Below are 71,753 nucleotides of genomic sequence, written 5' to 3'. Positions count from 1 at the left end.
AGTAAGGCTCCTGGGTCAGAAGACATTTTCCATGAAGAAGGTAGCTTTTTGCACTTAAGGACCCCAAAGCAGACGATCTTTACAGCACATGGGGACTATCTCAGGCACACAGCAGGCACCAGACTTGGTCAGAAGGTACAGGGGGATGGGAGAAATTACGGACAGAAGCTTGTATTGTGGTTTCTGTGGGCAGCCATGGATGAGACCGAGTAAGTGTGTTGAGGATTGGCTAGTCTGAATGATTTCTGGGAAATTGGGGCTGTCCTTACTTGATTAGTCTCTCCTGTAAGGAGTTAGTCCTCCAGGGCCAATGAGGTTCCAGATGTCAATGCATGAGATTATAGAAAATTTAATAAATGGTCAATAATATTTCTTTACAACAGGGCAAACATTCTAATTTAAACACTTAATATCTGTCTAAGTAATATGCACCTAATAAATAGCAGGAATCCCCAGTTTCTGCGGGATGATCAAATTGCTGTAGCCCCTCCCTGAGCACACACCCCCACTGAGCACACAGCCCTCCAGGAGCATACAGCCCTCCCTGAGCACACACCCTTGCTGAGGAACACATAGCCCTCACTGAGCATAAACCTGGGAGAGCAGGACAAGGATTAGTTTTCTTCAGTAATCTGCAGGAGGCCACCTTCTTAGGGAGGTCTAACCTAATTGACAAGCATTTGTGGGGACTTCAGTGCACTACCTGAACCCCCTTTAATGAAGGCAGGTGGACAGCAGACAGCCAACAATGATTGCTTCCCCACTAGCTGTAAGAGAAAATGTGATCTCTCAAAAGCAAACTAAAAGTGCTGAATGAAAAAAATGAAATACAAAGAGGACAAGACTGATACTAAGGGGTTGAGGTTTTTATTATAGGTAGAAGGGAGAGACCAAGGAGATGCAGATATGACCAGCAGACGGGGCCAAGCCTTGTGAAGGGATGGAGAGAGGGGAATCAGGAGCAGTGGCCAAGGGGGCAAGGGGCAGAGGGCCAAAAGGACCATGTAACCAAAATGACTGGCATGTGTAAAAATCAGAGAAGCTGGAGGAAGGAAAAGCCCTGCTCAGTCCCTGGCCTGGAGAAGTTTAGGGTAAGGGGCGGGATATGACAGCCATACCTGTAACTGGCAGGGACTGCGGGATGCTTGGAGGGAGAACCTGGTGGCCAGCATCAGCTTTGATGTGTTAATGGGCACCCCAGTTAATCAGTTTTTCCAGAGGGGGCGGTGAGATCTAACAGGTAGAGAAAGATTGTGAGACGCAGAGGATTAGGATGTGCACTGTGGATAAATCCACATACGACATGGGCTGTGACTAACTTCATCTAAGACAGAAGAAGGAAGGAGTAAAGTTTGTTAGACACACTGAGGCACAACCACAGTGAGCAAAACAGTAAAGAGAAGCTGGCTGCAGAGTCAGGCTCAGGAGTCACTGCTAAGGGGGACTCTACAGGGCAATGGGGCAGCACACCCCCCCTCTCTTTTCTATAAACCCACCCATATAATATTAACACTATAGTGGCCCGAACAATGACAACGCCAGTGACAGCCCAAAATAGATGGAGGAAAACCCACAATGAAGAGCTACAGACAATGAAGGTCTAGTGAGAGGGAAATAATCTTCCCCAGAACCCTAGAGATGAACCCCCTATTTGGCTATCGATACCAGTGATCAGTCGTGTGTGTGTGTGTGTGTGTGTGTGTGTGTGTGTGTGTGTGAGCAACACTAAATAAACACAATAGGTGGTATCTATAGGTTAATTCACTTATTCATATATAGATACACATATATAATATATAATTTTTAAGAGACCATGAATTTGAGAGAGAGTTTGGGAGGAATCAGAGGATTAAGGGAAAGATGTAAATACAGTGCATAAATATAAAATTTAAAGACAAATTCACTAAGTAAAAAATGAAAAGCGAGGGGGTACTCATTCTTTTAAGCAAAAGCTACGTTCTCTTCTAATTGTATTCTTCAGTTGTCAAGAAAAACAGTTAATTCACACTTAAAGTGGAAAGACAGCACAGTTCGTGGATGGGTGGCATAGCTGGACCCGAGGGCTCCCAATGATGCCAGCAGGAGCCTCTCCATCTCCATCTTCTCACATCTATTTTTCTCTCTGCGCGTGACCTCATCTTCTCTCTCTTTTATACTGAAAATAGCCTTTCTGTTGTCAGGGAGAGTGGCCTTGGACAGCTCCTGCTTGCTTTACCCTTTCAACTCCAGATCCAGTGGGAAGAAAAATGGCAAAAGCTGCCTCTCTCCCCCTCCCCTAGAATCTTTAAGCAAAAACCAGAGAGGATAACAATTGGAGATACATCACTCAGGATCAGCTGGGGCACAGAAACCCAAACAGGCACAGTTTAATGTATCCTATTTCTAACTAGAAGTGTGTAGAAAGTGGTTTACCTGAACCGTTAGTCCTGCCCCTTTTACCTTTGTGAAGGAAAAGTCACTAAAACCCAAGAAAAGACTCAGAATCAGGGAGTTGGCGGGTGGAGACAAGCAGCGCCTAGCTGCAGGCTTTAGGGGCTAGAACAACGGAAGACAAAAGCTGCATGTTATCCCCCACGTTTGGATCCTTGTCTCAACTGTTAACCATGTGTGTCTAAGTGGGAGTGAATATGAGTGAAGTCCAGGAAGCTACACAAGGACGGTGAGCCCCGGGGGCATAAAGATGAGCCGGGTGCAAAGGCACAGGAGCAGAGCAGAGCGCAGGTGATACTGAAAGGATACAATCAGGAAGAGAGGCCGGGGCATGACAAGCGGGATGGGCATGGGAGACAGAAAGTCAACCAAAATGAAAGATGAAACACCTAAGTAAAAAACTATTTCTGACAAGCTACTCAAATAATAATAGTAATAGTAATTTAAAGATCCTAAGGAATAAAAAAAAAAAAAGATCATCGTTGAATAATGGTGAGCTGGAGAGCCCTCCAAGGGGCATGGCTACATAAGAAGCCGAAGCTGCTGCTGCTGCGGCTGGTGGTGGTGGTGGTGGTGGTGATGGTGGTGGTGGTGGTGGTGGTGGCGGCGGCGGTGGTGGTGGTGGTGGCAGTGGTGGTGGCGGTGGTGGTGGTGGCGGCGGCGGTGGTGGTGGTGGTGGTGGTGGTGGTGATGGTGGTGGTGGTGGTGAGGAAATTCACCACGAGGCACAGAGAGAGGTCTTCCTACAGAAGCAGCTTGCCAACCTGGGAGGGAGTGGACTGGATGGGCTACGCCTGCCCTGGAGAAGCAGCCCCCTTGTCAGAGAGCCAGGCTGAGGGAAGTCTCTGGGTAAGGCGACGGGTGAGTACCAGTCATACGATGTGATAGCCACCAATCAACTCACGGTGATAGCTGTCATCACACAGAGATATTTGGCCGGCACAGTTCTTAAAGCCTTACAGATGTTAGCTTATTTCATCTCCCTGGCCCGAGAGCCAGGCAGAGGATGCAGAGAGAGCTCCTGCTGTATAGTCACAAGGCTCTCACAACCATGGTAACAGAGAACCATGAAGGGCAGTATCTTTTGATGCTGTTGCCTTGCAGGGGTACTCAGTCCAAGTCCTCCCAAGCTTCTCCTCAAATTTATGGCCTCTGTCAACAGATTTTTAGTACATAATTTTAAAGAATTATGTAGACTATATGTGTAGCTATATATGTATATAGAATTATGTAGACTATATGTGTAGCTATATATATATATATATATATATATATATATATATATATATACTTACATACATGGCTTTACCATTCTGCTAGTAGGCAAACCCAAAATATTTCTAGGGCTCAGCCTCAAGATTGTAAAACAAAGAGAAAAAGAGCAGGTTTTGGACAAGGAGCCAATAAATTAGGCGCAGTCCTACTTGAGACACATGCACAACCCTGAACCACTCATGCTAAGTAAGGGAAGGACAATGCCCATGAGCCAAGTCCAGGCCAGGTTCACGAGTTTGTTGCTGTGCCCAGAGCTAATACAAGGCAAACAGCTTCTCTTCTATAGGTAGAGGGCTTCTCGCAGGCGAGGGGAAAGGAAAGAATACTAGAGAAACACCAGATAGCTGGGGTCATTGGTTCAAGAAAATTAAAGCCCTTCTTTAGGCTCAACAGCACTGCAATTCACTCAGTGCTTAGGAAGCTGATCTTTGCCAGCCCTAAACCACTGCCATGCTCACAGACTCAAGCAAAATTGTGACGTCTAAACAAGAAAGGACCCCCCAAAAAGAAGACTACAGTGAGAACGGGCACAGTGGGGAAGCTCCAGATAATCACAGTCCCAACCACCTGTGCATTTTGAAGAGGAAGCACTGGGCACAGTCAACACCCTGGGCTCCACTGAGGCTTTGGTTGCGCCTCCACCTCCGAGCTCTTCTGCCAGCTTTGTTCCACACCCTTACATGCCACTTCCTCAGATCCTTGCTAAGGTGGTTGGATGAAGAATGGTCCCCATAGGCTCAGATATTTGACTGCTTGGTCCTCAGTTGGCAGAATTGTGTAGCAAGGGTTAGGAGGCGTGTCCTTATTGGAGAAGGTGTGCCACTGTGGGTGGGCTTTGCAGTGGCAAAAGCCCACACTAGATCCAGTCTCTCTCTCTCTCTCTCTCTCTCTCTCTCTCTCTCTCTCTCTCTCTCTCTCTCTGCCTCCTGCCTGGGGATCAGGATGTAAGTTCTCAGCTACTGATCCAGCTCTGTGCCCGCGTGCCTGCTGCCACACTCCCTGTCAGGATGGTTGTGAACTCACCCCCAGCAAGCAAGTCCCCAGTTAAATGTCCTCTTTTATTAATTCCTTTGGCCATGGCATCTCTTCGCAGCGATAGGACCGTGACTAAGACACCTCATACAGTCTTCCTCCCAAGTTTTCCCTTCTCTTGTGGGCCGTGTTCTCACTTGCGTGGGCCAAATGCTTATTTGGTGTCCCTCTCCTCTATTAGACCATAAGCTCCTTGAGAGGAGAAAATTCATCCTCCTGAGAAACAAATGTAAGGAATGCTTCCCTCTAGCAGGTGCCTAACAGGTTTTCATTTGGGTGGAGACACACATAGAATTAAAGTGGGCCCATAGAAACGGCCATCTTAAGACTACTTTAGGCCAAGGAATTGGTGCAAACTCTTGGAAGCAAGAGCTTGTGTGCATCACAGGGGCGAGGAGAGAGACCTGTTGGAAGCGTTAGCAGTAAACACGGGTGCCTTTTTTTCTGCGCAGTGAAAGCGAAGTTCTTAATGGAAGATGATCTGAATCAATAGCGCCAGACAGCTGATTTATATAACGGCTTCAAGCTGAAGCCGTGGTCTTTCTCTGCATAGTGCTGCCGTGCAAGGGGAAAGGCTGCCGACCCGGAGGCTCCACAAGTAGACCTGTGGCCATCTGTCAGAGTTCATCAATATGCTCCCCCATCAGCGAGCCAGCCCAGAGCGCCCCGAGAGCTGCTTGCAGCAGGCCCGATGCTGAAGATGCCGAGGGGGTTAATAAATACTGGATTGGGGCTGCTGAGGTGGGGCTGCCACTGTCGGGAGCTGGGCCTTTCGCTCTGAATAAGAAGGGTTAGAGTGAGAATCCCAGGGCTTGCACACCCAAAGGAGACTTAAGCTGCAACAAGCAGCAGCCACCGCAAGGAAAGCCTGAGCCAGGGGGAACCCGAGATGTCATCGCTGGTGAAGGAAGACTTGGAGAAAAAACTGTTTAAGCCGCTGGCGCAGAATCTCTGCGAGTTTATTGAGATCGAGTTCTCGGTCCAGGACAGGTATTACCTCTGTGTGTCAGGTAAGCAGCGCTTTCTAGTATCGTTTCAAAATGCAAAGAACTCAAAGGTGAATACGGGGTATAGGGAAGCGTTGTCTGTCTTCCTATCCAGCTCAGGCATGCATGGAGCGTCTTGAGAGTTTAAGTAGCCAGGTTAAGGAATGTATATTCTACGGACTTTTAGAGCGCTAAGGAGCACCCCCTCCCAAAAAAATGTATTAGACAACATTAATGGTTCAGAAGTGAAATTGGATCTGTACTTCTCTTGGTTTGATTTTTTTCTCCAGTCTCTCACTCAATTTGCTTCACAGCAAACAATTTTGTTGTGTAAAGGCTCACTTAAAAAAATCCAGCAGCATTCTGAATATGATTAAATACATCACAGAACCCAGTTATATAGCCATTCCCAATGCCTTTCTATATAGAACAAAAATGGAACCTTAGACTTTTCCTCCAAGGACCTAATGATACTTCCTGGTGGTTAATTTGAAGAAAGAAATCCTCTTTAGAAACATTCTCTTACAGAAAAACAATACCAATACTTTAATAGTAGATATTAGCTCAAGAAGACAGAACTTTAGGGAGGAGAGCACAATCCCTAATGTAGAGATCTGACATATAAAGAACTTAGTAAAATACGTATTTCCTTTCTGTTACCAAAATATAAGAAAATTGTCCGTGCACTGGCTTTTTCATTCATTATGATGTTCCAAACTTTTTATGAATTTATGTAGAAATGTTGGTGTCATTATCTCATTATTGAATTTGGCATGCAGCTCTCTCTTTTCCTGGCCCAAGCCTCTTTGTCCCCTTCGCAGGCTTAGGAGGAAAGAGCTCGGCAACCCTAGGGCTACTTGCAGATGTTCCTCTTTAAGGCAAACGCCCATTATCACACAGCTCATTACCTCTGTCCTCCTGACAACTGGTCTTTAAGAGCGTTCTAAACTGAGAGGAAGCCAAGCATCTTTGAAGAAAGGTCTAAGAATTCTTTAGAAGGTTACAATTTCTAATAAATATAGAAGAAATTATCCAACAACAAGAATAGTAATACTTATCTAATGCCTAAGCTTATTTTACTACACATCTGAAATATGGGGGATTGGCATGTCAACAAATGTAAGAGACTTAATCCATTCATAAAATCAATTAGGCTATGTAAAAAGAGAAAATAAAACTACATAATAGATCACATTGTGTTCTCATCCACCCAGTCACTGAATCAAAAGGTATTTTTACTCACTCTGCTAAAAGAGGCTGTCTATTCTAATATAAAATAGAATAATTTTTTACCTATTATGACTCTTGCTTTATAAAAGTAGCTTCTCATACTGGCAGAATTTTAAAATAAAAGTTTTAAAATTAGAATAGTCGTGGTAAGTTATAAAATCTAATTTGCCAAACATATCTTAGGGGCTCCCTTTAATAATTATATAATTAACTAAGCTTGATATTATATAATTAGTTAGTTAATTATATAATTAAACATTTGTAAATTATTTATTCAGGGATTCTGAAATCAAGCTCCTCTCGAGGTCAGGAAGAAATGATTTCGGGATATTCCACCTAAAGTTAACACACACACACAAAAAGCCTTATTAGTTCCTCATTTTCATGGCTATACTTTATGTCCATTGGGAGAACTTTCCCAAAATTTAACACTTATTTTAAACAACCGTTACAAAAACATTTCAACCAAACAGCAGTTTAAATGATTCTCGACAGTGCCAAGAGAGTGAAAATACTTCACCTGGAAAACATCTATTGACAGGAATCAAGCAAGTCACTGGATACTTGTTGAAGCGGGTGGCTCCATACTTCAAGTACTGTCTACCTTCAGGGAGTAGGGTCGCAAAATTTCCTCTTCATCCTCTTTAACCCTTTCATCTTGTGGTTCCTGCATATGAGACCCATTAGTCCAGAGTCGTCATATTCCATTGCATTTTTCTGATTAAAGATAATACATTTAACCATGATTGAACTTCCTTCTTATCTGAGCAGAGTCCATCCTTTGTAGTGGTCCCAAAACTAGGATTGTTTTCTATTCCATCTTGATGATTCAAAGACGGACATCAGAATAAGATACCATACACTCAATGCCCTTGTGGGAAGTTAGCTACAAAGTACATCGGGCATCCCCTGGAACCTCCTTCCTTTGCATCTCAGGCTTTGCATGGTGTCTTCTCCCTGGGGACCAGTTTATCCCATCACACAGCACCAATCTTCCTGGCAGTTCAAAGCCGTGTCTTCCAGTGTAGGGAGGAGCTCTGTTTCCTGCAGGAGCGAGGAAAAAATAAGTCACACATGTAAAGCGAAGCGTTTGAAAACCTGTGTTGTAGCATTAGCCAAAACTGAATAGGAAGTAAAAGGGCATGGTGGGACAGACCTGGAAATTCTTGACATCAGATCATATTGGGAAATCCGACCCTGATTTATTGCCTGTCAGCTCTGAAGTTGGGCATAAGATAGTGATCCTTCATGGCCTTGTTGCTCACATCTCTGAAATAGAAATAAAAACAGGGTAGTTGCTCTATGAACTCACAGTGGTTGTGACAGTATGTCTGTGTAAAGCTCAAGCTAGATAAAATCCCACCATGGTGTGGGGAGGTGGCTAGGAATCCCTTCCCTAGCTGAGGAACCATTGGCAACCGGCAGGTGCTGGGAGAAGGGGAGTCAGTTCCTTTTAAGGGTGTAGCTCTTGGTGGGTTGGCCATGCTCCTGTTGACGACCACATGCCCAAGAGCATGTGACAAATTAAACTTAATCGTTTAAAAAAGAGTGGAGGGACTCAAAGTTGAGTGGGTAGGTAAGGTGGGCGATGAATCTGGGAAGAGTTGGATGGGGGTAAATGTGATCAAAATATGTTATATAACATTCTCAAAGAACTCATAAAAAATTTAAACACCTCTAAAGTGCTCCCCTACAATTCTCCCTTCTGAATTTTTATTAATGATAGTTTATATTCTAAGCAAGTAAAAGTAGAGCCTTGAAAGAGGTAGCTCAGAGTTTTAAAACATATAGAAAAATATTTAATGTCTATATATATATACTGGATTATATATATATATAAATATGTTGTAAATATATCTGTATAATAAAAAATAAAATATATAATAAAAACTTTATATACTCTGTTGCTTTTAAAATTATGCATATACTCATGTATAGATTATTTTAAGTGTTCTTATACTTTTAGGAAAACATTTTTCAATCATGGTATTTTTTAATAAAAATTACTTAATTGTATTGAACTCACAAATAAAAACAGCATGCAACTAGTTTAAGGAGCCCACTCAAATACTTGACTAGTCCTGATCTATGCATTTTTATATTTCTTTCTTTTTTAATTAAAAGTTGTTTTCAGTACAATATCTTTTGATTATGTTTTCCACTACCTCAGCTCCTCCCAGATCCTCTCCAGGTCCCTCCCCACTCAACTTAATGTTCTCTCTCCTCACATTCTCTCTCCCTCCAGTTCTCCTCCCCTCTCCCTCCTTAAAAAAAAAGAAAAAGAAACAACAAAAAAGAAAATCAAAACAAATAAGCAAAAGACCAACAAGACAAAAAATGCCAAAAAAACCAAAAAGTCCACAAAAATACCATTGAGTTAATTTTTGGTTGGCCTTACACCTCCTGGGCCTGCCCTGGAGCGTGGTTGTACACCCGTGAGACTCCACTGGATAAAACTAATTTTCCTTTTACCATCTGGTATCAATTGCAAATAGCTTCTCAGTTAGGAGTGGGACCCCTGTCTGCTTCACTTCCAACTGCTAGGACCCCATCAAGCTCGAGCCTGTCTAGGTCCTGTGCCTGCTGCCACAGTCTCTGTGAGACTATGCGTCTCGGGGAACTTCAGTACAGTAAGAGTTACCACTCTGAAGCCGTGGACCTCATGGAGGGTTTTACATTTTTGCCATCAGCCACATTTTTATGCTGCACCACGTGTAACCAGCACAAAAACTATAAAGTTTTGAAGAAGGGAAACTGCTTAATCACTTTCTTTATTAGGGTGAAACCTCGTAGCTGAGATGACAGGGAGGGCCGTGAGGTCTGCCTGCTCAGAGTCAGACGTGAGTTCACTTAATGCCATTTCCGTGACTTCTCCATTTTCGACTTTGTGCAGATGAGATGCTTTACAGATGAAACGACACTCACGAGAAGTTAAGTGATTAACCTAAGGTTACAGATTCTCATTCTCAACCCAAACTTCCTTCCACATCTCCACACTCTAACTGATCATAGCTGCACCTCTTAGCTCGTGTGTGCAGATACTTCAAGAATTTCGTGTATGTTGGCTCATTTGTCACTTCGTACAGACAATGAAGTCAGAGTGCAGTTGCCCAAGATCACCAACCAGTAGATAACAAAGGGAGGCTTGAAAGCCAGGTCCATGTGTGCTTAGCCTTTCTACCACGTTGCTTTCGGTGGTAGACTAAGAATATTCTAGCATGGAGCTGATCAAACAAACCTGGGATAAACCTCACTGGCTGGCAGTTTTGCTGCTTTGATTCTTCTGTTTCTACAAAAACCAGCTTCTTTCTTTTCCACGTCTTGTATTTCTATAAGTTTACCAATAACACAAGCCCTAACTTGTTTAAAGCCAATCATTTTGCTATTTTAAAGACTCATGATGCACCCTGAAATGGATTTTATAAAGACATTTCTAGAAAAATTTTATTTGAAAATATGATTTTGGTGAAATCAGCCTTAGCCTTCTCAACAACCACAGGGCATTAGCAATCGAGTGTGACATTTCACTGAGGCTTTTAAAAGTATTTCATGATGACTTCTTCTGTGATTTAATTTAAATGATGAAAACCATTACATAACACCAGATTACAAAACGAAAGAAGCATCTATTTATTTAATGCATTTCTGGGAGACTTAATTGTGAGTTTCACATTTCCTCGATCTTGACTAATTTTTTTCAAACCAATTGGCCAATGGCCAGTTCTCTTTCCATTAGCTTCCTAAATGCTGATGTTTTTTTAAAAGGTAATGGGGATTTCTTAAAGACAAAGCTTCCTTTAAAATTGAAATAGTGATGGTTATAAAAATTGGAATTCTGAAAATATCCACTGAAATGTAAAACCTGGGAAAATGGAATAAAATCTTAAATCCAGAGCAGGCTTCTTCTACAGCTCCCCAGAACTGTAGATGTCACCCCTAAACCATCGCTATCTCCCCTAAACTGTAGTTACAAACCACATCTGTAGATATCATCCCTAAACCACAGTTACAAACCATATCCATAGATATCACCCCTAAATCACAGTAACAAACCGGATCCTCTGAGTAAGAGAAAACAACTCGCTAACATTCACACTTTATAAAACACATTTGGGCTCTTAAGACAATGTGACAAGTTTCCATTTTCCAACTGCATTAATGTGGAGGCAGCCACTTAATTCCAGCTGGCAGCCAAGCCCAAATGCGGAAATCAGGGATTGGGTCAACTCCAGCCTCAGCAGACTCCTTTGGCTCGTGGCTGAAGAGAACTCTTGGAAAGTCCTTAGCACTAAAGTAGGCTGTCATTTTGTCAAATGAAGGAGACTGCTCTCCCTCCGCACCACGCCATCTTGCACAAGCTTAGCTTCCAGGCACATCCTTATGTTGTCTGAGTCTCATACAAAGAGGGAAATGACCACTATCGTAAGAAAATTTGGTCCCTGGTAGGGATTATCTTCTTAACATCTTTTCTCCTCTCCCTACCGCCAGCCCATCCTTTATGCAAATCATGGCCTCTCCATTTATCTAATCCCTTCCAGTGGCACCCCGTGTGTACACAGTTTTCAGAATAATGTCCGAACCTATTCCAGTCCTTGCAGGAGCAAACGCCTCCCTACCTTTCTTCCTGTTCACCTTCTTGCTTCACGCCAACAATACCAAATACTTGCCATGACTCAAAAAATGCCGGATGTTTTGTGCCTTTGCACCCATGCATTGCTAAAATTGCCTTTATCCCTTTCTTCCTTCTAGTAAGTTCTGTTGTCTTTGACAATTCGGGTTCATCCCTCTCTGAGCCTTATTTCCTGCAGTCAGAGAGATGGCCATGCCCCTCCTCTATTGTCCTGGCCACACCTCTCTTCCTTGGCCCTCATCCAACAGGGCCTCATTCACACACTGCTCACAACACCCTTTGCAGATTTTCTTCTGAAGCTTCCACTCCCTGCAGCCACAGTGAGAGCAGGAATGGGGCCTTATGGGAATTCATTAATTTTTTTCGATTCCTAGCACTGTGCTGGATTCACAGGGGACATTTAAATATTTATAGGCTTAATGAAGAGGGTGAGTGGCTCCACAGTCAATCAGCAGGCTTTCATAACTTGTAGACGATGCCATGAGATTTGCTCCCTGAAAATCATACTTCCGTACGATGTCCAGTTATCTCTCCAAATCTCTTTACCCCTGTCACTTCTCGGCCCCTCTGCTGCTACTGAGACAGCAAGCTGGGGCAATAACAGTCCTGATTCTGAGGAGGATCTTCTAACTAGACAAGCACACTGCCTCCTCGTGGAAGCTACAAAACCTTCCCCTTCAGCCCACCGTCCTTGTCTTGTGTGTACATCTTCCCAAGGCTAACAGGTAGGCCCATGCGCTTGGATCTTCTTTGGAGCCAGAGAAATATAGAAGTGTTTAAATACACCAACTTCTCACAATGTCAGGAAGATCCCAGAGTCTCTGCTTTCACTGACCCCAAGTTAAGACCTATAATTGATGTCTTATCCAGACATGCCCCTCAATCACTTCCTCTGTCCCCAAATATATCATCCCTTCTCCTCGAGTGTGTGGTGTACACCATACCCTTTAACCTCTCCTCCTACCAGCTTTTAAAATCTTACCTGGCCCAGTGTAGTGATATTTCATTTGTATTTTAATGAATAAAGCTTGCCTAAAGATCAGAGAGTAAAATCGCCCACTGGTCAGCCTTACAGACCAGACAGTGGTAACACACACCTTTATTCCCAGTAACACTAGTTGCCATAGAAACCTGGTGGTGCATGCCTTTTATTCCAGTGGTGTACATCTTTAATCCCAGCCCCAGAGAGGAATAAAAGATGGGAGGAAACGACTCTCACACAGTGTCTCATTCTGAGATTCCTGGAGGCAGGCTTGTCATTTCGGACTGAGGTAGAGGTAAGAGCCAGTGGCTGGCTGTTTGCTTTTCTGACCTTCAGGTTGAACCCCAATTTCTGTCTCTGAGTTGTTATTATTTGTGCTACTGTCCAGGGGCCAGCACACAGCATACGTGGAATCTGTGTTAGTGCATGGAGTCCTTGCATGTTAGTGCAAGCTGCCTTCTCCAGTCACTACATAGAAATAGCCTTCAGGGCAGGAGTCAGTGATCTTCCTCAAGTCAGATGTAGACCCTTGCCTCTCTGTCTCAGCTCAGTGACTCCACAGGAGTGTCCTCAAGCTCTGAGCTACTCTCATTGGCTGATTTCCATGGCATGATGCTGTCGGGCCTGCCTCTTCCTTTCTCCTCCAGCCTCTTAACTATCATCTTTTCTCTCTCACTTCTTTCCCCTGAAAATGTTGCCTTGAGTCTTACCTTGAAAATCATCCCACAGACACAAGCCCCAAATCATTCCAAGACTATGAAACTTCCATCTCAGTCCCTGCTGAGGTAAGTGGCAGATACTTCACCTGTATATCACATTTATTCCACTGTCTGGCCCACCTCCACCTCCTTTCCATTTGGATTCACCAACATTGTTTGGTTCCCACCATGTATCATCAAAACCTCACCTGAAACTTTACTTCAATTTGCCGATTTGTTTTTTTACCATCCACACACCATTCTGAGGCTACCAACAACCATGGATGTCTATTGGGCACTCTCCTGAGTCATTTGTGTGCTTTAGTTTTTCCATGAGTCTGTTTTATTCTCGCGACCCCTTCCTAACACCAGTGAGTGACATTTATTCTCTAGAGATTAATGATCTCTTGTAAACCACACTGCAGAGGTGTCAGGATGTGACTCCAGGACATGGCACAGCAGGCCCACTGAGAGCATTGTCTCTTCCCCCAAGGTCCTTCAGCTCCATGACCTTCTCTGATGAGTCTTGCGCATTGTGCTGCCAGAGAAATTCTTGCACAGGACACCGCATCATTAAATCCTGGCTCACTACTGACGAGGTGTTGCTGTAGGAACTTGCACAGAACACCTGACGCAATGCCCGTAAGCTGGACTTGTCAACTGGCCCCGACTCCCTTCTCTAGGAAGCTGGACTCACTCTGTCAACTCTGGGATCAGCTGGTCACTTCTAGATTCCCCACAACTCCAGAGTGGCGTCTGCCTCTTTTGAAGTCCAAAGCCATTTAAAACATTTTAACAACTTTCCAAACCTAACTAATCGTATTGTCCACCGCATCTTAATTCCAACGAATCTATGCAGTCCCCTCTCTTCCTTTCACCTGGTAAGATTTTCCTTTCATTGTCAGGTCCCTCAGACTGTCCCTCTCCCGGAAGTGCCCACATAGCGATCCTCTGTTTCCACTCTGTATAGTCTGTTCATGTCTCTCATTTATGACTATGATTATATCCTAGTGTATTGTTTTATATCTACATAGCTAAAAAGTCATGTGTCTGTCTCAGTGTGATTTGTGCTGTAAAACAAATGACTCATGACTTAGGAATTTGTAAAGAGCAGATTCATTTCTCAGAGTTCGGTGGGAGATGAGGATTCCAAGACTGAGGAGCTCACATCTGGCGACAGCCTTCTTGTTACATCATCTGTAGTAAAAGGCAGAGAGAGAAAGAGTGTGAGAGGGAAAACAAGAGAGGAAAAAAGATGTGCAAAGGTCAGACCGAGCATCCTTTCACTTGGAGCATCCTCCAGCAAAAGCTACCCCACCCCTGCCATGGCACCATCGATCCATTCATGAGGGCTCTGACCTCCTGACCTAATCTCTGAAAGGCCTCACCTCTCAACATCACTGCAGTGCAGATGAAGTTTCCAGCAACAGAACTTGGAGGACCCATTCAAATCACAGCAGCATGCCAAAGTCTCCCAGAACCAAAGGAATCTTTCCCCAAAACAAATCCCAGTCTCACTCTGAGAAGACGCAGTCAGCTCACAACTCTCCAGGTTGTGAAGAGTTTAGACATCCTGCCTCCCCACCTGCCACCTCCTTCCAATAACCTAGTACATATGACCCCCGCATAGTCTCCCTTCTTACTGAAATCATGAGTGTTAGGACAGAAACCAGGTTTCTTATCTGTCTCCCTATGGCATTTACTCAGCAAACAGCTAGTATTTGACTCATTGATGATTTCATAGAACAACTCGATATTCCAATAAGACCAGAGACAAATGATTTCAGGACCAGGAAATTACTATTTTCAGTTTTGTTCATATTAAGTACAGAAGGGTTCTCCCATGCCTTTCAAGATAGAATATTAAAACTGTCTGTGCTGGTGACACACTTGGGACACCAGAGTTGGAGCCATACAGTGACAATCTCAAACATTACCAAACAAGTCAGTCGAAGCTGTGTTACAGGCACACCTGCATTCAAAGTCTCACAGCAGCTTTAGAAGGAAGTGTCGCCATTTTTGCGTGGTCACCCTTCAGTGCTGAGTTGTTGTGCGAGCAGAGCCATTTGCTATTCGTACCTTAGTTTTTCATAAGGTCACCAACCAAGATTCTGACTTGCTCTGGGGAGCATTTTGTCCTCCGTTGTCTGCTTCTGCTCAATCTTCTATTTTCCGCCTCACCACAAAGCCCAGAGTTCTGATGGACAATTGTCACAAAATAAAGTTAAAGTCTTGGGCATGTTGGCAAAAGTCCAGCTATACCAGGACTTGCCTTGGGAGTGTACTTATAATTTGGGTATAAGGCCATTAAATAAAAGGGAGAGAAACAAAAACTGAAATGGGACTTGGAGAATGAAGGTATTGAAGTAAGAGTCTGTGTTTTTTTCTGTCCTACAGTGACCAAAACTGACGAAGTGAAGATTATCATGGTGAAGCATTACAGAGTAGGTCTAGATGAAAAGTACGAAGTAACAAAGAAGTGGTCTTTGGATGATCTTCAGATGATTGACGGAAAAGAAGCTGATACCGTAAGCGTTAGAGTTTTATGAAGGTAGCACAGGATCGATACACAGCCGATCATTATGTTCGATGACCTGCTTTATATTCTTGGCATGTACGAAGTGTTAAGATGACATTATATTGTTCTTAAGTGGTATGGATTAATTTCCTGGGATGATCTATACTGGCTTTTATGAGTTGGACTCTGACTTTTGTCTATGAAATCTAAAAGCATCTTTCCCAAGATCTTCTTGACAATTTAAACACAATCTACCACTCAGTCCTGCAACTTTAAAAGCAACTTTCTCCAACAGATATTTTCCATGGCCACCCTCTCTAACCCAGGTTAAGTTTTGGGATTCCTTTATTCTCTCAGCCATAGCATTTGATGGTACCATCAACTCAGTGACTGTACCAATCAAAAATGGTTGAACTTTGTCACTTTCTGAACCATTTTGTACTCCATTACTACCTTTTGGGTCACATAGAAATAGCACTTTTAAAACTAAGTGTATTTGACAGGACTTTCAATCAAAGAATTGAGATATGTCTTTGCTTTGTGTCCTAAGTACTCACATTTTATGAAAATATGCTTTACATAAATGTTGAGTACTTAGAAACTGATTAAACATATTATGGCATGTCCACAAAGTTAGATTAGTTTGCACCCAACACAAAATGTTAAACCTTAGCTTTTACATGTAATTATACATATATGTGTGTAAATTTATATATGAAATAAACTTTAAGAATTGTAGACAGAGATTGTTCATTCATTTCCCATCTGTTCAGACCTGAATAATCACACAGAAACTATATTAATTACAACCCTATTCAGCCAATGTCTCAGGCATATTTCTAGCTAGCCCTCATATCTTAAATTAGCCCATTCCAGCCGGGCGGTGGTGGCACACGCCTTTAATCCCAGCACTCGGGAGGCAGAGGCAGGCGGATCTCTGGGAGTTCGAGGCCAGCCTGGTCTACAAGAGCTAGTTCCCGGACAGGCACCAGAGCTACAGAGAAACCCTGTCTTGAAAAACCATAAATAAATAAATAAATAAATAAATAAACCCATTCCTATTCATCTGTGTATCTGCCACAAGGCTGTGGCTTACCGGTAAAGGTTCTGAGCATCTGTCTTCTTCAGCAACTACATGGCATCTCTTCAACTTCACCTACTTTCTTTCTATATCTCTGTTCAGACTTCCTGCCTGGCTTTACTCTACTAAATCATTAGCTGAAACAGCTTCTTTAATAACCAATGGTAACAAAACATATTCATAACATACAGAGGAGTATCTCAGATAAAATAATAATTCCCTGAGTGACAGTGGTACAAATTTTGAGTTATTTTCTTCATTCTACTTTTTGGCACTTACCAGATTTTTATATTGCATTGATTCTTAAGGGAAATCTATAGCACATATACCAACCTGTGGTTTAGAAATTTGCTATCCTCATACATTTTATTACACTTGACTTTTCCCCTAGCTCATCCTCAAAAATTACTTATGTCATAATTATTTCTGCTGAGTTTGATCAGCACCTGGTGATATAAATGAAGCCTGTCAACTTTGATCCATTTGAACCAATTTTCTGTATTCTATTTCTTCCCTACTTTCCTTGGCCTCTAATTCCATTGCACAGTTATTGATTCTTCCCTTTCCAACTTGAAGATTATGGTCTTTGAGAGTTAACCAGATAAAAATGGAAAGCTCTTCATTTTTGTTTCTCTTATTACTTAAGGACCTGCAATACTAAATTACCAGGAGAAATGCTATATTGCCCAAATAGTCACTCTCTTAAAAACTTCCCTTCCTGGCTCCTCTGGGAGTTTTCACCTTTCTCTTGGGGTTAAATCCTCAGGAGTAAATACTTACTGTGATTTCTATCAATTAGCAATGATACAGTGGTGATTTTTATCAATGGCAACGACACAGTGGTAAATAGAGCAATATAGGCCAGTTGTCAACTTTAAAATGGGAAGGACTGCAATTAAATTCAATTTGTAAACAGAAACAAAAATAATTTTGGATTTGGAGATTGACTGCTGTGTAGCAAGAAATAGGCTGGTGTACCAAATGTGGGTTGGGCTGACTGGGGTCTCGGTTCTTGTCTGGGCTCTGCCAGTAAATACATGGGTCACCCAAATGTCACCTCTTTAAAAATTATTATCCAAATTATACTTAAGGGGGTACTACAAATCCATGAGTTCCCTTCTCAGCTCTAGAATCTTAGCAGAGAAAAAAGAGGAGAGTGAGAAAGAAGGGGAGAGGGAAGAGGGGACTGTGTTCTATGTATGCGCTTGCTCTGCTTTAGTTATTAGGCTAAAGAGAAACAGTGACCTTTTCTAAGTATTTCCAGGACATGAAAGATTTTCCCCACATGGTAAGGAGCAAGTGTTGGGAGAGAAAACTGTCTGGAAGCGTAACCAGTGTGATGTTTTTTGGATGAGATTCTCTATAATTGTTCTTCAACTGCCACAAGGCAGCTAGAGAAGCATTGTGAGGTGTGACTTGCGAAGTGCAGCCTTGGAAATCATTGCACCATTGTTTGTCATTTATTTTTGCTTTGCAAACAGAGTCTTCCTATGTAGCTCAGGCTATCCTGGAACTCATTATGCATCTCATACTGGCCTCAAAATCGTGGATATCTTCGTGCATCATCCTCCCAAGTCCTAGGAGTCTGGACATGTGCGGCTATGGTCAATCTGTATATCACTTTTTTAAAGCATCGGTGTGTGTTTTTGTGTAGAAAGGTACATGTATGTAGGTGTGTGTGTGTGTGTAAGTGTATGTTCAAATATCTTCCTCAATTGCTCCTCAATTTTTTCATGTGTCTGTTTTTGTTTTTCAAGACAGGGTTTCTCTATGTCCTGGAACACTTTCTATAGACCAGGCTGGACTTGAACTCAGAGATTTACCTGCTTCTGCCTCCCAAGTGCTGGGATTAACAGTGTGTGCCACCACTGACTGGCTGTTCCATATTTTTCTTTGAGGCAAAGTCTCTCAACAAATCCGCAACTTCCTATTTTTAGTCTAGCTAACCAGTATAGTGCCATTAATTTTTTTCAAGGAGCAGTGTTGATTTCTGTTATTTAAGTTGTGTGTGTGTGTGTGTGTGTGTGTATGTGTGTTTCCCCCTCTTTTAATTTGCCTGGCTGGGATTATTTATTCGTTATGTTTTCTTGGATGTAGTTAACCCCTTTAGTTTGGTTTTCCTTCTAGCACCTTTTATAAGTATAGATTTGTAGATAGATATTGCTTGAACTTAGTTTTATCCAGGAACGTCTTATTTTCTCCATCTATTGTGATTGACGGATCACAATATCTGGGCTTTCATCTGTGGTTTATAGAGTCTGTTGATCATCCGTTCAGTCCCTTCTGACTTTTATAGTCTCCATTGAGAAGTCAGTTATAATTCTAATAGGTCTGCATTTATATGTTATTTGGTCTTTTTTCCCCTGCAGCTTTTAGCAGTCTTTGTTTCATTCATTTAGTGTTTTGATTATTATGTACTGAGGGGAATTTCTTTTCTGGCCTAGTCTATTTGGTGTTCTGTATGGTTCTTGTACCTTGGTAGCCATCTCCTTTAGGTTAAGGAAGTTTCTTCTATGATTTTGTTAAAAATATTTTTTGTGGCTTTGACCTGTGTTTCTTGAGTGTTTCCTAGATGATTCCAGGTTTCCTGGATGTTCTGTGCCAGGAGATTTTTAGGCTTAACATTTTCTTTGACATAATAGAAGATATCCACTTCTGTCATCAATGTCTGTGAATCTCTCTTCCATCTCCTAAATTCTGTTGATGGAGACTTGCCTTTGAGTTTCCTGTTCAAGTTACTAATTTTTTTATTTGCATATTTCCCTCACTTTGGGTTTTCTTTATTGTTCGATTCCACTTTCAGGTCTTGGACTGTTTTATTCACTTCTCCCACTGTTTGTGTTTTTCATAGGTTTCTTTAAGGGATTTATTAATTTCCTCTTTAAGAACTAATATATCCATAAAGGCTATTTGAAGGCATTTTTCTTATGCTTCAGCCACCCTGCAATACTCAGGACCTTCTGTGGTCAAATAGCTGGGCTCTAGTGGAGACATACTGTCCAGGCAATTATCTGTTTTTTACGGGGCATCTAAGGCATTTGTGAAGATTTTAATTCTAGCTGCTGAAATCTGGACTTGTCTTTGTTGGGTAGGTATTTTGTTCCCTGATTTCTTTTGCCCTCCTTGGTTCTCAGGAGAATGTGTTGGCTGTATGTTGCCTGGTGGGGAATTCTTCCGGCATCCTGATAGGTGTGGACATTGGGTTTCCAGGTAAAATGTGTTTCTTTATGAAAGATATCTCCTGTACTTTACAGTTTCAATGGTGTCATGTCTCAAACTTTAATGTACACATGGGATTGAGTTAATTATTGCCTGAAACTTTTTACCAAATTGTGGTGTGTTTAAATATGCCTAAAATAAACTTCTCGATGTCAGAATCTCAATGTTTGAACCAACACTGGCTGCCGAGTCATGTTGAACTGAACTGCCTTCATGTCCCTGAGATGGTCACCCACAGTGTTCCACCAGGGTCTGCTTAGTCCCGTGGGAAGGGAGGCAGAGAGTGAGGAGAGGCCACAACAGTTTGCCACAGAGCTGGAGATGAAGCTAGGAGATTGGCTCTGGAGGGGAGGAGGGAAAGTCAAGATCTGAGGCTTACCTGCCATCCTTGCTGGCTTCCGTGCTTTCCGGGCAGGCTTGGCCTGCAGGTTCCCAGAGAAAACCTGCTCTAGTTGTGGGCTAGGATAACAGATGAGTGAAGAAGGAGGTTGGGGAAGACGGTCTGCAGGTTCTACTGGAGATGGAGGCAGAGAAGTGGGGGAGGCCAAAAGCACGAGGTCTTCCACAGAGATGGTGTGGGACTGGAGGTTGTAGGGAGTGGTGGAGATCTTAGTTAGGCTACCTGCTCCCCTGACCAGAGTGACCTACAGGTTCCCAAGGAATGCCTGCTGGAGTTGGGGGCTGGGATAAATGAATGAATTGGCAGTGGCAGTAGATCTGTGTGATCCATTGGAGAGAGGAGAAGGGGGGAAGAGAGGCTGCAGCAGATGGTCTGCTAGAGAGCTGGGGATGAGTCCGGTAGATCAGATTTAGAGGACTGGAAAGAAAGGTGAAGATCTGCTCTTAGCCTACCTGCTTCTCTGACCAGAGTGGGCTGCAGGTTCCCAGGGAATGCCTGCAGGAGCTGGGGACTGGGATAAAGCGAAGATTGTACTGTTGACTTTCAGGAGAGATTCTGTTTGGCTCTGCTAGCTTTGGAAAGCTGATGTGTAGATTTTAGAAACATGCCTGATACTGAGACTTTACAATCAATAGGCACAGCCAGCAAACCGTGGGGATCCAGGAAATGACTCTGCATGAAAGCAAACCCAGTCTCTCTCTCTCTCTCTCTCTCTCTCTCTCTCTCTCTCTCTCTCTCTCCCTCTTCTAGGACAATCCATTTTTTGATCTGCACTTCAAGAAAGTGTACAGCCTGGAGGCCTACAGCTGTGCCTCTAAGTACTCCTTTGCTCGAACGGTGAACCGGCTGAACCATGCGTATCTTAAGAAGGACTTGCACATCGTGAACTTCGATTCGACTTACATCAACGATGACTCCATTTGGTCCTCCAACAACAAGGACTGCCTGGTCCTCATGAGAATATGCTTTTATGCTTTCAATCTTGTGTGCTTGTCCCTGTGTCCCCTGCCACTTTGAAGATGTAGCCCAAAGTCCTCCATCAGTGTCCAAAGAAATGGTTCTCCAACTTAATACTGATAGTCAAAAGTTTGTTTTGCCTCTTCCTCGATGGCTATTATTCAAACTAAAATAAAACGAGGCTTTGTGAATGGCAGTGAAACGGGTTTTAGTGCAACTGTTAACAGTCGGGACTCTTTGGGTTCATTGTGTTCCATGATAATTTCCAAAGGTGTTGCATGGCTTGGGCTAAGTTAGAGTCAAGAAAAAACTTTAAAAAAAGATCCTAGGTTCATAAATAATATTTTATCTTTTGAAGGTATCAGTACTGTTCAAAATAGTCTTCAGATCCAAGGTAATTCCTCTAAAAATGCCAATCAATGGCCTGTATTGTAGAAAAGCAAAAGCCAATCTTCAAAATTCATACAGAACTGCAAAAGGCTCCAGGTAGCAAAAATAAATAAACAAAACCTTGAAAAATAAGTACAAAGTTGAAGGACTCATGCTTTCTGTTTTTGAAACTCACTACAATGCTATTATAATTAAAACAGCATGGTACTCGCATAAAAATAGTTCTAGAACATAAAGCTACTAGGTTCATACAAGGAAGAAGGAATAATCTCTTCAAATGATGAGGCTAATGTAACTGGATATCCACACAAAAGAACTGAGTCAGACACATAGCTCACACCAGCTATAAAAATTTAAATGAGTCATTAACCTAAGCATAGTGACTAACCCCATAAATTATTAGAATGAAATATAAGGGTAAATCTTAAGGATTTGGGTATTGACACTGGATTCTTATGATGTCAAAAAAAATAACTAAACCAGACTTCATGTAAAGATCTCTTTGCACCAAAGGACATTATCAAGACATTGAAAATAAGCCTTGAGGGAAAAATATATATCTTCAAATCATCAGTTTGAAAAAGACTTAAAATTCAGACACACAGAGAACTCAGTGACACAAAGCAACCCATTTTTTAAATGGGCAAAGGACGTTGGCAGGTATTTCTGCAAATGCACATATAGCCAAGAAGCATGAGAACGATGTCCAGCATCACTAGTCATTAGGCAAGTGCAAATCAAAACCCAAGTGTCAAGTCAGATCTGCTTTCATCCCCTAGGATGACTATGTATTTATGAAATGAAAAGGATAAGAGTTATTGAGGGAGCAGAAGGAGAGAGAGCACGAGCAAGGAACTCAGGACCACGAGGGGTGCACCCACACACTGAGACAATGGGGATGTTCTATCGGGAACCCACCAAGGCCAGCTGGCCTGGGTCTGAAAAAGCATGGGATAAAACTGGACTTGCTGAATATAGCGGTCAATGAGGACTACTGAGAACTCAAGAACAATGGCAATGGGTTTTTGATCCTACTGCACATACTGGCTTTGGGGGAGCCTAGGCAGTTTGGATGCTCACCTTACTAGACCTGGATGGAGGTGGGTGGTCCTTGGACTTCCCACAGGTCAGGGAACCCTGATTGCTGTTCGAGCTGATGAGGGAGGGGGACTTGATTGGGGGAGGGGGAGGGAAATGGGAGGCGGTGGCGGGGAGGAGGCAGAAATCTTTAATAAATAAATAAATTAAAAAAAAGAGTTATTGAGGGTGTGGAGCGACTGGCGCCTTTTATTGCTAGTGGGGATGAGATGCTACAGCCATGTAAGAAATGGGTCTGATGGTGTGCTGGAGCAGCATATTCCCACTGCACACCAACTGGCCTCAGGGAGTCATGGGACCAAAGAAAAATACAACCTACTGGGGACTTACTAACAGAAATGTAGGTCTTGGTAGCTAGGACACCATTCACATCCTTGCAATCTGGGTGAGGACAAAAGCTGTAATGTACTTTGTTTAATCACACTAATACTAAAGTGTCCCTTAAAGAACTGGTACTGATGGCCTTATCATTCTGGGTTCAGTTGTAAAACGCATAACTCTAATGATTTATTTTAACTTTCTGGGAAGCAAGGAAAGAAACTGAGCGGTGCTGTTCAAGGGTAGTCACAGAACGTGCAAATCTTGATGGCTCATTCCTTACAGGCAGTTCCTAAGAAGAAGCAAAGTTGCCAGATGACTCAGCGAGGGCAGACCCAAGCGCAGTGACTTGAATAAAGTGTTGTACATACTATTGTGTTGGCTTATAAGGGTGTTTACAGCATTCTACATAATACCAAAAGATGAAAACATCATGTGTCCAACAAAAGATTAGTGAATTGACAAAATATGGTATAGTCAAATAATAGAATATTATTCATCCTTGAAAGAGATAAAAGTTTTAATGTGCACTATGACATGGGTGAATTTTGAAAATGTTATGCTAAGTTAAATAATATATAAAAGAAAGGACAGTTTTTACATGATTTGACTTTATGAATTATTTGAAGTAGATACATTCAGAGGCAGAACAGAGGAAGAGATAAGAGACTGGAGGAGAGAGGAGCGAAGGCATTCTCAATTGTTACACAGTTTCTGTGATGGAAATATTTTAGAAATGGAAATCATTGTGTAACATGGTGAATGTGGCTAACACTACTTTCTTGTACATTTAAAATGGTTAAAATAGCCGATATAATGTTTATATTGAACATAAGTAAAAATGATGTGATAAATAAACAGCATATACTACATACTTTAAATGAATATATGATAAATGAACTACATGATAATTGACAATATAAAGGAAAGAAGACTATCCTGAGTCTCCTAGAAGGAAAATATGTGAACCCTTTACAAACTAAGAGCGGGGAAAACTTTCCTTGCTGTTACTCAAAATCCAGAAACTGGGTAAATATTAACTATATAAAATACATTTGAAAAAACTACAGCTAAAAGGAAATTGCAAAGTGGGAAAAGCCACAACTTGTGTAAACGTCTGCATATCTGTACTGCTACAGTTGAGGGGTTTAAAAACGGCCAGCAGCCAATTGGAAACTATAAGCAGACACTTGACAGGAAAGGAATTGCCAGTGACCCTGGAAAGCTTGGAAGGATGCTCGACCTTGTCCGGAAGAGAAACTGGAACTGTATCTGTGGATGAGCTCATTTCTTGTCTTAGAGGGAAACCCAAAATATTGATAGTATTTCATTGACATAAAAAATAAAAAGTTCTTGGGTTTATTACTGCCTGAGAGAGAAAGTTGACATTTTTTTTCAAACTGTGTGTGTGCACGCGCGTACATATGTACTTTTAAATGTGGTGATCCCAAAGATGTATCCATGTTGGAGGAGCTACAAAATGACATATGAGCAGGCATGTGTTGTTTGCAAAATTTTTAGATGAGTTCAAGTATCTAATATTGGATGATTAATAAAATAAATTACTGTGTAAAAATGAAACAGGGAACAGGAGAAAATAGGGAAGGCTTCAGCACACCCTGATTGGGGGTAGGAGTAGATAATTAGAAGCAAAGAATCTTATGTTTTTGCTTAGGAATACATATTTGGGTTTTTCAGGTTGGCTCTAAGTTTTAAGGAAGCCATTAATCATTAAACCCTGTCCATTTGGGGGCTCATTACTCTGGGGTTCTTTGGCTAGGTGTCTGGACTACATGCTATACATGTGGGTAACTTCTAGCTGTTTCCTAGCCTTCTAGATCTCTTTATAAGAGAGAGATATTTCAAGAAATCCTCAACTTTATTCTGTTTTCTGGCTCTGTCACACCTCCTTCACTGAATATTTGGGATTTTTTTCCTGGAGATGTCCCCTTCTGTGCTGTCATTTGCAGGACAGCTCCTATTAGAAAAGAGAAATAGAACACATACTTACACCTTTTCTCTATCCATCAATGTCTAAATATCATAATGATGACAAATTGATTTTTAGTATTGTAAGATCCAAGGGCTTACACGTGACCAAAGACATGAAGGACAAGCCTAGTTTTCAAGGAAATTTCAAACTTCGGTTCATATCAAGTCCATTAGCAATCCCATTGGTCAAAACAAGCAAGCCCAATCCAAAGTATGAAATGGGGAAGTACACTCCACTTACCAGGGGATCAAACCAAGACTGTGAGCAAACATCTTTGCTTTCTTGGAAAAAATTTGGGTCAGTATATTATTAGTTAACATAATTACTTTCCAGATATTATAGGGTTGAATAAATAATATTTAGCTAACAACAATATTTATAAAATTCTGTACCCCCCAAAATCCTCTTGAAATATCATATGTGCAGCTATATTAGAGTAAGAAGGAAGGGAACATGACTGTAAACTGCTGCTGTCTGCTTGGGGTAAGAAGGAGAAGTGAAATTATCGTTTGTTGAACACAGAGTTTCAGTTTGGCAAAAATAAGGACAGTTCTGAAGTGAGTGATGGTAACATCACACAATATTATAAATTCTATCACTCTACTTTTTTCCTGAGATAGGGTCTCACTCTATATATCGGCCTAGCCTTGAACTCACAGAGGTCTGGCTGCCTCAGCCTACAGAGTGCTGGGATTACAGGTATGTGACTCTGTGCAGAATAGATGCACTTAAAAGCACCACCAAACTCTACCCATAAAGGTGACTAAAATGCAGTCAGGTGTAGTTATGTATGTCTTTAATCCCAGCACTCTGGAGGCAGAGGAAGGGGGATCTCTTTGAGTTCAAGGTCAGCTTCATCTACATTGTGAGTTCCAGGACAGTCAGAGCTTCACAGTAATGATATGACAACAGCTGGCCTCTCTCACACCCTGGCATGTCATATTGCCGACAATGCCACCATGGCTTGGAATACCTGCACGATTCAGCTCTCTAGTCGCATGCGGTGGTAAGTGGTGAAATAGTGACCAGTAGGAGGGGAAGCCAACAGATAACACTTCTCTTTTTTTTTCAACTTGTTCAGAATTGTAAGACAAATCTCTAAGATTCTCATAAATTGCCACAAAATCAGAGCTCAGTACAAAAGCCTGAGGGCCTCTAGAGCAGAGGAAGCACTCTGCAGACTATGATGAAACCTAGGCCCCGTATTTAAACATAAAAGAAACAGAAGTTCAAGAAAATCTAAGTGAATCGCCTGGGAATATCTTCTACATCAAAGCCAAGGCCCTAATAGAAAAGGAATGGGTCTTTGAAATCTAGAATGGGAACACTGTATAGACATCACATTCTTAAACCCTCAATTTTTTTTCACCCTCAGTGACAACAGTCTCTTTCCTGAGAACAAAGAGCAATCTCCCCATGTCTGGAAACGTTGCAAGGAAAATTGCTTCATAATATAATTTTATTTCCTTCACATCCCTTCCCCACTGCCTTGACTTCAAAACCAAGCTACCACAACACAGACTCTGTGAGACATTGCAACCCCTGTTCTAAAGAGAACTAGGGCCGAGGTTTCTCACTTTGGACAATTGGGGCATTTGGGGATAGATAGGCCTTTGTTGAGAAGAGCTAGTCTTAGTGTTATACATGAGTTAGCACCTACTCTGCCGTCTAACCACTAGATGTCAGCAGATCTCTTTCAGTAATAACAACCAAAAAAAGTCTCAACATTGTCAAATGTCCCTCAAGGAGTAAAAAAAAAAAAAAAAAAAAAAAATAGTCATCTGATGTCGAGAACCACTGAACTATGCTAAATCAAAAGATACTTCATAACATGGGCTAGTGTGCACCAATAGGGTCAAGTGGAATGTATGTGAGAATAAATATTGAGAGCTTTAGATCAGAAGAATAAATACAGTTGTAAGGCTGTACAGAAGAAAGCAGAAGCCATCAGCTAGTTTGCCATTCAAAGTTTCGGCAAGGACCGGTGGAGTAAGTTCTAACACAGCCTTTGTGCTCCCTGACCAGATGATGACCTATGCCAATGAGGTTAAGATACTTGTACAGGGCTGAATAGGTGCTGAGAGTTAGGAGGAAGGGAAGCAGGGATGTCAGAATGAAGTCACTCCGTGAACAATGAAGAAGAGTGACCAGACTGTTTCCCAGAAGGAAGGATGTTGGATTGAACGTCACACAAAGTTAGAATACTCACCACGTGCCCATGTTGCCCGGAAGGGATGTCATAGAAGCTGCCCTAATACCAGACCATTTGCCACAATAGATCTGAAGACTTGGATCTGTGATGGATAAAAGCACTGTGGAAAATCTCCAGAAAACTACAGGAAGACCAGCTACACAGGTCCCTACTCTTCTGCGAGACATGCTTTCTGAAGCGGAGAATCATTCTGTACTGGGAAAGTAAGAGTCAACTATCATGAGCTGGATGTACTATTAGTTCCTCAAACTCACAGGTTCACAGGTTCAGAGCCAACCTGCTGAGGTATGGAGATGGCATGGAATCAAGTTGAGCAGGTTCAGAAAACACAAGCAATTTCAAGGTGTAGTTCAGACTCCTTCGTAGTTTACTTTCACAACCCTGACATCTCTTCTGCTCTCACTTCTACAGTCACATACGAGTCCTTTAAAGAATCAAATACAGAATAAAGGATTGGATTCTGGCTCACAGATGGGTTGTCACATGACATTATCTGGTTGGCTGTTATTCTCACTCTGGGATAGCTCTTAGGTATATTAATGACCCCTGGGGCAACTTTCCATTCAGTAGAGCTTGTAAAAACACACATTATTATTCATTTTTATATACAGGAAGAAGTGACATGAAGTCATCTTTTCTCTCCCTAATTCTGCCAATGTTCACAATCTCTAAAACTATAGCATCCCTGATCATCATTACTGCAACCTACAAATCCCTTTTACAGCACCCTGAGGGTGCTGGCAGAACTACAGAATCCGTGGACACTGCCTGTCTTAGTCAGTGTTCTATTGCTGGGAAGAGACGCCACAAACAGCAACTCCTATCAAGGATTACACCTAATATGTGCTTGCTTACAGGTTCAGAGGTTTAGCCCATTGTCATCATGGAGGGGAGCATGACGGCATGCAAGCAGACATGGTGCTGGAGAAGGAGCCGAGAGTCCTACACCTGGACTGGCAGGCAGCAGGAAGAGAGAGACCCTGGGCCTGGCTTGAACATCCACCCTCAATGACAGACTTCCTCCAATAGGGCCACAACTCCTAATCCTTGTCAAGCAGTGCCACTCCCCAATGACCAAGCATATGAGCTGAAGAGAGTCATTCCTCGTCAAACCACCACACGGTCATAATTTTATGCTAATAGAATAACGTGGGGCGTTAGAATGACCTCTGTCATTTTCTTAACAAATCCATTCTGGTAGAGTTTGTTATCCCTCTTTCACAATTGAGTCCTTCCTCACTGTGAACTAGTGCGGGGATAGGATTCATGTTTGAACGGCCGTGTGTGTGTGTGTGTGTGTGTGTGTGTGTGTGTGTTAAACAGTATAGTTTTTGTTTTTTTATTTATTTTTATTTATTTATTAAAGATTTCTGCCTCCTCCCCGCCACTGCCTCCCATTTCCCTCCCCCTCCCCCATTCAAGTCCCCCTCCCTCTTCAGCCCAAAGAGCAATCAGGGTTCCCTGCCCTGTGGAAAGTCCAAAGACCACCCACCTCCATCCAGGTCTAGTAAGGTGAGCATCCAAACTGCCTAGGCTCCCACAAAGCCAGTATGTGCAGTAGGATCAAAAACCCATTGCCATTGTTCTTGAGTTCTCAGTAGTCCTCATTGACTGCTATGTTCAGTGAGTCCGGTTTTATCCCATGCTTTTTCAGACCCAGGCCAGCTGGCCTTGGTGAGTTCCCTTTGGAATCAAAGATCCAGGCACTCAACCCTTGCCAGGGACGTAGCCTAAATGAATCACTTACAGCCCGAAATCCTGGCATAGTTCACGCCTCTCACACTGAAACAAGCATCATCTTCAAGTGAAGATTCTGGTTCAATATCCTATGTGAGCCGGGGAGGATACAATTTCCAAAAAGCGCCCAAGAAGTAGGTCTGCATAATCCTGTTAGAATATCAAGTTCCTAAGTGCCATGGTCCTACACCGGAAGAAATGAAGGGCATTAATGATGTTTAGGTTCCACTTTCATAGATTCCGGCTTTAGTCACAGAAGTGCTCACTCCCAAACTCTGATCCCAAGATTCGAGAGTTAACAGGGTTTAACAACCCAAACGCCAAGGAGAAATCATTTGATGAGCTCTCGAATGAAGTGGCACAATGACCAAAATGGGTACTTGTAGAGAAAAGGAAATACCACCATATCAGCTCCTCCAGTTGCTCTGTTCCAGCGGCTCTGAACCTTCCTAATGCTGAGACCCTTTAATACAGTTCCTTATGTTGTGGAGATCCCCGCCCTCTCCCCAGCCATAATATTATTTTCGTTGCTCCTTCATAACTGTAATTTTGCTACTGTTACGAATTATGACGTAAATATCTGATGTGCAGGATAGCTGACATGGGACCCTGAAAAAAGGGTCGCTTGGACAGTCACAAATTCAGAACTACCGTCCTATGCGACTACAGGCGCCGCCCCTGCCCTTCAACGCCCACAACACGGCCCGCCCCGTCGCGTCCCGCCTCTTCCACGTCCATTGGCTGGCACCTTTTCCTCCACAACCTCCATTTCCGTCCCTACAGGGTTAACTTCCGATGCGGGCCAGTCACGTGAGCGGATACGGGAAGTGGCGGGTTCTGGTCGCTCCTCATCCCTGCTCAATGAGAAGCGCTTCACAGCGGCTGTCGCTGCCGGCGCCCGTCCAGTGTCGGACTCGGAGCTCCCGCCTCCGCGGGGCGGCCTCGCGGTAAGCTTCTCGCCGGAGACCCGCGGTCCTGGAGGTGGTGGCCTCGTTGGAGGCGCTGTTCGGTCCTCGCCGTGTCCGCCGCTCCCTGGTGACCCGGCCCACCTTCCTCCGCTCCGGGGACGCGTCCTGCCCGCTTGCTGTCACCCAGAAGAGGAAACTGCGCAGAGACTGGGCCGTGCATTTAAGAGATTTATAAGGACATGTTGATTTGGGCCTATGGAAGCCATGTCACGTCCTTCTCGCCCAGGCCACGCTAGTTTGGCAAAAAAATAAAAAATCTGTCCCGAATGGACGGAACAGTGGAGGGAGAGACCGGGCTCTCTCTTCAGGATGACAGCTCTCCCTGTTGAGATGTCTCTGCAGTAGATGGCCCGACCCACGAATGCGTTTGCAGACACATAGTGTAATGATGACCCAGCGGAGCCCCACGATGAACAGTGATTAGCCGCCTCTGTACCATACAGGCTTGGGGTTTTAGAAAACAAAGGTCTAAAGAGAACCTGGGGTCCGAGCATGGGTTTTAGACTTGGGGAAATAGCTGTACAGGCCACTGTTAATTTACTTGTTGGCAAACTGAAACGTTCTGTAAACACTGCAAAGTTCATTCATTACTAGCTCCGAAGACGACTGTCACGTAGTTACGTCATGCCTGTCAGATTCTCCACTATACCCTAGAGTCCTGCCTGGCACATAACAAATAACAATATTTGTTGAGTTATGTCTTAATTCCAGTATGAGTTGCGACCAACCCTCTCCTTACCGCTTACCATGCTCTGAGTCTTTAGTATGGTGAGCGTTGGCCATTATTAATTGTTCTTTCTACTAATTTTGACTGTTGAAGTAAAACAGGCTACATCAAGAGTTTTTTTGTTAGTACCTAACACAGAAACCTGTATGTGTGTGTATGGACATGTGTGTAAGTATGATTATTTGTCTGTCTGTGTGTATATGTATGTGTTGTTGAACACTTGGAAAGATTTTTTGACTTTGACAATACTGATACTGGCTTTCCTGATTTCATTTCCAAACTTGTAGCCTCAAGCTTTTATGATGTACATATATTAGCTTACTATATATTTATTAGTATTTATTAATAATTTATCATTTGAGTCGTAGACGGAGCAGTTTGTGTGGGTGATTTTGATAATGAGCTCGGTGCTCATTATCCTAAATGTTTTTCAGCTGAGGAAAGATGACAGCCATCAAGCACGCACTACAGAGAGATATCTTCACACCGAGCGACGAGCGCCTGCTGAGCATCGTGAATGTCTGCAAAGCGGGCAAGAAGAAAAAGAACTGTTTTCTGTGTGCTACAGGTGGGCAGTTAGTGAGCACAGAGGTGTGCTTGGTACTCCTTCAGTCCTGAGGGCCATTCCTTTCTTTAAAAAATGTCTTCATTGTTTCTGTGGCTGGTGAAAATGATTGAAATGACCAGTTAATCTTTGTTTTTATTGAATATTGAGTGGATGTAAGAAAAATTCTATAGCTTGTATCTAAGGTAGATGACAAGTAGGGGGAACGAGATGACAGCTCCGTTATCCCTGACGTGCCTTCTTCACCCCGTTCTGCGTTCCAGCAACAGGTGTTTGCTCTCCTGACTCTCATCACGTTCCCCGTGTATAATTGCAAACTATAGAGTATTTAGTTTTGCTTGTCTTTAAATTTTTAATGAATTGAATTATAATTCTTCATGACCCCCCTCCCATTCAACAGTTTGTTCATGGGAATCTTGTTTTGTTTTGGAGTTTTTTATTGTTTTACTTTCTGAGATAGGCTCTCACTGTGTTACGCTGGCTAGCCTAGAATTTGCTGCATAGACTGGACTGGCCTGGAGCTCCAGAGATCCACCTGTCTCAGCAGTCTGCTACCACAGCTGGCTGGCCATAAGTTTGGTTTTTGTTCTTTCACAAGGCTCTGATCCCTTCACAGTCACTGCAGTGGCATGTCCCACTGGGTGTGTCCTATCGTCGCCATCCGGTCCTATCGGGTGCACGGTAGGTTTCTTTCTAGGCTTTGTGTTCCGACAGCTCATCTGTGAATGTGTTTGTGCTTGTCTTCTGCCATATACGCCAGAATTATTTTAAAACAGATACTTAGATGTGGAGTCTATTCTACTAGGAATTATTTTAAGAAGGGGTTTTCCTTTTCACTACCACAGCAGTGTGGTTTTCTTGTGTTCTGCCTTAATCAACCGTTGTTTCTGACAGACCAATTGTTGCCAGGATGGCAGGAGAGACCTAGTATCTCATTGTGGTTTCAAAATGCACCTTCCTAATTAATGATGCGGTTGAGTACCTTCTCATGAATTTATAGCCATTTACTTTACCTGTGAAGTTTACCACATATGCCCTTTGCTCGTTTTCCTATTGGATTGGTTGTCCTTATATGGTTTTGAACAGTTTTTTAATTATTATGACTATCTGGATAGATATCCATGTTCATTATCTATATGCAGTTTTCCCCCTTGCTTCCTTTGACGTTTTCACCACAATTATTAAGTAAATCAGGGCACATGCCTTGATTTCTCACTAGAATAGTTGTGTTTAAAGATATTTTTTTCCTTAAAACTTGGCAGGAGAAGCAGGTTGAACTGCTGGACTTGTTTAGGGGAGTGTGGGTATGGCAGATTTTTGCTTAGCAAGTGTAGCTTAATAGGAATGTTTTCCAAATATGCCTTAGGCCAGTGGTTCCCAACCTTCCTGATGCTGCAACCCTTTAATTTACATTAAACCTTGTGTTGTGGTGACCCGTCCATAAAACTATTACATAGCTACTTCCTAACTGTACTTTTGCTACTGTTATGAATCATAATGTAAATATCTGATGTGCTGGGTATCTGATATGCAGCCTCCGTGAAAGGGTCATTCAACCCCCAGGTGAGAACCATTGCTTTAGTCCATTTTGGTATATAAGATTTTTAAGAGTATTTGGGGTTTTGTTTGTTCATTGTTGTTGTTTGGAACACCACTTACTTTTCAAATGTATCAAAGTTCATTCTAAATCCAAACTCTATTCTGTTGTCAGAGTCATTTTTGAAACTAGAAATTAGAGCATGTGTTTTCTCTCACCGCAGCCCCCACTGCCGCAGATGGACTGCTTGAGGAGCTGAGCACCCTTCTTTGTGGGTACTTCAGTTCCGTCCACCTTGCATTGCTCTGTGCTGCCTGTATTGATTTCTTACTGCTGCTCTTTGTGATGGCATTAGGCTCTTTCCGGCCTCTGCACTCATACATGTCAATCACTAGATTTCCCTCCTACACCCTTTAAAACAGGTCTGGAGCCTCGAGGCCTCTGTCTGCCTTCTACCTTATAGTCTGATGTAGATACTTCCTTTAGGATTCTGCGAATTCCTCAGTTGACTTATTACAGACTGTTGCACTTATTTTAGTGCAGTTATTTGAGGCAGCCGAAGTCACATTCGCAGTGAGTGGTGAAGAATGAGGGATGACTGAAGCTGCTAACAGTCGTGTGTTTCGTTCCACAGTGACAACTGAGCGCCCAGTGCAGGTGAAGGTGGTCAAAGTCAAGAAGTCTGACAAGGGCGATTTCTACAAAAGACAGATTGCTTGGGCCCTTCGCGACCTGGCTGTGGTAGACGCCAAAGATGCCATCAAAGTACGTTTTTCATTGTCCCTGATAACTAAAGCTTTATAAGCAGCTTAAAAAGAGGAAATGAGAGCCACCTTGAGCTATACACCATTGTCATGTTACTATAGGGACGTTGAGCACAATGTCACTAAGTGTATATCCTCTCCTTTCACCCCTAGACTTTAAGGGCACAGGGAGAAAGAGTCCACTGTGGGATGTTGTTGTTTGTCCAATCTTGCTATATATTATATTGTCTAAGCACTTCAAATCATTCGGTTGATGTGTGTGTGTGTGTGTGTGTGTGTGTGTGTGTAGTGTGATGGTGGTAGTAGTAGTAATTGAAGCCAGGCTCTTGGACCTGTGAGACAAGAGTTCTACCACTCAGCTACATCCCCAGCCATGTAAACAATATTTTTAGTTGGTCTTTTTTTTTTGTCCCCCCAAGAACAGCTTCCATTCTTAATTTTTAAATAGATTTTATATTAATAATGAATATTGCTAATTGATCAAAATCAATATATTTCTACATTTTTTTGTTCTAGGAAAGTCCCGAATTTGATTTACATTTTGAAAAAATCTATAAGTGGGTTGCCAGCAGCACTGCTGAAAAGAATGCATTCATCTCGTGCATTTGGAAACTGAATCAGCGCTATCTCCGCAAGAAAATTGATTTTGTCAATGTTAGCTCACAGCTTTTGGAAGGTAAAGTTTTTATGCATGGTCAAGTATATCCTTAAATGAATGTATAATCTGGTGTTATTTCAAGGAATTAGGATACTGAATTTACTTCATAATATGTCATTAAAAATGTCTTATTGAAGACATTGTGTGTGTGCAGTTATAGGATATTGATATATTAAATTTAAAAAGCAAATTCACTCATAAACCTGGGCTTGGTGGCACAGCCCAGTAATCCCAGCTACTTGGGAGGTTAAGGCAGCAGGATTACAGATTCAAGACCTGCCTAAACTCCAGAGTGAGGCTATTGGGCAGCTTAGTGAGACCCTGTCTGAAAATAAATACTGATGGTTAGAGATACAGCTCATTGGTAGCATGTGCTGGGACACTGGATTCAATCTCAATACTTAAAAAATATTCACTTATAAATATATTCCTTGGAGATAACTACTGTTAAAATTTTGGTATATATTCTTCTAGACTTTTTTCTCTAAATACTTAATTTTCTTTAAATAGCAAAATTTACACTTATGTTTCATAACATTTTTTTTCATACAATGAATTCAATCCAAACATTTACTATATTACTAAATACTTCAGATTTTGTTTATTAAGGTTCCTGCCCTTTCTTATTTTAAACAGCTGTGGGGTAAATGCCCCCCACAGCAGTACGTTCATGGCTAGCAGTAGATGTAATAACTAACACAGTTCTGGCATTACACTGCCCCAGCTTAAATTCTCTATTAAAATAGAGATGATGATGATAGTATCTACCTATGGTTATTGTAGATATTACAGGTGTATAGCAAATGTTCAACAAACTTCCTTTCATCTTAGCAACACAGAATCCTTAGACAAGAGGTCGATGAAGTATCTGTCATTCATCTGCCTTTGCAAATGTTCCTGTGGGCTGTTCTGGGTCTCAGGACAACCTCTGCTCTGAAGTATTAAAATGTGCAGTGAGATTTCATTCTCTGCAAGTTTCTTTCCTAAGCCTTGTATGGAAATGGTTCTTAATTCCCCTTGGATGCAGTTTGTACAGTACTCTTTATCCCGAAGAAAACTGCTGTTTTATTGTTTTGAGACAGAATCTCGCTATGAAACCCAGGCTAGCTTGGAATTTATTGTGTAGTGAATTCCAGGCTGACTTTGAACTCATGGCAGTCCTCCTGTCTCACCTTCCTCATGAAAGCGTTATTCATGTGTTTGTTGGAAGGAGAACATGTTATCCCGTGACACCTGTGTGGAAGGCAGAGGACGGTGTTGTAGAGTTCCCCCTTCCATGTGTATATGGCTTCCAGGGTTTGAATTCAGGTCGCCAGGCAAGCATCTAAAACTGCCAAACCACTCTCCGGCCCAGTACTCAGTAATTTAAGATACAGTTTGAAGCAAGCCATTTATCTAGCCACTTGCTTCTTTTGTTTTATTTAGATCTGTTTTTATTTGCCTGTGGACCTTTCTCCTTTCAAGTAGATTTTTCTTCCCCAGCAATTTTACTGTCAAGCCGTGGTGGTTGGAACTGGCAAATGCTCCTGTCTGTCAGATCCTAAGAAGCCACTGAGACACTGGCCTAGGTTAGGAGCATCAAGGGGCTGTCATGTCACCAGGGTCTGACTGCAGGGTGTGTTGAAGAAATGACTCCCTAGGATTTTATAATATTTATTGCATTCAATTACAGATTCATTTGCTTTGAATGACTTTAGGAGTTTTGTTTGTTTCACCAATTGAGGCAAGAATATTCTGATGATTGAGCCATTCATTGAAAAGCTTGTCATTCTGTTTTCAAATATGTGTTTCTAGATGTTATTTATTCCTAATATATATTTTAAAGTGATATGTTTTATTAGTAAATGTCTCCTCACTCGAGGAGCTAAATAATCATCCAAGTAAGTTGATACTGTTGTAACTGTTCATGCAGCAGTGGCAGCAACTTTTGTGGTTTTTAATAAATGGCAATTGAACGTTGGGGTTTTCAAGACAGAGAGGGAAGGTTTTTTTTTTGTCTTTTTTGTGCTTTGACTTGCATCTAGGTTTTTAAATAATCTCCCACTTGACCTTTGAATGCCTGCCTGCACTGCTGTCTCCTGTGTTTGTTTCTTGCCTCAGTCTTATTCTTTGAAACAGTGTTTCGTGACTAATCCTTTGTGGGGGAGTGTCCTGGCAAAGCTTGGGCCTTGAGTGAAAGTAACCACACTACATGCATGAGTCACAGCTGACCTAAAAACACTGCCCAGGAGATGATTTCGTCTCCCAGTTCTCTTCTTCAAGGACTAGTCAGAACTGTTTCTCAAGGACAGAGGATACGGAAAGACACTTAGACAGTGAGCACGACAAACGAGCAGGAGGTTAAGCTGCTTAGGGTCTGTCTGCTGTGGTTGATTGTGATGCTGCCCTGAGAACCCGTTGAGTGTGAAATCAAATGAGATATGGGTAGTAGTTAAAAGTTTTAAATCTGTATACTTTTCTACCCAGCTAATATTCTTTGCTTACTTTCCTCTGCTTCTCTCGTACCTTTTACTCTCCAGAACTGCCTAAAGTTACAGAAGGTGCGTAACACCTGTTCTTACTCTGTTTCATGTGTATTATTACTTGCCTCTGTTGTATGCTAATGGTTGCATATTTTGTGGAGTGTGTACAAGGATAAGTTTATTACAAAATCCGCAGAGTAATAAAAGTAATAGTACTATTCCTTATTAGCTTCCAAAGCACTGACTCAGGAGGAGAAAATGCTGCTAGAGTAGCTTTGTTTATTTTTCACGTTAGTGTGAGGCACTGTGCTGGGTGATTTAGGGAGTCTCAGCCCTCTAGTGCTTAATATGGAGTCACATCTGATAGTTCTGCATTTGCACAGTGAACTAAATGGCCTCATTGAAAAGACAAGGAACATGGCAATGCCTCTCTAGAAACATTTCTGTACTGTAATCTGTAAATTGCATGTACCAGAAATTTTAACACCCCCCCCATATATAACTAAATCCTCCTAACATACTGTCTTCTTCAGAGTCAATACTTATCTCACTTGGATTTAGTGTGTTTTTGTTCTGAGACAAATAAAGATTTTAAGCCATGCTGAATGAAAGTATTCATTTTCATGTAAAATAACAAATACTAATAGCATCCAGACGTTGTGATTTAATACCTGTCTCAATCAGGCTAGAAAATCGGTGGCTTTCTGTAAAGCTATAGTTAGGGTTATCAGTGGTTGTTTATTTTACCTCTATCAAACTTTGTACAAGATGCTCACACACTCAGTGTGTTCCTTTCCCCAAAGTGAATCGAGGTGTTGATCTAAAAAGCACTTCAGATTTGACTTCTCGGTACTTGTTTGGAAGCATGGAAACTGTGCAGTGTTCTGACTTCAGGTCACCACTTTGTGTTCCCTCACTGGAATTAGTAAGGAAATTTCTGTAGTCTGTCTTTAGCTGTTTCATCTAGGCATGCGAAGTTTTTAAACAATAACAACAAATAGAAAATGCAGTCAGTATTTTCAATATTTGCTATTTTTTGTGGATAATACACATGCCTCTCACTTCAATGAAAAGTTATTTGAAAGGTGTTTGTGGGTGAGAGAGAGAGAGAGAGAGACAGAGAGAGAGATGAAAATAGCAAAAACAAGGGGAAATGCTACCCAGGAAGGAAGGAAAGAACTGTTGTTTCACAATTCATCACCGCTGTTCTGTTAGAGCAGCAGCCATCAGGTTCATTCTTCATGCTGTCCGTCTTAGTGGAATTCTGTTTTGAGAGATTTTGACTAAAGCCCATTTTACCACTTGTAGGTCAGTGAGCATACTAGACTGCATGCTTTCTGATGCTCTTAGGACCTCGCTTCAGTAACATTGTGATTCTGTATGAAAATAAGGTTGGAGACTTTTTTCATATATTCTGAATCATTCTTTTCTATTCTTCAACCACTAAGTGTGGCTTGTGCTTATAATCAGTCTTAACTAGCTATGCCTTTTAAGTACCATGTTACAGTTCTTCCCGTTTTCTGATGACTTGCTTTCATTACATTTTTACCTTCTTTAAGAATCTGTTCCAAGCGGGGAGAATCAGAGTGTAACAGGAGGGGATGAAGAAGCCGTGGATGAGTACCAGGAGTTAAATGCAAGAGAAGAGCAGGACATTGAAATAATGATGGAAGGCTGCGAGTGTGCAATCTCTAATGCCGAAGCCTTTGCGGAGAAGTTGTCCAGAGAGCTGCAAGTGCTCGATGGGGTAAGAACGCCTCATGCTGGGAGTGAGTGGTGCATGGTGGGTTGCAGAGGCTGGTGGCGCTGTGTTTTCTGCCTCGCCATTTCAGCTTTCACAGGGAGAATGCTGTTGTATTTGTAAGCTTATTGCCAGCTGTCACCGAGCTCTATTCTTTTTGTTCAGAAGATAGAGCCAGGTAGTGAGGAGATGGTTCAGTAGCTAAAGCGCTTGGCACTCTAGCTTGAGGACCAGAGTTCAGATCCCGAGAACCCAAGTAAATACTTGGTGGGCATAGTAGCTCTTCTGTACTCCCAACTATTGTGAGTCAGAGATAGGGGGTTCCTGGGGAAAGCTGACTAGACATTCGGGGAGCTTTGGGTTCAGGTGAGAGACCCTGTCTTAATAATAAGAGGAAGAAGCCAGGCGGTGGTGGCACACGCCTCTAATCCCAGCACTCGGGAGGCAGAGACAGGCAGATCTCTGTGAGTTCGAGGCCAGCCTGGTCTACAAGAGCTAGTTCCAGGACGGGCACCAAAGCTACAGAGAAACCCTGTCTCGAAAAAAACAAACAAACAAACAAACAAACAAAAACAGAGGAAGAGCAATTAAGGAAGACATCCTCCATTTGGGGTTCACGCTCACACATATACCTGCAGATGTGTATACGCACGTATGCACATGATAAAAACCATTTCCAGTGAAGACGTTTGATTAAGGTTTTAGATTTTGGAATGTCCTTAATATACAATGGGAGATGAAGAAAAGTAGACAACCAGGTACCATCTGAGGGATTAATTTCCCTAGCCTCTGAATAACATTGCCAAAGGAGAACATTTTCATTGTTTGTAAAACAAAAACACCAATAAGTATAAATTAGAATAAGTGAATCATTTAGCAAGTGAGCCGAGTCAGTGTGGTAAGAAGGATCTGGGGCTTGCCACTAAAGGGCTTTAGAGCAGAGCCCTCTGATTTCCCTGCACAGTTTCTGAGACACAGTCTCAAACCTTAGTACAGAGACAAGTAAGCCTTCACAAAGCACTGTGGGAAAGGGAAGCGGGAGCTAATTGACCAGATGCAAAGAGACCTGGCAGTGTTTCCCCTTTGTGCTTCCTTTGCACGTTTAAACAAGATGCACCTTTGTGTTTTCTTTTCTCTTTGTAGGCTAACATTCAGTCAATCATGGCCTCTGAAAAGCAGGTGAATACCCTGATGCAGTTGCTGGATGAGGCCCTAAAGGAGGTGGATCAGATTGAGTTGAAACTGAGCAGTTACGAGGAAATGCTCCAAAGTGTGAAAGAGCAAATGGACCAGATCTCTGAAAGCAACCACCTGATTCATCTCAGCAACACGAATAACGTGAAGCTCCTGTCCGAGATAGAGTTCCTCGTGGTGAGCATCTCATAGATTACCCACAGAGCACACCCAGGAAGTCATGATCATGTGTAAAACTCACTTATAAACCTTGTGGGATCAGGATTTAAAGACGGTCCAGACTGGGTGGTAGGGCTCAATAGCACCCTGCCTGTATTTTCCCCACAATTACATGTGCAAGTGGTGTGTTTGAATGTATTCCAGAACCACATGGACTTGGCCAAAGGTCACATAAAGGCCCTTCAGGAAGGGGATCTTGCTTCTTCCCGAGGCATTGAGGCCTGCACCAACGCTGCTGATGCCCTTCTGCAGTGCATGAATGTCGCTCTTCGACCAGGTGTGTTCAGAAGCCGTGATAAGATCTGATCAAAAGCTGAGACCAGCACTGGAACTTGAAGAAAATGCTTTGACTTGGTAGAAATAACTTGGGCTAAGTGATTAAGGGTTAATTTACTAGCTGTGTAAATTAGTTTCACAGATTCCCCAACGAATTTATTTCTATTAATACTAGAACATATTCATTTCAGTTCCTTCTAATTGAACATCATTGACTCTAATATCTTTACCTTTACAAATTTAGTGTGTGACTGTCTAGTTTTTATTTTGTTCAGTTTTGGGTTAATATCTCACTAAATAGCCAAGGCTGGTCTCAAGCCCATAATCACCCTGCTTCCCAAGTGCTGAGAGTACAGGCACGCACTGCCATGCAGCGCTCTCACCATAATCCTGCTTAAAATGTACTTGTATTATTGTTGTGTGTGTGCAGGATGTGCACAAATGTAGCATATTGAGGCCAGACATCTTTGTAGATTCACTTCTCTTCTTCCACTTTTACGTGTGTTCTGGGGATTGACCTCAGCTCATCTGGTTTGTGTGGCAAGCACCTTTACCTGAGGATTCATCTTGCTGCCCTACCATGATCTTTAGCTCTTTCTTATTAAAAGCAAGCACAAGTACCATTAAGATATGCCAGAGAGGATACGGTTTTCCTAGGCAATGTTTCTAAAACATGAATGTGTATTCAGATCAGCTAGAGGACTTAATAAACATTACCAGGCATAGCCCCGCATTTGTTGGTCAAGCTGAAGTCCTGAAATTCATGTTTCTAGTGGTTGCCAGGTGATACCAAAGAAGAAACAGTGTGTTGTATTATTTTTGTCCTCAAATCTTATAAAGCAAATAAAAAAGCCATTAAAGATTTAGATTCTTCAAGACTTAAGTGTGAGTATCATTAGAATAATACAGATTTGAGCTGCAGCTTAGTGGGAGACTATTTGCCTAACATGCACAGGGCTCTTCTTGGTACTCGGGGAGTTGGGGGGGAGAAAATTCACTAGGCATGGAGGGAAGACCAGCACATGCTAGATAGTCCACGAAGAAGAGATGTTTGCTGCACAATTTGGTGACCCGAGATGGATGACTGGAACTCATGTAAAGGTAAGGCTGAGGATGGGCTCCACGAGCTTGTTCTCTGACCTCCATGCACACTGGCATGGCATTTCTCGGTAAACATGGAGGGACTCTTCACCCTACTGAGTCAGTGAAGGACTGTTGTTCTGATGCAGGCCACGACATGCTCCTGGCCGTCAAGCAGCAGCAGCAGCGCTTCAGTGACTTGAGGGAGCATTTTGCCCGAAGACTGGCCAGTCATCTCAACAATGTTTTTGTTCAACAGGTAATTTTAATTTACTATGAACTAACATGTTTCCATAGGTCATTTATATGTTGCCCTAAACCTAAATTTCCATAAAAATTTTTAATGTGTTCATTTGGGGCTATAATATATTTCTTTATACCTTTCAATGATTGTAAGATTCTGAAATCTGTGCCTAGTTCCTCATAGAAGTACTTTGGACTACAGGTAACCCTTTGCACAGATATCAAGTTCCTTTCAGCTGAAACTGGCTCTAGGAACCAGATAGATAACGGCATTCATTAGTTACATATGCAATGGCAGGTCTGTGTTGCTGTTGAGCCTCTTGTATTTTTTGGTGTTTACAGGTGAGAATCAGATCTGACATATTATTTTCAATGTGTCATAGTTCTGTGTGGTTGAACCCATTGTGTACATGTAGGAAACTAGAGCAACTGTGAATTTTGGTTGATTCAGTCTCCATGTTACAAACTGCATCTTTTTTAATGGAAAAAGGTTTTATAATTAATGACATGGCAGCAATAGTTTAATAATGCCAAGGGCACCTTATAGAGGGATTTGAGCAGAAGGTATTTTAATAGTTAATATACTTAGGTTCTTGTGGGGTTCTTTTGTCTTTTACTTTATTAGACATACTGAACAGAAAAATAAGGAGAAATCTTAATAATCAGTGCGTTTTCTCTGGAAACATTGGCTTCTTTTTGCAGTATTCTAAAACAATTGTCTTATTATATTTTATTCCCGACTAGTTTACTCAGGCCCTCCTTCAGCTCTATAGCAGGTCCTACTTTCTTTCGGTTCCTGTGAGTACATCAAACTGGCTCAAGCATCTCTGACTTTTTTTTCCATAAATATATATAAATTTTGCTAAAGTTAGCAGCAGAATTTTATGCTTACAGCTTAACTTACTGATTTAAGCTACCCATTAACTATATTTGTAATAGTTTTAAAATATCCTATTTTGCCAAAAAGGCTTTAACCTTATTCTGCTTGCCTTTCTCCATTTCTCTCATTTTTTTGATTTTTTAGTAATTGCTTGGTGGTTGAGGTGCATATTAGACTTTGCATTGGGATCTTTGGAATAAATGCTTCTCATTCTGTCTGTGAGAAGCTCAAAGTCTATCTAGGGAGAGACAGACGACACTTGGGAATGGCAGCTGTGATGGTGGTGCTGTGCAAACATCGACGAAGACCACCTCACTAAGCCTGGGAGGGGAAATCAGGGCAGACTCTCATTTCACTGGGCCTGCAAAGTATCAAGAAGGAATCAACTGAAACTCACATAGGAAACTCCTATTTTTCTTAGTTTATTATTTTGAATGCTCTTGACAGTGATGTTATCCACATGTGTAGATGGCATCAAAAAAGACAGTCAGCAAACAGTGGTCTTTTTGCATCCTTAACTATTGACTGTAATATGCGGTTACTCATTCTGTGTGGTGCTTCTTTGCCTTGTAAACTAATGGCTTTGTTTAAAGTGAATGCTTCTCATTTCTGAAAATCTAATATGTACTGTTAACATGTGAGTGATGCATAATAAAAAAAAAAAAACAGTGTTGCAGCGGCCTGTGATGTGTTGCCGAAGGTGGGAAAGGATGTCTCAAGTACAAGAAAGAGATTGTCTCTGTGTTAAACTTAGTCATCAGTACGCTGGGAAGGGGCTAAAGAACATGGAGATTTCCGTCCAGGACAAGGCGACAGGAGAGCCGGGAGCTTTTAACTAGCGTGCTATGATGCACCCCTGCCACTTCCCATTTAGTTGCCTCATTTAATAGCAGAGATAATAAAAGTATCTGCCTCACTTAGACCAGTGTTGGCTCTAGTAAGGTGCACCATGTTACCTTTAATTAAAAATTCTAGTATTTAGCTGGATGTGGTGGTGCACACCTTTAATCCCAGTACTTGGGAAGTAGAGGCAGGCAAATATCTATGAGTTTGAGGCCAGTCTGGTCTACATAGATAGTTCCAGGCTAGTCAAGACTGCATGGTGAGACCATGTTTCGAAAACAAAAATTACATATATATATATATATATATATATATTACATATATATATATATAAATTACATATATATGTTGGTAAAATTTTGTAGCTCACTAAGTTTTGTTTTTGATTGTTTGTTTTTGAGACAGGGTTTCTCTGTAGCTTTGGAGCCTGTCCTGGAACTAGATCTTGTAGACCAGGCTGGCCTCAAACTCACAGAGATCCACTTGCTTCTGCCTCCCAAGTGCTGGGATTAAAGGTGTGTGCCACCACCACCCAGCTACTCACCAAGCTTTTATAATGTTTCTTAATTTGAATACCCTGTGAATTATGTTAATCACAGAGTTGCCATTTTATTAGATGAGAACTACATTAAAAGATTAGTGTAAGGATTCAAATTTATATATAAAAACTACCTCAGCAGTGAGCATTCAGTAATCCTGTAATTGTTGGTAATCTATGATTAGGTATAAGAGAAACTTTAAAAATTAATGTTTTTAAGTATATGAAGGACAAATTTCTTTATACTTAGTGTTTTGCCTGTGATAATTTTATGTTATTGATTGAATTAAGCAACTCAAACAATTTTACAATTACCTATTATTCTGGAATCATTTATCCAAATGTAAATCTTTTAATAACAGTCTATCTTGACAGTAATAATTAAAGGATTGATAGTCGGTATGTGAAATGCCAGTTTCCCAGGTGTTTGTGACATGGTAATGCTGGGAAAATTAGCATAGTGACATATGCAAAGAGCTTTGTAAACTGCATGGCCCTCTGCACATTGTTGATGATTAATTCTTCCACTCTCCAAAAGAGACTTTTAATGATTTAAAAGCTTTCTCAACCTGAAATAATGTAACTTAATATGTAATAGACTGAGTAAATAGAAAGTTGTAGAAAACATCATTTTGTGTCTTGAGTCATTGGGAAGAGTTAATGAAGAAGAATGCTTTGTGCAATGAAAGCAAATGTGACGTTGCTCGGTAACAGTGTTTGGAACGTTTGTCAAGTAGGACACCCTCTTCTCCATCAGCACAGTAGGTAAGAGATCCAGGGAGACACTGCTGAACCTGGAAGTGTAGCATTTATGGTACCTTTGTTTTCTATGTGCAGTTCTGTAGAGATGTTCTGTAATGTAATGGTATATTAACGTTGAAAACCGTACATTGGTCTGGGAACAGACCAATGACATACATAATAAAGCGTGTAAATTAGAAATGACAAATCCTTCAAATTAAAATAATTTTAATTCTTTTAGCTCAGGGTGCTTATCAAACCATTGTATTTTAACTAGTAGTACATTTAGGTGGTTTTACGAAGAAGTTAATCATTCAACTCCTTTACTTGATTCAGCAGCTTTTGTAAATTTAATGATTTCTGTAAAATACTGATAGTCTGTGAGTAGGCAACTAAAATGAATGGAGTGACTTCAAGTAACTGTTCCCAGACCAATGTACGGTTTTCAACCTTAATATACCGTTACATTACAGAACATCTCTACAGAACTGCACATAGAAAACAAAGGTACCATAGATGCTACACTTCCAGGTTCAGCAGTGTTGGTCATTGCTTGCTTGCTGGAAAATTCTATTTCAAGGACAATCTAGTCTTGCAACTTCCTCATCTTTTTGGCATTGGCTTTCCTCTCCACAGATGTTGACTGAATAGCAAGAAAGAGCTAAATTGTCCAATAAAAGGCTGAGGTGTTTCATTTATAGAGAGATGCTCATTCATCTCTATACACAGCTACACAGCAGTTGCAGCGTTTGATTCTGGCTAAATGCTTTTGTTTGAATGTTTTCAAAGGAAGACAGAAGTTAGACATGGTTCCAGTTATGGCTTTTGCCCTATGTGACCTGAGCAAGTTACTTAATACCCTGAACCTTGGGTTCTTCTAGAAAATAGGGTTAATAAGCCAATAATCTAGCAGTCTGTATTTTTCTAAAGCAAAAGTCAAGACACATGATCTGTTTATTACTAATTTATTCACATAAATTGTCAAGGCTTAAAATAGTCATATGTGGTCGTTTGACTTACACATCACTTTAATGGAAAAATTGGAATTAACATTGTCATTAGGGATTATCATGGAAAGACCAAGATATAACCATCTATAGTCCTTACTAACTTTAAAATTTCATATCTTACATTTTTATCTGTTGAAAAAAATAGAGCTTCTGGTAGGAATCTCATTAAGAAAAGTGGACAGTTTGTTTTAGATGACTTCCTTTGGTGTGTTTCTTATAATACAGTCTGTATCAAGAAATTCATTTCTTAATATACTGTAAAGTGATGGAGAGAGGCAAGCTTTACTCAACTCTCTCAACTCTTTAGAAAGATGGAGTGAGTGCCACCCAGGCATGCTCGTGAGTATTAATGGTGGTAGTTTTCCGTGAATACACACGACGGTAAAAGTCGACAAGTAAGTGCATGGTTTTTATTTTTCTGATTTGCTTGGTATTACTTGACTACATTTGGTTATCATCTCAAATTTTCTATTGTAACAGTGTTCTCTTGAACTTTCCATCATATTAATTACTTATTTACTCCCTCTAGGGTCATGATCAGAGTTCAACTCTTGCTCAGCATTCTGCTGAACTGACTCTACCCAATCATCATCCATTTCATAGAGACTTGCTCCGATATGCCAAGCTGATGGAGTGGCTAAAGAGTACAGATTATGGAAAATATGAAGGACTAACAAAGGTATGGATTTGATGTCAGTTATTCACTGGGTCTACAGTATAGTCTTAGATTGTATTTTAAGCTCCTTAACATAAAACTGAAGTATGTTTTTAACAGAGCAAAAGACAGTTGGACTTCTGAGTGCTCAGTTATTTACTTGGATTAAAAGAACCAGGCATGTACATGATGCACAGACATGAATACAGGAAAAAATACACTTAAATGAATACATCTATTTTTAATTTTTTAAAAAAGTATCTGTTTAAAAAAAAGTATCTGTTTATTGTAGTAAGGAGGCTGCTTGTTTGTTTCCCAGTTGCCCAGACTCCCGAAATAACCACACAAAAACTATATTAATTAAATCACTGCTTGGTCATTAGCTCTAGCTTCTTATTGACTAGCTCCTACATATTAATTTAACCCAATTCTATTAATCTGTGTATCACTACATAGCTGTGGTTTACCAGGTAAATTTCCGCCTGGTGTCTATCTCTGGCAGGGCTATATGACTTCTCTTTGACTCCACCTACTTTCTCCCAGCATTCAGTTTAGTTTTCCCTGCCTAGCTCTACTTTACCCTAACAGTCCAAGCCAGTTTTTTTATTAATTAACTAATCATATTCACAGCATACAGAGGGGAATCCCACATTACCTCCCCTTTTCTGTTTAAATAAAAAAGGAAGATTTTAACTTTAACATAGTAAAATTACATATAACAAAATAGGTATCAAGCAAAAATTACAGTTACAATATTTATATCTACTTTGTCTTTTATCATAACTAAGGAAAACTATAATTATAACTATAAGTTCTTCAACTCCATCAAAGACTCTAGAAGGATATAATATTACCTAAGTAAACAGGAAGTGCATTGTAAGAAATTTCCAAAACTCTAGAAATGACAGATATCTTATTGCCTGGACAGTCACCCAAAGTTATTCTGTACCATTGGGACATCCAGCTTTAGCCTACTCTCCCATAGTATCTGGCAGACTTTTCCATGAAGCAGGAAATTTCAAAGACAGTTCCACCTATATTGGCAGTTTGTCAGTCACTTTCTTCTGTATCCTGCAGAATGTCTGGCAGATTCTTTCATGAAATAGGAAACCTGAAGGACGGTCTCACCTTTAGGCAAGTTCAGCAGTCGTTTCTCTATGAGTCCTGCATGTCCAGTCCATACAGTATACCATCAAGCAGTCCAAGCAAGAGCAGTTTTTTGCCCAAATGACTAAACAGCTCCATAAGGAGCCTTTTTGATGCCCAGCTTCCTCTTGAAATAGGTTGGTGCAGCTAGGAACAGATGTGTCTCATTGTCATGAAAAGTCTTAAGTTAATAATTTAAACATTTTAAGTGCCATATTCTGAAGGTCTCTGAAAGATTTGGAGAATACCCATCTAACTGAACTATATCTTTATATATCTAGAAACCTAACTAACATGACTAGAAGCTTGACTATTATAGATGACTCTTTATCAACCTGTATTTCTTAATTATACATTACATTTTTAAATGAGCTTCACAGACACAATGTCATAATCAAGAGCAGAAATATACATAAAACAAAACTGATCTTAAACTGTATCAATAGATCAAGATCCTTACTAATGCAAAGTATTTATATCATATCCAGCTTTAAATGTAAACAGACATTTATAAGCAATATTTGGGAATTTAGTTGTAGTTCTCTCCAGACTGCTTCCTGCTTTTTGTTGAATGAAGTAATTTTGAAGGATGTTTATGGCAACCTTTCAGTGGATCTTGGTCCATCAAACCGCATTAGTCTGGAAGGATTTCATAGGTCCTCATCCTCTGTGAAAATGAAAGAACTACTTTTCCAAAGCAGCAAATCCTTAGACCCATATTTTAAAGACAAGATACCTTTGAAGTATATATGTTGGTTACTTAGCTCCTTTACAGTCAAAAAATTCAAAGAAAACACAATAATATACATAACCCAGACTCTGTTCATATTTCATCTTTACATGGCATATTTGTTTTTACTCTATTACTTTTCTGTACTCTGTCTCTTTAAAGACTGTTTTTTTTTAAACCATTCATTTCTTTTTATAACTCTTTATACTCTTTCTTCTCTCTCCCATGCCTATGTACATTATCCAACACTGTGACCCATTTAGAGGTCCTTTTTTTTTCTGGATTTGTCTTTATTGCATATCTGTAATCCTTTTTCTGACCAGAAGTGCTTCTTAAAATGCTAAGCCCTTCTTATGAACTTAAGTGGCGGCATCGCTTGGGGAAATATGGTACTGTCTGCTTGCTCCACCCAGTCCAGCATAGCAGAGCTGTTCGCTGCCTCTGAGAGCTATGTACATTGCCCCGTTTTTAGGCACACAGCTGGTCTACGTTGCTAATCATCAAGCTGTAGCACTCTATTCACAAACCCCTTTAAATGCTCCATAGCCGAACCTTGTCAGAGTTCATGGACGGCCCAGGAAGCCGTAGTTTCAAAACAGCACAACTTTTTTTTCTGCTACTGCTGAATCAGGAAAACCTCTCTTTTCTGCTTCCTTCTAACAGAGCCCACCCAAGAAAATGCCACTACCAAACCATGCTTAACTCAGTTCTTTTGTGTCTAAGATTCCTTTTTAAGCTTTCCTTTTTTAAACTTTTTTTAAAAAGCAACCCCTAGCAGCTACCATAAATTTGTGCTTCAGGGGAGGCAGAGAGATAGGTAGAGAGGCCAACAAAAGACTGGTTGTGTTCCTAGCCATGTGTTGAGGTTAATATTTGATGGCAGCATATTTTTTAATATCAGTCCACATATGTCTTCTCTTTGAAGTACCTTTGCCCATTTAAAGTAAAATCTGGCTCCCTGTTTCTAAGCTGAGGTGAGTCTTCTTGTTGTTTTGTTGTTTGTTTGGCTCACTTTTTCCCCTCCCAATTCACTTGTCGCATCTTCCTAGTCACATCTTCCTACTAGCTTTCTTTCTGGTTTTGAATTAGTTCAGTTTCTTCTGTTTCACTCCTCAGGAACTAGCAAACCCTGGGTTTGAACCCCACCCTACCCCACCCTGTTGTGCTCTCTTCAGACCCTTCCTCTTCTTTGGTTTTCTGTTACAGTTTTTAGGGATTGTTTTTTGTTTTCTGTTGATTTTTGTATAGGGTTTGTAGCTGGGCTGGTGTTTACCTTTCTCCTCTGATAGTATGCAGAGTACCTTCCAGTACCATGAACACTCATCAGTAGGTGTGAGGCTCTAGTTAGGCACCAGCTATACTTAACTGTGTCCAGTGTTAAGTGTTGTCTTCAGCAATAGGACCTTACCATTCATAAACTGAGATTTTTAAAAAGGGAAGATGAATCTGGTAAAATGTATTCAAACCATAATTTTAAAAGCCTTTTAAGGACTGGAGAAACAGCTCAGCTAGTAAAGGTGCCTGCTGCCAATCCCAATAGCCTGAGTTGAGTTCAGTTCCCAGGACCCACACAGAGGAAGAGAACCAACTCTCATACTTACCTTCTGACTTCTACCAGCTCTCCCACTCTCAGCCTCCGCCCCACCCCTATACAAACACAAGCATTGTGGATGCACAAAAATACTTTTCAAAAACAAATGTTTATCCCCTGAAGTGTCCATGTGCATCTGATCTGGCTTGCTAGTGTTGGTATGATTCTTTTTGCTCCTCAAATGGGTCTTTTGAGTGTTATGCAATTCTTCTGTTACATTATTCTGTTTTGTTTTATCAAGAGAATTCTGATTTGGAGGTGTGTTAAGTAAAAATATTTATTGTACTCAAATTCCTTCCCTTTTGAAGTTTTAGGAGATTAATATTTTAAATAATTAAATACATCTTCTTAAGAGTTTCATGCAAACAAGTGCTTTGTTCCCTAGTGACTATTCAAATAAGTAATCAATAAGCTTTTTGTCTAATTGTGTTCTCAGAGGATTGTCTTAATCTTTACATACTATGCATTATTCATGAATGTAGTTTAAAGTGAAGAAATAAGATGAGTGCCAACCTAGTGGTGACTTATGGATCATTCTCTGCTCAGAGGGTAGTTTTTTCCTACAAGAGGGTAACTTTGAATGTACCAAGGCAATGAGTAACCATGGAAATAGAAGTGTGATTGCTTGACTTGGCGTTTCTGTAAATTTTAATGATATGCTTCCTCACCTATTCAGTCTGCTTTGTTTCTTTCTCAAGACAGAAAATAGCCTAACTTTTTATATTCTCTGAAATACACTAAGGTTTTACAAGCATGAAGGATTTAAATGAACGATTAAGGAGAAAACTGTTAGTTTACTAATAACTACGTATTTCATTTATTTTAAGAATTACATGGATTATTTATCCCGACTATATGAAAGAGAAATCAAAGATTTCTTTGAAGTTGCAAAGATCAAGATGACTGGCACCACTAAAGAAAGCAAGAAGTTTGGTAAGCCTAGCGTGGGCTCAGTGTCCGCTTTTGAAGTAGTCTTACTTACTGAATGGTAACTCCAAGGCTTTAAACAAGGCAGGAGAAAACACAATAGAGTTAAAAAAAGAGGAGGGCTAGCTAATATATTTGATTTACAGGTGTTTCAAAGAAAGTGTATTTGAAAAGAAATGTGTATCTGTCCATATTTTTTTCACAAGCTAAAACTATATAGTGTATCAGTCCAGCAGCAGTTGGGCATTCACGCTGTGATTGGAGGTCACTGTTGCTAGGGAAAGCAGAGGTGAGAAAGTTAAGTGCAGCCTGGCAGAGAAGGGATTAGGCAAGAGACTGCTGGGAGTGTGGTTTCTGATCCCCAAGACCTTTGCAGGTGGGGGCCAGTCATTGCTCTCCACAGAGAAAGAACTAAAAGTCATTCCTGGCTTCTTACTTCTCACTGGCTGCTTTGAATTTAGAAAAAAATGTTTATTTTCTCTCTTGCCTGTGGTATTCAGAAATGTCACCCAAATCTTTCTTGTGATTGTTCCTTATTTTCTAAAGCAAAATATTTGGAGCGTATTGCTTTTTTTTTCCCTAATATTTAAAGGGACAAAAACATTGTTTGAAAGAAAAGCCAGTGAAAGTATCAAGCTAAGAAAAGATGTGCTGAGGCCACGTTCTGCTCTTGCATGTACCCATCTCTGGAGTTCTCTTTGGATGGAGTTCTGTGCCTATTCAGATCCAAACCTGGCCTTAAAGGGCTACATCGTGTACTCCTCGGTGTCTCTGGAGTCCCTTTAGAATGCTGAGTATAGCATTGACTGTTGAAATGAGCCTGTGCCCTAAGCAATGGCAGGAAACAGGCAGCAGTGTTGAACATTGCTGGGTCCTGCTCCCATCTGTTCTTCGGGGCAGAGAAGACTGCCCTTAGATGTCACAATTTTAGCCACTGTGTTAATTACTGTGGTCCAGACTTTGAAGTGCTTTGGATTTGTCTTTGCTATGCTACTTTTCGTAAAATACTGTCTTGGGACAGGAGGCTTTTGAAAACAGACATGCTAACTCATCCTAAAGGCTAATTGTTCTAAAACAGCAATGTGTTTATATCTTGTTGATGTTTCACTGTGGATATGTTATGCCTTTTTTGGCAAAGAGCATATTATTAATGCAGTTACGTGTTTAATGTTTCATTAAGTATATTTGTCATCACTTGTTAATGTGCCATTTTATGCTGAGAAATCTCTTTTCATATATCAAAACAAGTTGCATATACTTTAAGATAAATAATATAAAAATACAACTTAAATAAAATGTAATAGTATCTTTATATTATCATCACATCTTAAAGCTTAAGCCTTTTCTTACTCTAAGTTCTTAAATTATCTTGTTAAAATATTTTAATTTACATAATACAATTTAAAATACATTTTTATAATTTTAAAGCAATGTCATAGCAAAAGGATAAATCTGTAGTTATTAAATGCTGATGGATAGGAGAGTAATTTGTGATAATTCATCACAGAAGATTAGAGTATCAGTTATTTTGTCATCAAATACAAGAGAAAAACTAAATTCAGGGGATAGCAGCAGTTTGTTGGTCCCTCAGCATTTGTCTTGTTAACATTTTAAAAGTAAAATTCAAGTTAAACACACATCTTAAGAAATTCCCAATTAAGTAGGTTGAAATTTTTCCTAAGAGATTTTTTTCAATAATCCAGATTATGTGTAAATGAACTCTAATAGTAACTATAATTACAATTGGAACCCCTGGGTTTGGAAGGTTAGCTTTTCAATGACTTCAGGCTATCACTTTAAATAGAAACTTCTTATTGTCCTTGTTCTGGCGATCCTTCAGCATAGGTGCTGGTAACAGTTTACCTTACAAACGGAAGAACATGACACAGTGGGCATCATCAGAATGGCGACACCTCTTCCTTTCTGGAAACTTAATTTTATCTTTAGCATCATTCATTTCAAGAAATTCAAAATAGGTTAATGATGTCAAGAGAATATTTGTTCTTTGTGATAAAAATCTCTATATAAATTATTCCCTCTTTTGATGAATAATTTACCTTGATATCCTCAGAGATGTAGGGTTTTCCTCCTGGCATTGAAACTTTGATGGATTCTTCCATTCCTCTTCTCCAAATGTACTTAATGAGATAGAGGCAAAGGAGACTGTTATTTTTACAGGTGTCGCTGGGGACAAGGTAGTGCTTACACATGGACTTCAGCTGTTGGGTTTGGCATATAACCATATATGAAATACGTATCTTAACTATAAGAAACAAATAAGTTATTTGTAAAATATACATAAGATTTTAGTTCCTTTGTATATATAGTCACATGATTGTAGTGCCCCTGTTTAATATTACAAAATCTTTACAATGGTGTCCGAAACCATCTTATTGTTTCTCAATGAAACTAAGATTTTTGATTCCAAAGGTAGTTGAATACAAGGCTGGATTCAAGGGTTGGCGGAAGATTAATTCAATAAATGTTTATAAATGTCCATTGTAAGCAATGGAAGTGTAGCAGTAAACAGAGGCCCTGATCCACTACTCCTGTGTTTATCATCTACTGGAGATTACTTAAAGATATTTAAGACTTTATCTGAGACTCTGCTGCTGAGAAAGAATTTAGATGTTTTGAGTTCCAAATTATTAATGGGCAGTACTGGTGACTAGTCATGATTGTCGTCTGCTTAAAAAAGACTTTGAAATAGACTTTGCTCTCGGAAGGTGAGCCCACAGAATGATACCTCAGGGCCCCCGGAATAGTGTTCACATTAGCGGACAGTTAGCTGCATTGTGGGTTCGCCACTTTAATATCTGCCCTTCTTGTTCCACGTCCCCTTGAACTTCTGGTGGCCGAAGCTGGCATCCCAGTGCTAGCATGGGAATGACCAGGACAAAACTCTACTTGGGCCTTTGCCTCAGGTGTGGCCTGGCACTGTGCCAGTTGACACATTGCTCTCTGTTTTTAAGCAGCTTTTAGATTATCGTTTATTCTTTAGTCCCAGTTTATGATTTGGTTCTTACCTTTCACCTGAACTTCTGAGTTGAGTTCAGAATGGTTCATGGTTTAGGCTCTAATGTTGATCTATACATACGGTGTAGAGTTTGAGAATAAAAAAAATGTCAGATATCTGATAGATTCAGACTTCCCTAGCTAGTCTGCCCCTCGCACTACTCTTCCACACACAGCTCCTGACTGCTGTCTCCCCACCTAGTTCTGTATTCACAGGCTAGTTACCAAGGAATCCAGTGCATATTTGATTATCATTTTAAAGCTATCTTCAAAGGCCCACTTGCATTATTTTTGACAGATAAAGTAAAAGATTAATGTGGTGGGGATTCCCTTCAGGGGCTTTCAGGAGATATAGGATTGTTAATGTCTAAAGCGACCCCTTCATTCTTCACTGTATTAAATTACTTGAGCTTCATTTTCTCAAGAAACAAAGCCTTGTGAATTCATTCTTTTAAACGAAAGTGTACCAACTTCCCAAGCTAAGCCAACAACAATCCCACTCATTTAAAGAGGGTTTAAACACTGATACTTTTCCTGAATATCTAAGTAGAAGCCCCACACTAAAGGAGTAGTAAGACGTCTCTCATAGTTTCTCAACAGTCACAGAGCAACTCTCCGTGTGTTTGCACCTCTCATTAGTCAGTGCTCACAGTTCTTTGCATGTGTCTTTTAAACTAGAGCTCTAACTGCCTCTTGTGCATGGTTTGTGCAAATTGCAGTTTATTAACTTGTCTTTGTCTTTGATGCTTGCAACCTAATCCATCACAGCTACACTGCCTCGAAAAGAAAGTGCTGTCAAACAGGACCCGGAGAGTGAGTATGCTTCCTGTGCTAGTAGGCGCCCTCAGTGCATGGTTGTTAATGTCTAGGTGTTAGTTACCTGTCTTGAAAACATTAATAGCAGATATGTTGATTGCAACAAATCGCCAGGTATTGGAAAAAGAAACCCAGCATGGTGGTTGTGTGTACATCCAAGAAATAAGTGACGTGGTTACAGTTACACAGCACGGGCTGAAAGCTTTGTTGTCAGGGTTTATGGGAGACCTTAACATTGCACTTCTGTTACAGGCTGTGTTTAGAAGAGCTATAACTATTACTAGAGGGGCACTGGAGGGATGGCTCAGCACTTAGGAGTACATACTGCTTTTTGAGAGTACCTGAGTGCAGTTCTCAGCACCCACCTCAGTACCTCCCAGCCACCTGTAACCCCCCAGCTCCAGTGGGATCCGATGCCGCTGGCTTTGCTGGCACCCTCACTCACATGCACATGCACACACATGCACAATTAAAATAGTAATAAAAATAAATCCTTGAAAAAAGTCTTAGAGGTCTGGTAATGGTTTGTATAATGAGGTCAAAGCTTGAATTGTCCTTATTAGAACATCATTTTCCCTTTCTGCCTTAGTAAATAGTGCAAGTTAACAGAGCAGTATTCAGGAAGGGTGGTTTCTTCAGTGTTGCACTGTTTATATTCTGAATAAACCTTATATGTTCTTTTAAGCATAACCATTTATTCCTTAATGTGTGGAGGCTGTTACTCATTTTCTCCATGGCCATGATGAATTCCTAAATTCTACCTAAGCACAAATGTCTCCTACTTGTATGGTTAGTGATGTCACATTTCAATTATATTTTAAAGATATCAGATGCACATGTATCTGCCATTAGCTAAGTAACCTACTGAGAAAAGCAAGGTTTTTAGATACAGGAACATACTAAGTTTAATCATAAATGATTGGCTTTCATGGGAAAATATGTCAGGAATTGATAGTTTCTTGTGGTCCAACTTCACAGATTGGTATTTAAGTAGAGATGATTGATACTTGGCTGCGGGTTTTCTTTAGAAATATTACAGAGTTCTGTCAACTGTAGTGTTAGCACAGCTAACATGACCCTCATCTATGTTCCTGCCCATATACTTGAGCTTAGAGATAGCACCAGATGCTTTACTTTTAGGATGGGATGGGGCAGAGCATAGACTATCTCATCAGCAAGGTCCTTTCCATGCTAGTCCATAGACACATGTAGCTCTCCTTCAACATTCTCTGCAGTAGGACCCAGCGTTATTGAGTGTCATGGATTCTACAAAACATGCAGTAGAATCTAAGTCCCAGAAGACCGAGACTCTAAAAGGTAGCCCTTAGGCAGGTTGTAGGTCTTTTGTTCCTGAGACACAGCTTTCAAAGTTCTGTTATTTCTTAGGTCTCCATGGGAGCTCTGGGAAACTCACTGGATCAACTTCTAGTCTGAATAAACTGAGCGTCCAGAGCTCGGGCAATCGCAGGTCCCAGTCATCCTCCCTGCTGGACATGGGGAACATGTCTGCCTCAGACCTCGATGTCGCCGATAGAACCAAATTTGATAAGGTAAAATAACAGGCAATTCTTAGCACTAGCATGTGATTACCTTAAGTGTTTTCAGAGATGGAGGCTCCTGGGACAACTTTTAGGTCATTACCATGTCCCTCCAACTCTTATTTGAATCTGAAAAAAAAATCCCCATCAAAAATGGCAACTAAAATATGATTTATCAATTAAGTAACATAAGAGCTTCATTAACATTTACTTGTTACAAATATGACATCAAATCACACCTTAGTTGTTTGAGGAATGACAGAATCAAGAAGGAGTAACAGCTTCACTGTCGGCTGCCATGCCTCGAGTAAGTTTCAAGGTTTGTCTTCCTTTTGTGTTCGAAGTGACTGTGAGTCTTCTCTTTAGTCTGTTTCACCTTGGTATTATGTTACTCTGTCAGTCGTGGGAAAGTTTGTCATTGGCACACTGGAGGCGTCTAACTTAGGAAATTATTCATACTTTCACCTGTGTCCTTGCTGAAGAGTGAACTAAAGGTGGCATTTGTTTAAGCATCAATTCAGTTCTTTAATTCTTGGGTCATTTGATTTCCTTCAGATCTTTGAACAGGTACTGAGTGAACTGGAACCACTGTGTCTGGCAGAACAGGACTTCATAAGTAAATTTTTCAAACTACAGCAACATCAAAACATGTCTGCATCAATGGTATGCTTACGTTTATTTGAACAGTGTTTATAGTCTGTAACATAATTAACCTCGTTACAATTATTATGTGTTCACAATTTCAGTATCCAAACTGAAAAGGAAAGATTTGCAGTAAACCAATCTTTAAGTATTCTTGTTATTCACAGAATACTGAAAACAGGAAAGTAGTTGGGAGTTTGGATTTCTAGTATTCCAGAATGTCTTAAACCAACAACCTCTATCCTAACAAAGGAGGAAATGTCTGCCTTTGTTCTGTAGAGAACATCATTCAAAAAGCAATTTTAAGCAGGATGTGGTCACTCATTAAGCAGGATGTGGTCACTCATGTCTATAATTCAAGCTTGGGAAATTTAGATGAGAGGATTATATGAGTTCTAAGCTAGCCTGGGATACAGAATATAAGATCTAAAAGACCAAAAATCCTACCAATTTTAGTGTTCCCAAAGAAAAACACAACCTAAGAGATAGTGCTGTACAGAGGGAGATGGGGGCATCAGCTTTGAGTCCGATTTTGTCTTGTGGCCTTGCAATTGTACATGTGCACTGTAGCTGGTGCCCTAATCCCCAGACTCTGCTCCCGTAATATGAATATAGCAATTCCTCCTCAGCCTCAGCCCCTTCAGGGCATAAGTGTAAGAGGATGAAATGAGAGAGTTTCTGGAAAATCACAATTCAAATGAGAGTCATCTCAAAAAGTTATCCCTCAGGCAGCCAGCGTATGCAAAGCCATCATGAGATGAGTGAGAAATTTGTTACTACTGGGAATCCATTCCTCGTAGTAGGAGTGTTGCTTGCTATGCTTCAGAAAGAATTTATGATAACATTTATATATTTATTTTTTATTATTTTTATTTTATCTCTGTGCATGTTTTATCTGCATGTTTGTCTGTGCCCCACGTGTGTACATTGCCCAGGGAAGCCAGAAGAGGGCGTAGGACACCTTGGACCTGGAGTTACAGGTTGTGAGCTGTCATGGGGGGAGTGGGGTGCTGGGAATCCAACCTGAGTCCTTTGGAAGAGCAGGCAGTGCTCCCAACTGCTGAGCCATCTTCCAGCCCCACAACATTTTTTAATGCTGAAGTTTTCATTCTAAAGTTGTTGGATGTTTTCCTTTTTTTGTTTGTTTTGTTTTGTTTTTTTGTGGCAAACTCCCTTTACATCTGAGTACATTCCTGGTCTCATGTCCTCTTTTCTTCACAACCATACCACATGTACACATAAATAAAAATAACTAATTTTTTTACCCTATATTAGTCCTTGGGGGTTGGGGTAAAAACAGGCTGGTGAGATGGGTCAGTGGGTAAAGTGCTTGCTGAGCAAACCTCATGACCTGAATTCAATTCCCAGAGCCCACATAAGAGTGAACTGAAAGAACAGCCTCCAACACATTGTCCTCTGTCCTCCATTCTTGCTCTGTGACACTTCACATGTGTGTGCATACACACCCACGCAACAGTTTAATATTTTTAAATATAAGAACACATTTCATGAAACTTTCTTAAATAATGTATATTTTACTTTAATAGTAGTGAAAATATTACTGATTTCCATAAAGTATTTTCTTGTAGGTATTTTAACATGTAGCAGACTTTTTGTATATAAATTTGTCACTATTTTTGCAGACTGAAGCAGAAGACGTGGATGGTGGTTCATTATCACGACAGCATAGTTCTGGCACACTGATGCCTGTTTCATCTGAGTATGTCTTTATTATTATCTGTTATTTGTAATGGAAAAGGTAAACTTGGATTGAGGCATAAGAAAGTGTTGCTAATGGAAATAGCCACATAATTCTCAGTAACCTGCTGGTTGTGTGCTGTTCCAGTTGTGTTGCTCTTGCTATGATGATGAAAAGCCCTGTAAAAGCAAAGGGTTTATTTTGTCCCATAGTTAAGGTGGGGAAGTGAAGGCAGCAGGAACTTGAAGCATGTGGTCATGTTCTATCAGTGTCAGAAGAGAGCAATGAGTGCCTGTGTTTAGCTCACTTTCTCCTTGTTATACAATCCAGAAGCCAGCCCAGGGAATAGTGCCACTCACAGTAGGCAGGTCTCCCCACCTCAACTCACCTTATCAAGGTCATCCCATGGACATGTCCAGAAGCCGTCTAGCATAGATAATTTCTCACGGATACACATCGAGGCATGTTTCCTGGGAGGTTCTGGATCCTGTCCAGGTGGCAGTCAATGCTAGTCATTACATGTGCTTACTCTCCTGTTGTTGGTCCTATTATTGGCCTCATCTTGAACTGTTCTGTCTGGAAATCACAGATGGATGAGTCCGTGCTAGTGTTTGCTGGTAGATAGTAGTGGATTTTTTAGAGATAGAAAAGCACAGTTCAGTGCCCAGCTTTACAAATGAAGCAAGCAATTGGCTAGTTTTATATTCAGAACTGCTATAGAATAGTTCATCATAGTTTGACATTTTCAGCTACAGCACCAATTTTTAGCTATATTTTTATATACTAAACTACAGTTACATTTAAAGGTTGATTTACCCGAGGTTTATATTAATTAACTACTTTTCTTACTTTCTGAACAGGAAAGATATGATTCGCCAAATGATGATTAAAATATTTCGCTGCATTGAACCAGAACTGAACAACTTAATTGCATTAGGAGACAAAATTGATAGCTTTAACTCTCTTTACATGTTAGTCAAAATGAGTCACCATGTGTGGACTGCACAGAACGTGGACCCTGCTTCTTTCCTAAGTACCACATTGGGAAACGTTTTGGTGACTGTGAAGAGGAACTTTGACAAATGCATTGTAAGCTGTTAAGATTAACTCAAGAACAAGTCATTATATAAAATGGCTAATTTGTTTAATCCAGGGTCTAGTATTCATAGCCCCCAAAGCTGTGAGGTAGGGAATTGGCAGCAGTCCATTTGAACAGAATAAGTTGGAGCGTTTGGTGAGACAGGCACATGCATAAGGACAGCTTCTGCCCGAGTGACCCAGTGGGTCCCTGATTACTCATTTTACTGATCGACATTTGGTTTAATGAAACAATTGAAAGGCATTTGGATTTGTTGTTATTTTCATAATTCTAGTAAAATTTATTTATTTAATAGATAGTTTAAATGATTATAATTCATTTTAATTAATAGTATGCAAAGTCATACTGCTATCTTTTTTTAAGAATCTGTTGCTGCTGGGTGGGCGTGATGGCACATGCCTTCAGTCCCAGCACTCAAAGACAGAGGCAGGTGGATCTCTGAGTTTTAGACCAGCCTGGTATACAGAGCTGTACAGAGAAACCTGTTGCTAATAACATCTAGCAATCATCATGTTCCTCATAAAATAAAAGCAATACAAGTAGCTTTATTGTTACCTGTTAGACTTTTACAGTTTGCAGAAATGAATAAGCCTGTTTCTTTAAAACATTTTCATTTTGTTAATGTACTTTTGGAGTTTTATCATTTGAATATGTCTACTATATAGCCTTTAAGTTATATCTAGTTCTTAAGTATCCATAGAATAATGGCAGGTGAAAATATTAAGGACAATTAAAATCATTCCATGCTTTATGCTTAAGCACTGTCTAGATTGGGAGTGTATTTCAGTGGTACATGGTGTGCTTGACATGTGTAAGGCTAGAGCCTCATTCCCTAGCATCACACAGACAGCACATCCCTCTCCAGAAGTGTTGGTAACTAGGAGCTTCTGTAGGAAGACATTTGGGAGGAAAAGGAAGAGCTAACAAAGGCTGAGATAATGGAGTGAGTGACCCTGGAAGTCAGAACGTGAGGTCCTGGTGCTTTTATTAGCACATGGCCTGGCAGAGGAAAAGTGCGTCATACCTGATAGCCTGAGTAATTCACAGCAGTCTAGCTCAGGCCTGAGAGTGCACAGACGCTCTGACCCTCACATTACCACCTTCTTGGGGGAGGTGATGCCAGCAATACCTTCCTGAGTCATGTGACCCTCAGGTTACCAGCACCTCAGGAGGCGATGCTAGTGTTTCAAGAGGTGGAGTTATTTCCCTGAGTCAGCAGTTAATAAGTGACCCCGTAGTCCTCTACTGCCCTCTTTATCCCTCCATCCTAATGCCACCTCCTAATGTTTGTTAGTGCTGACGAGGTGGAGCATTCGGAACCATAAACCCAAGTAGTAGACAGAGTTCTCAGAGCTTTTTACACCAGTGCCTGCAGTCTAGAAATTACTGTCTAATCCATATAATATGTAATTTTTCCGCTTATGTTCCCATATCTCAAGACTGAAATTTTAGGTAGAAATTGATTTGTCTGTGTGAGTAGAGAAGTATGTAGAGTCTTACTTAAATCAGTAGATCTTCCTGTGTCCTGAAGGCTGGATGAAATGAAAGTCCGTAATAGACTTGGGTCATCCTTCTCTGGTTTTGTACCCACACCTCTACAGAATTTGTCTAAATAAAAGTTTTAGAGAGCAGTTTAGTACTAGTTTGGAAGTGGTTATACTTTTCAGACTTAGCTGTTTGGCCACCAACCAGAAATAAACTAGGGGCATCCTCCATGCCCTGGCCTTGGCTCTGCTATAGCCTTAGTGGACACCTGTCTTGTCCCTGTCCTTCATGAACGATAGAATGACAGACTGATTCTAGTTGGAATACAGACTTGAAGCTCAAAATCCTTGACTGAATCATCTTTTAAATAAGTTTAATTGTTTTCCTTGCTTTTATTTTCTGAATACAGTGCAGTATAGAATGTTTCTATCTAGAGAATCGCTTTCCTTTGTTTCCTTGTTGCAGTTCTAAGCAAGCTTCTGCAGTGCTCTGTGCACTGTGTGTGCATTTGGTTATCCGTGGTCTCTAAGTTGCTTGGCTTTTTCTCCCCTTGCTCTCTGCCTTACTTTAGAGTAACCAAATAAGGCAAATGGAAGAAGTAAAGATCTCGAAGAAAAGTAAAGTAGGAATTCTTCCATTTGTTGCTGAATTTGAAGAATTTGCTGGACTTGCAGAATCAATCTTCAAAAATGCTGAACGTCGTGGCGATCTGGACAAAGCATACACCAAACTAATCAGAGGAGTGTTTGTTAATGGTGAATTTTTATGGTTTGTTCTAAAGACCATTGTGGCTCTTTCTGTTGTTCCTGAGTAATTCTGAAGCTAGGTGCAGACGTGCTCACTGTTTTTAGTAGACTGCAGTCCCTGTGGGCTTCCTGAAACTGAGCATCTGTGAAATGGGAAAGCTAAGCAAGCACATGAACTGACACAAGGGCCACTCTTGGACCAGGCTTCGAGGCCTTATCACTATATGAAATTGAAGGGTTTTTTAAAATGTAAAAAATGACCTTTGCATTTTAATAAGGGTTCTGGGTGCTAGGCAAGGATGTCTGTGTAGTGCTTACAAGTCAGTTCACTTAGGCTGCAGTTTTTTATCTGTAACTCAGGGAGTTTCGGTATGAGCTGGTCTGTCTGAAAACCCACTAAGTTGGGAACATTTTTGGACATGTTAATTTGAAATTGTCTGATTACTTACACTCAGTGATTTCAAAAGCAAAAATTGAACAGGAAGTGAAAGAGGAGAGGGGCATGGAAAAGTTTGGAAGTAGAAACATCAAATCTTACGAATAATCTTTCCCATGATTTAAAAGGCTATTTTCTAGTTTTTGTGAGTGCATATGAGCATATTTTATTTTAGAATCAGATGAAATGAATAAAATATGTATGGTTTTGTAATCGACATTTTTTTTTGCTATACTTTAGTATACTATTCCATACCCTGGAAACTGCTTAACTCCATAAACCTAATATAGATTAATATAGATTTCTGTCTTGTTTTTATTTTTTCTGTTGCTTTGATAAAATACTTTTGATAAAAAAGCAACTTAAGAAAGATTTGATTCACATCACAGTCCAAGGTACAGTGCATCATGGCAGAGAACTTAAGTCAGCAAAGCTGGAAGCAGCTGGGCATATATATCCACAGTCATAAGAAGGTAGCAGTGAATGCTGGTGTTAGTGTTTGCAGTCCAAAATCCTCTGGTTAGGAAATTGTCCCACCCACAGTGGGCAGGTCTCCCACCTCAGTTAATGTAATCAGGATCGTCCCCCACAGCCATGCCCCAAGGCCCATCTCTCACATCTAGATCCTGTCATGCTGACTGTACTAACCATTATAGTAACTATAATTTTTTTAATGGCCATGTGGTCTTCTATATACCACTATTTACTTACTGAATATGCCTTTAGTATGTTTTAGTTTCTTTCCAGCTAGAAATGAAATTGGTGATTAAAAGGTTTATGTATATATCAAGATTTTGCCAAATTATGGTGCAGAGAGTTTATATCAGTTTAATGCTCTGAGTATCTGGTGGAATGTATACTCTACAAGTGCTAGATATTACTCCCTATTGTCAGTTTATCCCTTGCCATACCAGTAGGCACCAAATGATCTCACCCATTTTATTGTACTTTGTGATTTTGCTCATGGTGTTCATGTAGGAGTTTTCAACTCTTGTTTTGGGGTCATTCTTAGAAGGCCATGCTATCACAAAACTTGATTTTTAACTCGGTATATTTTTCTTGATCCTCATGATCCTGTTATTGCTTTTTATATTTAAGTAATTGAACATTTTAGAATCTAGCCATGATATTAATCATCTGGCTGCCCTAACATAGCAGCTATAGTTCATAATTCCTCTACTGATTTGAAAAGTTACTTTTATTCCATACTGAATTTCCACATGTGCACTGTATTGTTTGAAGATGGTTGTTTCAGGAGGCTGTGAAGACTTTGCAATGCAGAATATTGTGTTAGTCCTGAACTATTTGACTCATATCAGAGAAGTTTTCATTTCTTTTCTGCTTTGATTTTAGTGGAGAAAGTAGCAAATGAAAGCCAGAAGACCCCCAGGGATGTAGTTATGATGGAAAACTTCCACCATATTTTTGCAACTCTTTCTCGACTGAAAATCTCATGTCTAGAAGCTGAGAAGAAGGAAGCCAAGCAGAAGTACACTGATCACCTCCAGTCTTATGTCATTTACTCCTTAGGACAGCCTCTTGAGAAACTAAACGTGAGTAGATTTTCATTTGGTCTTTCCTGCTTTTGATCTGATAGCATACAGATGTTCTGTGTACTGACACAGGAGAATGAGGATGAAGGCTTGGTTGTTGAAGCTGCCCGTGTAGCAGACATTAACAGATGTTCTATGTATGTAGTTTCCTTTAATCCCTACAAATGGTGATACACCCGGGTGTGGAAGACACTCCTATAGTCCTCACTGCCTTGAAGGCTGAGACAAGAATTATATTCAATCCTGCATGGGCAGAACTCGATCTCAAAGTAAATAATACATACATAGAACAATCATATGAGCTAAGGTACTGTTATCCCATTTTACAAATAACAGAAACAAAGTGAACTTGAGGGGAAACCTTGACTGAACTCTTCCCATCTTTTTCTTCATAAATGGCCAAATTTTACGTAGTTCAGGGGAAGTTTTCAAAAACTTGGTCAAGATAAAAGAACAAGGTCAGGCATGGTGGCACATGCCTTTTATTCCAGCCCTTGGGAGGCAGAGGCAGAGGCAGATGAATCTCTGAATTCAAAGCCAGCTCAGTCTACATAGCAGGTTCTAAAATCACCAGGGCAACATGGAAAAACCCTTCCTTTGGGAGGGAGAGGGAGCGAGGGAGAGAGTGTGTGGGGAGAGAGAGGAAGACAGAAAAGTAAAAGAAAAGGAGAATAGGTTTGGGGTAAAACATTTGCTGAGTTTCTAATGTCCTCGTAAAAGTATGCTGTAATCCCAGCTCGGGGACACAGAGACAGGCAAGTCCTGAGTCCTCACTGACCTACAAATCTAGCCTAAACAGTGAGTTCCAGGCTCCGTGAGAAATCTTGCTTCAAAAAGTAAAGTAGAGAAGCAATTGAGGAAGACAACCAGATGTCAATCTCTGGCCTTCACCCCCTACCCCATGCACACACATACATATATAACACATAAGATAAAAATATTATTTTGTACATTGCCATTCTTTTTTGACTTGAGTCATTTCCCTGAGCAAATGATGAATAATAAAATTAAGAAATAATTGTTTTGTTGGGTGTAATGGTTTGTGTTTATAATCCCATCCCAACTTGCAGAAGGCTGAAAGAGAGAGAAAAACCCTAAGTCTATAAACATATTAAATGGAAAATGAAGCAAATGCAGCGCATGAGATTATTTTCTGCATACTCACATTACAGAAACAGAAAAGAATCTGAGTGGTAAAAAGTAACTACTGAGTACCATGGTAATAAATGGTAGTTATTTTAGCTTCTCTGCACTTACATAAAAGCCTGGTTTTTACGAAGTTCAGGTGATAGTGTAAGACGTCCTTAGCCATTATTCGTTTTCATTTCCTTGAAGCATTTCTTTGAAGGCGTTGAAGCCCGAGTAGCACAGGGCATACGGGAGGAGGAAGTGAGCTACCAGCTTGCATTCAACAAGCAAGAGCTTCGCAAAGTCATTAAAGAATATCCTGGCAAGGAAGTGAAGAAGGGTCTGGATAACCTCTACAAGAAGGTTGATAAGCACTTATGTGAAGAGGAGAACTTACTGCAGGTATGTGCATCCCCTGGCTTCACAGACTCGGGCTTCTCTCCACAGGCGCTACACATGCTCTGTTTTAGTGCCTCGGCGGTGCCATAGCTGAGTGTGCTGCCGCATGCCTGCACTCCCAGCACGTGGGGGTTAATGCGCAAGGACACAAGGTCATCCTAGGCTTCATAGTGAGCTCAAGGCCAACCTGAGCTGCACCCTGCCTCCAAAAAGCAAGACAAAAAGTAAAAGACAAATGAAAGTTCTATTAAGCACAGGTCAGGGTGATGATTGTAAGGAAGAAAGGTCCTTATGTAATTATTTCTGCTTTATTGTTTGTGTTTAACTGGGGTTTTGTCTTAAAGCCTATGCTTAGTGAATGTGGCTTTGCTCAGTATGGTGCAGGGACACTGAGTGAGGTTGGAGCTAGAGATGGATCTGTAATCCGGTTCCAGATGAAGCTGCAATTTAGAGCAAGTTACTTGCCTCCTGAGCTTCAAATTTCCTTATTTCAGACCTGAAGCCTCTCTCATGGGCACTGGCATTTTATAGACAGCAAGAATGAGTGCTCAGAGAGATGGAGTAGCACGGCAGCAAGCCTCGTTCACGAGCAGTGGGGCTGGAGTTGAACCAATTTAAGCTATATCCTTTATAAACTATGCCAGAAGACTCGGGGCTAGGGAGAATAGCTAGTTTCAGCATCATAGACATCATAGACATGCTCACCATGATGCTGCATTTGTGTTTGCTTCCCAGAGTACAACAGCGTGCTAATGAGTGGCCAGTGTGGTACTCAGTGGAAAACAGCACGAGCCAAATGATTAAAAGCAAACAGTGTAACAAATACCGTGGGAGACAGTGACTGGTCTTAAATTAAGACTGGTCTTAAGACAGGAATGGAGGATTTAGAAGGCTCACCGGAAAACCCTAGAAGAGTATATTCCCTCAGTTGTCATGCTGGGATATGATCATAGTTCCCATCCTCCCCTGGTCCTCAGAAGACTTAAATTGCATAGTGCTGATGCAGATAAATTTAATGCAATTTAAGCTTTGAATCATTGCGTGTATGGAATTCTGTCTTGAAATTACCTGCATGTCCACTTCCATGGCGAGGTTGTGAATCAGGTAATTGTCTGGATCATCCTTGCTTTCCTTCCCCAGTATCAAGCAATATTTATGCCATCAATTTTTGTTAAAGAAAAAAAAATTAACTTTGTCTGAAATGGACCTTAAGTGTTAAGTATTGCACTTCCTGAATGATGGTCTTCGTTCCACACATAATTGTGCAGAGCTACATTTGTTGTGGGTGTAGAGTCTGTGAAATACCAGCTAAAGCATGCCGGGTGCTTGCATATGGCAGAGCTGTCCTAAGAACTCTGCTTATTCCCTAGGAGGAAGAAGTATTGTTAGCCACACCTTGTTTACAGATAGGAACTTGAGGTCACAAGTCTTAGAAGTAGAAGGACTAAGGATGCTGGCTTCAGAATGCATTTTCTTAACTACCATGCTGTACCAAATTCTAGATTCCCTCTTACAGTCTGTTCTGTGTGTGTGATAATGTAACCATTTCCCCTCACAGTTCTTGGCTTTCACTTTCTGTTTTGCGATAGGTGGTGTGGCACTCCATGCAAGACGAATTTATACGCCAGTACAAGCACTTCGAGGGCTTGATAGCTCGCTGCTATCCTGGGTCTGGAGTCACAATGGAGTTCACTATTCAGGACATTCTGGACTATTGCTCCAGCATTGCACAGTCTCACTAAGGAAGCCTGATGGAAGAACAAGAAGAAATGAACACACTCTCAGTACACCAACACTACATTAGAAAATAGAGCAAGTGCTTTGAGAAGGCAGACTTGAGCGTTTGTGTGTGACTAAATGTCAGATAACTGGTGCTCTGCCCCAGGTCCTGAGTGCAGAGTGCAGCCTGGGCGTCAGTTCTACTTGATCTCCTGGTGATGTACTTATGTAAGCATTTATCTCATCATGAAATGCCTTCAGCACTCGCTTCACAGTGCTGGGCGGGACATTTCCCTTAATTGTCAGCTTCTAGTGTTTGCAAGCGGCTCTCCTGAGAGGAACAGTGGGAGTTCGTCGGCACTCACTTCTCACCAGTTGCTAACAAATCATGGAACTCCGAAAGCATATACAGTATTGTTTGTCCCTTGTTTAGCACGTGTCACATGGGCAGGGGAGCTGAAGAGGTAGTCGGTTACCAGCTTGGATTTTGAGGATTATGTGGCTCTGTATATTAAATAAAGTTTTTTAAAGTTGATATTTGGTAATATCCTTAGGTTTTATACTTGTTGCACATAAAAGCAAGAAGCTGTGTATCAAAACTAATTGTGAGGCCTTATACCAAAGAACACGTAGAATTTTAGCAGTATATTGTGCTAATAGTGCTCACTTGCCTAAATGAGTGCTAAGCTTCTGTGTTTGGGGCAGTCCTCACTTTTAAGAGAAGAGTCAGAAGATGGTAGGATGGGTGAACAGGGCAGAGGAGTGCATGGAAACAGGAGGTGCTAGAGGCACGGACCTAACAAGCAAGATGAAGCCATTCCAATCTGTGGGCAGTAGAAATGCTTGAGAAGGTGACTTGAGACCGTCACAGCTGGCATCCCTGCCATCTGGACTTCTGCAGTGTGGATCTAGAAGGTAGGTCTCTTTCCAAGTTGCCTAGAGGAAGAGTAATCAGGAGATGGGGAAGCTGGTGGGCTGCGCTCTGGTCTGCATTTAATTTCCAGCAGCTTTTCCTGGTCCCTTTCATTTTCATTGCCCTGCCACCCTATCAAGCACCTGTTCTCATCCCTCATGATGCTATCAGTTTGAGACATGCTGACTTGTTCATCACCAGCTTGGCAGCGAGGGTCAACTGCTTCATGGAATCATTAACTATTGCACTTAACTGCTTATTAAGTACTGAGTTAAAAAGTAAAACATAAACAGGCACTAGTTCTTGGAAAGGAAAAAGCAAAGATGTCCTTAGTGGTGCCTGCAGTGTTTGACGTAGCCACAGTCTGTTTTCAGTGAGGTTCCAGGCGACTAGAGCCCAGCCTGCCCTCCTGCCCTGCGTTAATTTGCTGCCTTGCTGTAAGTGTGCACACTGAGCACAGTGAGCAGTGGCATACTCGCGCTGGGAATTCTTGAGAGGAAATGGGCCTTGGAAGAAAAGACAATGTGTCCTGCACATAGTTCTTACCCTGTACAGCAACCAATGCAGTATATGTTTAAGAAAAGCCTGTGAGATGATTCAAATTTATGGAGGATCCCAAGTGAAAGAGGTCCATAGTGATATTAATTTTGTGTTTTAAAATGAAGTTTGCCTGAGGATCAGAGTGCAAAGTTAGCCACACTAGTCAGCCATAAGGTCCAGGCAGTGGTGGCACATGCCTGTAACCAGCAGCCACTAGTTGGCCATAGAAGCTGGCCAGTGGTGCTGCACACCTTTAGTCCAGCACTAGAGAAAAAAAAAAAAGAGAAGATGAGCTCAGGATCTCTCCATGGGCAGTCTGAAGTTTGGTGGAGAGCATTGTAGTCTGCAGTCACACTGAGCGTAGGATGGCCTCTTTGTCTGAGCCTTAGTAGAAGTAAGAACTCTCTAGAGGCTTGGCTGCTTTGCTTTTCTGATCTTCAGCTTGAACCCCAATATCTGTCTCTGGGTTTTTATTATTTGTGCTACATCTGGCACCCAACTTTTGGGGTACAAATTCACAGAAAAAGCCATTTCCTGTGGCTTTACAGCCACTGGCATAGGCCAGAGCTACACACGGCCAGAGTCACCACCCTACTGGCTAGGTTTTCTTCTCTCCTGGTGGGCTTTCCCTGAACACCCTTCTCAGGCTACTGCCAAACTAGGTAGCTGCCTTGAAATCCAATCAGGCTTTTACTGTTCTCTGCAGCAACAATAAACTTCACACCTTCATCATCATTGGCAGAAGGTTTGGTGGGAAAATTGGGAATCTTTAAGGGAGAAATTAGTTAAAAGAGCTTTTTTCCCACATTGAAAAATGGGAAACACTATTACAATAGATAAAGTTAGGTCTCTGCATGATTATGTAATACATGATTTAAAGGTGACACATTAAATGAAGTGATAGTCAACTGGGATTGGCATACTATTATCATTTTGATAATAGTAAATAATATCATTGCCGTTTTGATAAATGCTTGGTTTATTTCTTGAAAAGCTATTTGGTTTGACTGCCAAGATACAGACCTTAGAAAAACTTAATAAAACAGATCATAGAGATATTCAGATTCAGACAGAAGAATTTAATGGAGAACCAATTTCAGCATTACATTATAGAGAGGAACAGCCTAAGGTTTTCAAACAACCAACCTTAGTATATCTAGTAACCTTACAGGAATTGCCAAATGATAGAGACTCTGTAAGAGCTAATTGGATTCCTGTGCCAATTTTAGACTTAAGGAAATTCAAGGAAATGATGGTCTCATAAGGCACGCATTCACCTTTTGTGAAGCAAATGTTAAACTCATGGTCAGTTTGTAATAAAATTATCTGTAAAGACTAGAAGACTTGGTTAAAGCTGTTTTAGAGGCTAGTTCACAATTACAATGGAGTATGTGTTTCAGAGAAGGGGCTAATGATGTATGAATCCCCTCTGTGTGCTGAGAATACCATTGGTTAATAAGGAAAGCTGGCTTGAGCCTATAGCAGGGCAGAACACAGGTGGGGAAAACTAACCTGAATGCTGGGAGAAAGGAGAAGGAGTAAAGAGAGAAGTCAATGGAGCCACCTTTGGAGACAGACATGCTGAAACCTTGCTGGTAGGCCACGACCTTGTGGTGATGCACAGAGTAATGGAGATGGGTTAAATTAAGATGTAAGAGTTAGACAATAAGAAGCTAGAGCTAATGGGGCAAGCAGTGGTTTAATTAATACAGTTTCTGTCTGATTTTTTCAGTTCCGGGCGGCCAGGACAAACAAATGGCCTCCTTTCAACAGGCTAAGACTATTGATCAATAAAGTAAAGCTAGAGGTATGAAAATCTCCCAGTATTATCTTCTTAGAGAAGATTATACTACTATAGAAAGGTTATGTTTATATGATGACCATGCCCTGGCTTTATGCCACACAGCAGCTTTGAATGTTTGGGACAGAATTGGAGAAGTAAGAGTCATTTACTAAAGTTATACAGGGTCCAAGGGAAGCCTTCACAGGTTTCTTACAAAGATTGATTTAAGCAGTAAATAGAATGATACCAAATTTAGAAGCTAGACAAATAGTAATTGATTTTCTGACTTTTGAAAAATGCCAATTCTCAATACAAAAGGATAACTAGGCCTTTAAAGGCAAGGTCACTGCCCTTGGAGGAATGGATCCAAGATGCAATCAGTATTGAATGATGCTTGGATAGGAGAGATTTGAGAAAAAAAATCAAAATGTCAAGTATTATAATTGTGGCGCAAACAAAGTCACCTTAAAAGGCATTGTAAACAGGGTCTTCCTAGAAATAATGTTTATTCTAAGAATCATCCAAACAGAATGCCCTTCCCTTCTGGATTATGCAGAAGGTGTGGCAAAGGCAGGTATTGGACTAATGAATGTAGTCCAATAAAAGACATTCAAGGTAAAACTTTGCCTTCAGGAAATTCCTTGAGGAGGGGCCTTTGCAGGCCCAGTGCTAAATCTGGTTCAGTCATTTTCTGCCATCGTAGAGGAAACTCCTTCCCAGAGCAATTAAAGAACCTAATGCCTATTGAAAGAAACCATACTGTTCTAGATAATAGAACAGTTCTAGAAGAGAGATCAAAAAATTCAGGACAAACCATAAAACGAGTATTTTGGCAAACATCTATAAATGAATAAAGATCAAAATTAAAAATATGAATAAATGGATGTTGTCATTGAAGGTCTAGAAGATAGATGTGGATGTAACAATAATTTGCCAGAATGTTGGCATCCAAATTGACCTCTTTAGGATATAAATGTTGATCTTTTAGGGACTGGAACATTATCTCAGGTGAAACAGAGTATGAGATGGGTCAAATGTATAGGGCCAGAAGGACAGAAAGGAATATTAAAATCATATGTTGCTAACATAGCAATGAATTTGTGGGAACATGATTTGTTACAGCAATGGAATTCTCAGATTAACATTCCCCTAATCTTAGAAACAACCCATAAATTAATGAATGTTTCTGGAAAAAATATTAGAAGAGTTTATAAAGTGCAGTCACCAGCCATTCAGGGCACAACAGCTGCTGATATCTCAAAGGCACCAACAGCCCTACCTTTAAAGTGGTGAACAGACAAACCTGTATGAGTTGTGCATAGCCTTTAACAACAGAGAAACAGCAGGCTTTAGAACAGCTGGTACAGGAGCAACTAAATGTTCGGCATATTGAAGAATCAACCAGCCCTTGTAATTCTCCCGTATTTCTTATTAAAAAGAAATCTGGAAGATGGAGAATGATAACAGGATATTCTAGGCCTGTAGGCAAAGATAAATGCCCCAACATTTCAGAGGAACCTCGGGTCCAGGCAGCCCTCTGTTTTGTCATTTCTCATATTTT

General features: G+C 40.9%; 2 protein-coding genes across 8 annotated transcripts; both read left to right on the top strand.

Annotated features, from left to right (window-relative positions):
• The first annotated feature begins 5,436 nt into the window (after positions 1-5,436).
• On the top strand, positions 5,437-21,663 carry Exoc1l (exocyst complex component 1 like). The gene is made up of 3 exons (XM_041671057.1): positions 5,437-5,747; positions 15,661-15,791; positions 21,232-21,663. The coding sequence occupies exons 1-3, from the start codon at positions 5,627-5,629 to the stop codon at positions 21,496-21,498; spliced, it is 519 nt and encodes a 172-aa protein (XP_041526991.1). The 5' UTR covers positions 5,437-5,626; the 3' UTR covers positions 21,499-21,663.
• An 8,327-nt stretch (positions 21,664-29,990) lies between these two features.
• Exoc1 (exocyst complex component 1) lies at positions 29,991-67,491 on the top strand. 7 transcript variants are annotated; one of them, XM_041671529.1, is made up of 21 exons: positions 29,991-30,133; positions 31,316-31,449; positions 33,618-33,748; positions 34,264-34,423; positions 36,925-36,945; positions 38,427-38,614; positions 39,752-39,979; positions 40,166-40,298; positions 41,527-41,636; positions 42,365-42,418; positions 46,162-46,311; positions 50,582-50,687; positions 54,465-54,509; positions 55,899-56,062; positions 56,606-56,713; positions 58,336-58,412; positions 59,252-59,480; positions 61,547-61,730; positions 63,511-63,710; positions 65,046-65,240; positions 66,827-67,491. In XM_041671529.1, the coding sequence occupies exons 2-21, from the start codon at positions 31,326-31,328 to the stop codon at positions 66,977-66,979; spliced, it is 2,760 nt and encodes a 919-aa protein (XP_041527463.1). In that variant the 5' UTR covers positions 29,991-30,133; positions 31,316-31,325; the 3' UTR covers positions 66,980-67,491. The 7 variants fall into 7 exon arrangements, with proteins under 7 accessions (XP_041527463.1, XP_041527464.1, XP_041527466.1 ...); XM_041671530.1 differs by lacking the exon at positions 36,925-36,945; XM_041671532.1 differs by lacking the exon at positions 42,365-42,418.
• Positions 67,492-71,753: the final 4,262 nt, after the last annotated feature.

The sequence above is a fragment of the Microtus oregoni genome, unplaced genomic scaffold (assembly GCF_018167655.1).
Source record: "Microtus oregoni isolate MIOR12 unplaced genomic scaffold, Mior012 000021F_ref0000039, whole genome shotgun sequence".
NCBI classification, from domain to species: domain Eukaryota; kingdom Metazoa; phylum Chordata; class Mammalia; order Rodentia; family Cricetidae; genus Microtus; species Microtus oregoni.
The sequence above is the reverse complement of the archived record's forward strand: the minus strand, read 5'-3'. Positions and strand labels throughout refer to the sequence as shown.

What these genes read in the sequence shown, in the direction of transcription:
- Exoc1 (XM_041671529.1), top strand. Translation starts at nt 31,326, where the DNA reads ATGACAGCCATCAAGCACGCACTACAGAGAGATATCTTCACACCGAGC. An exon ending in TAGCTCACAGCTTTTGGAAG is followed by an intron (nt 34,424 to 36,924) that starts GTAAAGTTTTTA and finishes TTTACTCTCCAG; the next exon opens with AACTGCCTAAAGTTACAGAA. An exon ending in CCTACTTTCTTTCGGTTCCT is followed by an intron (nt 42,419 to 46,161) that starts GTGAGTACATCA and finishes TACTCCCTCTAG; the next exon opens with GGTCATGATCAGAGTTCAAC.
- Exoc1l (XM_041671057.1), top strand. Translation starts at nt 5,627, where the DNA reads ATGTCATCGCTGGTGAAGGAAGACTTGGAGAAAAAACTGTTTAAGCCG. An exon ending in GTATTACCTCTGTGTGTCAG is followed by an intron (nt 5,748 to 15,660) that starts GTAAGCAGCGCT and finishes TCTGTCCTACAG; the next exon opens with TGACCAAAACTGACGAAGTG. An exon ending in ACGGAAAAGAAGCTGATACC is followed by an intron (nt 15,792 to 21,231) that starts GTAAGCGTTAGA and finishes TCCCTCTTCTAG; the next exon opens with GACAATCCATTTTTTGATCT.